This window comes from Mus musculus, chromosome 18 (assembly GCF_000001635.26).
Source record: "Mus musculus strain C57BL/6J chromosome 18, GRCm38.p6 C57BL/6J".
NCBI lineage: Eukaryota > Metazoa > Chordata > Mammalia > Rodentia > Muridae > Mus > Mus musculus.
Window position 1 is genome coordinate 57795473 of NC_000084.6, and position 72089 is coordinate 57867561.

At 42.0% G+C, this 72089-nt stretch overlaps 1 protein-coding gene across 1 annotated transcript; it reads left to right on the forward strand.

Moving 5' to 3' along the window:
* Positions 1 to 7540: 7540 nt before the first annotated feature.
* On the forward strand, positions 7541 to 33363 carry Gm35751 (predicted gene, 35751). Its single transcript, XM_006526422.3, has 4 exons — positions 7541 to 7552; positions 21995 to 22084; positions 23592 to 23810; positions 32372 to 33363. Exons 1-4 carry the CDS (start codon positions 7541 to 7543, stop codon positions 32750 to 32752), a joined length of 702 nt encoding a protein of 233 aa, XP_006526485.1. The 3' UTR covers positions 32753 to 33363.
* The last annotated feature ends 38726 nt before the right edge of the window (positions 33364 to 72089 follow it).

The following is a 72089-nucleotide window of genomic DNA, read 5'->3' on the forward strand; positions in this document are numbered from 1 at the left end:
GTTGGTTCTTTGAGAAAATCAACAAGATAGATAAACCCTTAGCTAGACTCACTAAAGGGCACAGGGACAAAATCCTAATTAACAAAATCAGAAATGAAAAGGGAGACATAACAACAGATCCTGAAGAAATCCAAAACACCATCAGATCCTTCTACAAAAGGCTATACTCAACAAAACTGGAAAACCTGGACGAAATGGACAAATTTCTGGACAGATACCAGGTACCAAAGTTGAATCAGGATCAAGTTGACCATCTAAACAGTCCCATATCACCTAAAGAAATAGAAGCAGTTATTAATAGTCTCCCAACCAAAAAAAGCCCAGGACCAGATGGGTTTAGTGCAGAGTTCTATCAGACCTTCAAAGAAGATCTAATTCCAATTCTGCACAAACTATTTCACAAAATAGAAGTAGAAGGTACTCTACCCAACTCATTTTATGAAGCCACTATTACTCTGATACCTAAACCACAGAAAGATCCAACAAAGATAGAGAACTTCAGACCAATTTCTCTTATGAATATCGATGCAAAAATCCTCAATAAAATTCTCGCTAACTGAATCCAAGAACACATTAAAGCAATCATCCATCCTGACCAAGTAGGTTTTATTCCAGGGATGCAGGGATGGTTTAATATACGAAAATCCATCAATGTAATCCATTATATAAACAAACTCAAAGACAAAAACCACATGATCATCTCGTTAGATGCAGAAAAAGCATTTGACAAGATCCAACACCCATTCATGATAAAAGTTTTGGAAAGATCAGGAATTCAAGGCCCATACCTAAACATGATAAAAGCAATCTACAGCAAACCAGTAGCCAACATCAAAGTAAATGGAGAGAAGCTGGAAGCAATCCCACTAAAATCAGGGACTAGACAAGGCTGCCCACTTTCTCCCTACCTTTTCAACATAGTACTTGAAGTATTAGCCAGAGCAATTCGACAACAAAAGGAGATCAAGGGGATACAAATTGGAAAAGAGGAAGTCAAAATATCACTTTTTGCAGATGATATGATAGTATATATAAGTGACCCTAAAAATTCTACCAGAGAACTCCTAAACCTGATAAACAGCTTCGGTGAAGTAGCTGGATATAAAATAAACTCAAACAAGTCAATGGCCTTTCTCTATACAAAGAATAAACAGGCTGAGAAAGAAATTAGGGAAACAACACCCTTCTCAATAGTCACAAATAATATAAAATATCTTGGCGTGACTCTAACTAAGGAGGTGAAAGATCTGTATGATAAAAACTTCAAATCTCTGAAGAAAGAAATTAAAGAAGATCTCAGAAGATGGAAAGATCTCCCATGCTCATGGATTGGCAGGATCAACATTGTAAAAATGGCTATCTTGCCAAAAGCAATCTACAGATTCAATGCAATCCCCATCAAAATTCCAACTCAATTCTTCAACGAATTGGAAGGAGCAATTTGCAAATTTGTCTGGAATAACAAAAAACCTAGGATAGCAAAAAGTCTTCTCAAGGATAAAAGAACTTCTGGCGGAATCACCATGCCAGACCTAAAGCTTTACTACAGAGCAATTGTAATAAAAACTGCATGGTACTGGTATAGAGACAGACAAGTAGACCAATGGAATAGAATTGAAGATCCAGAAATGAACCCACACACCTATGGTCACTTGATCTTCGACAAGGGAGCTAAAACCATCCAGTGGAAGAAAGACAGCATTTTCAACAATTGGTGCTGGCACAACTGGTTGTTATCGTGTAGAAGAATGCGAATCGATCCATACTTATCTCCTTGTACTAAGGTCAAATCTAAGTGGATCAAGGAACTTCACATAAAACCAGAGACACTGAAACTTATAGAGGAGAAAGTGGGGAAAAGCCTTGAAGATATGGGCACAGGGGAAAAATTCCTGAACAGAACAGCAATGGCTTGTGCTGTAAGATCGAGAATCGACAAATGGGACCTAATGAAACTCCAAAGTTTCTGCAAGGCAAAAGACACCGTCAATAAGACAAAAAGACCACCAACAGATTGGGAAAGGATCTTTACCTATCCTAAATCAGATAGGGGACTAATATCCAACATATATAAAGAACTCAAGAAGGTGGACTTCAGAAAATCAAATAACCCCATTAAAAAATGGGGCTCAGAACTGAACAAAGAATTCTCACCTGAGGAATACCGAATGGCAGAGAAGCACTTGAAAAAATGTTCAACATCCTTAATCATCAGGGAAATGCAAATCAAAACAACCCTGAGATTCCACCTCACACCAGTCAGAATGGCTAAGATCAAAAATTCAGGTGACAGCAGATGCTGGCGAGGATGTGGAGAAAGAGGAACACTCCTCCATTGTTGGTGGGAGTGCAGGCTTGTACAACCACTCTGGAAATCAGTCTGGCGGTTCCTCAGAAAACTGGACATAGTACTACCGGAGGATCCAGCAATACCTCTCCTGGGCATATATCCAGAAGATGCCCCAACAGGTAAGAAGGACACATGCTCCACTATGTTCATAGCAGCCTTATTTATAATAGCCAGAAGCTGGAAAGAACCTAGATGCCCCTCAACAGAGGAATGGATACAGAAAATGTGGTACATCTACACAATGGAGTACTACTCAGCTATTAAAAAGAATGAATTTATGAAATTCCTAGCCAAATGGATGGACCTGGAGGGCATCATCCTGAGTGAGGTAACACATTCACAAAGAAACTCACACAATATGTATTCACTGATAAGTGGATATTAGCCCCAAACCTAGGATACCCAAGATATAAGATATAATTTGCTAAACACATGAAACTCAAGGAGAATGAAGACTGAAGTGTGGACACTATCCCCCTCCTTAGATTTGGGAACAAAACACCCATGGAAGGAGTTACAGAGACGGAGTTTGGAGCTGAGATGAAAGGATGGACCATGTAGAGACTGCCATAGCCAGGGATCCACCCCATAATCAGCATCCAAACGCTGACACCATTGCATACACTAGCAAGATTTTATTGAAAGGACGCAGATGTAGCTGTCTCTTGTGAGACTATGCCGGGGCCCAGCAAACACAGAAGTGGATGCTCACAGTCAGCTAATGGATGGATCATAGGGCTCCCAATGGAGGAGCTAGAGAAAGTAGCCAAGGAGCTAAAGGGATCTTCAACCCTATAGGTGGAACAACATTATGAGCTAACCAGTACCCCGGAGCTCTTGACTCTAGCTGCATATATATCAAAAGATGGCCTAGTCGGCCATCACTGGAAAGAGAGGCCCATTGGACTTGCAAACTTTATATGCCCCAGTACAGGGGAATACCAGGGCCAAAAAGGGGAAGTGGGTGGGCAGGGGAGTGGGGGTGGGTGGATATGGGGGACTTTTGGTATAGCATTGGAAATGTAAATGAGTTAAATACCTAATAAAAAATGGAAAAAAAAATGTACTTCAGTCTGCTGCCTCTCAAATCTGATTATTTTCCCTTTCTGGGCTGACTGGTTAGCTCCTTCTCGATGGCTCTGGAATCATGTTTTCCTGCCTCTGACATGACAGTATCAGAACGACCTATGGGGTGGAGCAACTGTGGTGCAAACTGAGTTTAGAACCCCAGACCTAAAGTAAGCATCTAGATGTCACATCTGTAACCCCATCACTGGGGACATGGACAAGTGGACCCCTTAGAGCCCATGACCAGCCGGTCTAGACAAATCAATGAGCTCTGGGTTCCGTGAGAGGCCTTGCCTCAAGAGTTACGGTAGAAAGGGACACAGGACATCCAACATTGACCTCTGACCTCTGGGTTCCATGCACACAGCTGCACACACATGTGCACACACATCACACACATAAATACAGCATACCTAGGAATTTGTTTTAAAATACAGATTTGAAGACCTATCCTATTCCCAGTGAATAGAGTATGAGACTAGCAATTTTAAACAGTTTTTCATGACATCTTCATTCCTTTACCTCTTTTTGTTGTTGTTGTTGTTTCCTTCCTTTTTTCCTTCTTTGCTTTCTTCTTCCCGTTCTATATAGGATTGGACTATATAGGCCAGGCTTGTCTTGAACTTACTATTTACCACAGGCTGGTCTTAATATTACAGCAACCCAGGGCTGAGGGTTGGAGCCAAGGTTAGGAGCATTTGCTACTCTGACGAAGGACCACGGTTCAGTTCCCAGGACTCATGCGGCAGCTTGTCTGTAACTCCAGTTCCAGGTCTGTGACCCCAGTTCTGACACCCTTTTTTGGCTTCTATGGACACTAGTCACACATGAGGTGTACAGACATTCATGCAGGCAAAATACTTCTTCACATTTTAAAAAACCAACAACTATCTTTTAGAAAATTACATCAATTCTTTTGCCTTAATTTTCAAGTGTTGGGATGAGAAGCATATACCGCCATGCTCAGCTCCTCCGGGGAATTCTGATTGACAGGAAACACCGAAATTGAGATCTATTAAGAATGGTATAGCCTAGGAATGTTGCTATTTCTCCCACGGTACCTGATACTATTCCCTGCTAAAACCTTGAGATCATTATGCACCTGAAGTGGAAACTTTGGTTTCTTTGGAAAGTCTGTTGTGTCAGATGGGACTTTGCTGGGGCAAACACATGAAGACCGTGGACTGAAGTGAAAGGATATTTTGCTAAAGCAGGCAAGTGAAGAAACGTTTCTCTGAAGCAGACGCAGGTGAAAAGGGCACATGATGAGGGATTCTTCCATAATAACACTCATGTGTTGATCTGCCTTACTTTTCGTAGTTGAGCTCTTTTTATCAGGTCTCCATAGAGAGAAACGCACCAAAAAACTTTTGATGGTATACTGAGACTTCTTGCCACTTCCGCAGACTCCAGCAGATTGACAGAGTGATACAGCTAATATAGACACATGCTGAGGAAGGCACTTGGTCAGGCAAGACCCATGGAGGGCATGTGATATTTGGAGGAAGTATAAATAGGACACAGACTGTGAGAGGAGCTTGCTTATAAAGCTAGCTCTGCAACACTTCTTGGTCTCTCATGTCAGCTGATCTTCTTGTCAGCTGAGAACTTCTCCCATCCTCTTTGGTCATCCTGGTCCCTCCTGTGGATTTGAGCCCATTTGGCTGAGGCCTGGCTTTCTCTGCTAGTTTGTGCCACTACTGCTGATTCATGTTTGCCATCCCAACACTGCCAAACTGGACTGCTAGTATATCTGTGAAACACTTGCGAGTGGATCGAGCTGCTGCTGTTGACCTGTGAGCTGTACTGCTGATTTCTTGACATCACAGATGAGATTTGCTCCAAAGTACAATTTCTAAATAGACCCATTTCCCTCATATCATAATAACCTTTCTTTTCCATCACTTCTGGTGGGTGGTGTGCTAGAAGGGGGGCTAAAGCATTTAAGAGCCATCATTTAGAAGTAGGCATTGAAAAATCTAAGCCTACATGTGCCATCTCTTGTCATTTATCCTCTCAACTTTGCTCTAACAATATTTGTAGATTCACTTTATTTCTGTCAGCACTTTGTAAGAGCTTTCTCTACTCTTTGAATATGAAGCAAGATGCATTATTCACTCTCCCATTGCTGTGATAAAATGACACATGACACACGACAAACTTATGAAAGAAAGTGTTTGATTTGACTTCAGGTTCCAGGGAGTGAGAGGTCATGATGACAGAGGCAAGTAACATCTGAGAGCTTCAACCACAATACACACACAGACACACACACACACAGACAGACAGACAGACAGACAGACAGACACATATATGGGCTTAGGGGAAGCACTGGGAACCACGTGAGTCATTTAAAGCCTCTGATACATCTCCTCCAACAAGAACATACCTTCTAATCCTTCCCAAACAGTTTCAACCAAACATGCAACAAATATTCAAATATATGTACCTGTGAGGGCCCTTCTCACTCAAAGCACTATATAAGGCTTAACTAAGATCCTCTGGAATCTGCTTAACTATATTTGATCAAAAATAATTTTATTTTTTTTTTCATTTTTTTATTAGGTATTTAGCTCATTTACATTTCCAATGCTATACCAAAAGTCCCCCTTACCCACCCACTCCCCCCCTTTGGCCCTGGCGTTCCCCTGTACCGGGGCACACAAAGTCTGCGTGTCCAATGGGCCTCTCTTTCCAGTGATGGCCGACTAGGCCATCTTTTGATACATATGCAGCTAGAGTCAAGAGCTCAGGGGTACTGGTTAGTTCATAATGTTGTTCCACCTATAGGGTTGAAGATCCCTTTAGCTCCTTGGGTACTTTCTCTAGCTCCTCCATTGGGAGCCCTGTGATCCATCCATTAGCTGACTGTGAGCATCCACTTCTGTGTTTGCTAGGCCCCGGCATAGTCTCACAAGAGACAGCTACATCTGGGTCCTTTCAGTAAAATCTTGCTAGTGTATGCAATGGTGTCAGCATTTGGAAGCTGATTATGGGGTGGATCCCTGGATATGGCAGTCTCTACATGGTCCATCCTTTCATCTCAGCTCCATACTTTGTTTCTGTAACTCCTTCCATGGGTGTTTTGTTCCCACTTCTAAGGAGGGGCATAGTGTCCACACTTCAGTCTTCATTTTTCTTGAGTTTCATGTGTTTAGGAAATTGTATCTTATATCGTGGGTATCCTAGGTTTTGGGCTAGTATCCACTTATCAGTGAGTACATATTGTGTGAGTTCCTTTGTGATTGTGTTACCTCACTCAGGATGATGCTCTCCAGGTCCATCCATTTGGCTAGGAATTTCATAAATTCATTCTTTTTAATAGCTGAGTAGTACTCCATTGTGTAGATGTACCACATTTTCTGTATCCATTCCTCTGTTGAGGGGCATCTGGGTTCTTTCCAGTTTCTGGCTATTATAAATAAGGCTGCTATGAACATAGTGGAGCATGTGTCCTTCTTACCAGTTGGGGCTTCTTCTGGATATATGCCCAGGAGAGGTATTGCTGGATCCTCCGGTAGTACTATGTCCAATTTTCTGAGGAACCGCCAGACTGATTTCCAGAGTGGTTGTACAAGCCTGCAATCCCACCAACAATGGAGGAGTGTTCCTCTTTCTCCACATCCTCGCCAGCATCTGCTGTCACCTGAATTTTTGATCTTAGCCATTCTCACTGGTGTGAGGTGGAATCTCAGGGTTGTTTTGATTTGCATTTCCCTGATGATTAAGGATGTTGAACATTTTTTCAGGTGCTTCTCTGCCATTCGGTATTCCTCAGGTGAGAATTCTTTGTTCAGTTCTGAGCCCCATTTTTTAAGGGGGTTATTTGATTTTCTGAGGTCCACCTTCTTGAGTTCTTTATATATGTTGGATATTAGTCCCCTATCTGATTTAGGATAGGTAAAGATCCTTTCCCAGTCTGTTGGTGGTCTTTTTGTCTTATAGACAGTGTCTTTTGCCTTGCAGAAACTTTGGAGTTTCATTAGGTCCCATTTGTCAATTCTCGATCTTACAGCACAAGCCATTGCTGTTCTGTTCAGGAATTTTTCCCCCAAAAATAATTTTAAAATATAGTCTTTCTTTTGAATATATTCTTAAAACGTCCATTTGGAGACTTGCAAGATGGCTCAGCAGGTAAAGATGCTCGCTCCCAAAGCTGTCAACTGGAGTTCAATCCTTAGAACTTGCATGATAGGAAAGAACCAACTCCTGAAAGCTGTCTTCTGACCTTCACACAGGTGCTGTGTGCAAACACCACATACAAATAAATTAACATGTAATTAAAATGTTGAAACTTCCACTTAAAAAACCTTAGCAGCAATATGGGTTGATCATTTCAAGGATTATTGTTTTGTCCTGGTTTTGGCTTTGGTGAATGTATGGTGGCGTATGTATATGTGCTCACATATGTATGCATGTGTGCATGTGTGTAGGACAGATGCCAATCTAAGATGTTCTTCAGGAGTTTGGTTTTTTAGACAGGGTATCCCACTGGCTTGGAGCCCCCCGATGAGATTCAGCTAGCAAGCCCAAAGGATCCAATGTCTCCACTTTCCTACTCCTGCACATCTGGCTTATTCCTGGGGAGCGAGGGGGGGGGCAGGTTTCTGGAAACTGAACTCCTGTCTCACACCTGTGCAGCTGAGCTATCTCCCAGGATCTTTGCTGGTTTTGATACAAAAATCTCCCTACACAGCCCAGGGACACTGTGAACTTTTGTTTCTCCTGCCTCTGTCTTCTGATCTTCAGATTCACAGGCAGATGCCACTAAACATAGCTCTAAAGCTATTTTTTCCTCCACGGTGCTGGGCTTACAGACACATTGCTACCATGCTCAGCTCAAGTCGCTAATGGAGCAGAACTTGAAGAAAAGCAAAGGGACCAAAGGCCCAGCTTTACACTCATCTCTCTATGCTTAAATCTATGCTGTCGCCTGAGCTACTTTCAGCATAACTTTCTGAATGCATAATGATGGACAGAGACTATATCAAGGATTGAGGCATAATAAATGTGTAAGACTGCCGGGCGTGGTGCCGCACACCTTTAATCCCAGCACTCGGGAGGCAGAGGCAGGTGGATTTCTGAGTTCGAGGCTAGCCTGGTCTACAAAGTGAGTTCCAGGACAGCCAGGGCTATACAGAGAAACCCTGTCTAGAAAAACAAAACAAAACAAAACAAAACAAAACAAAATGTGTAAGACTGATAAGTCTGCAAACACATTTTCTGATTGACTTACTTATGACAGATACGTGCAAGGTTGTTTATTTTTACCATTTTGCTTAAGTAAGTCTGAACCTGAAAATAAAACCATGCTTAGTCCATTCGACTGGAAGCCCAGTAGAAGCACCTCTCAGCATCTGTTCTCTAATGTATGGAATTGTACGTGAAAAGGAAGCAAAATAATACCATTTTATGTATATGTAGTTTTTTCATTTATAAAAATAATTAAAATATAATTAGATCATTTCCCCCTTCCTTCTTCTACTTCCAACTCCTCCCATATCCCTCCCCAAATTCCCAAGTACATGGCCTCTTTAGTTATTGTCACATAGATAAACAAATACATATATATATATATGTACATACACACACAAAGGGAGTGGGTGATGGGAGAACCTGGTGGCCAGGTCTGCTTTGATATGTTAAATAGGCACCCCAGTTAGCCTTTGTACTGGGTTTGAGACCTACTAACACTCTAGACTTGTTTTGAACCCTGTATACAAAATGTAGGGAATAAGACTATCATGGACAAGACACTTCGATTAACTGAATACTTGATAGCATCCTATTGAATGCAGGGCAACAGATGAACACAAGCCCTTGAGTACCATGGTAGTTAGTGTGTCTGCATGTTGGGAAAGGAGGTTGCTGCCCCTGGATTTCTTTTGCTCTCGTGGTTGGCCGTGCTGCTCCCTTTATTTGGAGATAACCTTAACCACTATGTTACTAAGCTGATAAGCTGCACAGGCTCAGAGATAACCACAAGCCAGACTTGCACTCTGTTCCAGCCATATCTAGAAAAGATACTGTTAGGGTTTTTTTGTTTTGTTTTGTTTTGTTTTGTTCTCCTTTGGCAGAGATTTGTGCTCTGTTGCCCTTATCAGATGAGGCACTGGCTTGTGAAACAAAGTACAATTAAAGGTAATTTAAAGATTTCTAGTCTTTAAATAGCCTCAAAAATCCAGCATTTATTTACTTCTTCTGCTAAGGAAAAGGAAAATGGCCATGTAAATGGTAATGCTAAAGAAATGGATTACCTGGCAACTAAGACCCAGGGATGAAGAGACTAAAGATAACCTTCCTCCTACTTCGGGGCAACCTGGCAATCTATCGCTCAGCTTTCAGAGATAACTTTCAGAAAGAGAGCTCTTGGGGAATTTCTGAAATGCCTAAACTGTTTGGGAAAACTCTACTTGCTGAGGCTGGTTATGGAACAGGATGACAGCGGAGTGGGTGAGACCCTGCACATGAGTCACAGGGTGAATGATCGGCATGGAATTCTATTCCGTAGCTGGGAAAAGACAAGCAACAATAGAGGTGGACTCAATACAAAGGGGACAGGAAAGGAGGAAGAGGAGGAGAAAACGAAAGGAGAGGAGAAGGGGAAAGAGGAGAAAAGAAGAAAGAGAAAGAGAAGAAGAGAAAGAGAAGGAGGAGCAAGAAGAAAGGAGGAAAGGAAAAGGAAGAGGAAGGGAAGCAGGGGGAAAGGAAGAGGAAGTAATTAAATACAATGTTTTCCTTTTGGAAAAGGACTCTAGAGAGAATACAGCTGTGATTACACGGTTCTAAGAGGAAATCCAGCCAGACTAGGTGGTGTGCGTTGTCATGGAGAGTAGAACAGGGGGATCACAAGTTCTCGCCCAATGCGTGGGTCACATGCTAAAATGCTTTCTTAAAAAAAAAAAAGTCTTGATGTAAAGAGGACAATTGCTTTATGATTCCATTTCAGAGAAGTACCGAAGACAGGACAAATTCACAGTCTAGAAGGTTTAGGTGAGAAGATGTTGGTGGATGAAGAAGACAAGAGGTTTTTCTTGATGGGTCAAGGGATTCTGTGGTGTGTGGTGAAATTGTTTTGGAACTGGAACACACTATGATGCCACTTAACTGTGCTATTTAGAGAAATTACGAAAGCAAGCTCTATGTTCAGTATATGCTACTGTCATTTTAGAACATGAAAATAAACAGGAACCGGAAACAGCCCCCATGATAAAAAGCAAGTATCAACACTCCAGCAAAAAGCTACTATTAATAAGTAGTGATCCTTCTGAATAGGGAGGTGCCCAGAAGTAGAACTGACCATAATAGCATCCCAACCATTTGTAGAGTTTTATATTAAAGTATTCTGCATGCTGCCGTATTTACTTGGGAAGAAGAAAACCAAGGTAAGCAGTCTGAAATTGATGAATAGTTTGCTATAGAGGAAGACCGAGTCTTTATCACAAAATTCTAAAATTACTGAGCTGGGGAGCAAAGGTCATTTAACACCCAATCAAGGTGTAAAGGAAGGAACAAAATTAGAAAATCTAGCCACATGAGGGAATGGCCAGCTTTGAAACTCTATGATTCACAGACCATTAGAGAAATTTAAACAGTTAGCATCTATCACTCACAGGGGTAGATAAGTCTCCTCTAGGGCCATAGGACAGGACCCACTCCTGTTAGTATATGACTATAGAAAATGTCTTTACCGCTTGAACTAAGGCAGTAGTTCTTCAGAGTGCTCTTCAGGCCGGCAGCAACAGCTCTTCCAAGGGACACATTAGAAGTGCACATACCTGGAACACCAGAAATTCTAGAAGGGGACCTCCATCCTGACCAGGTGATCCTGGTGCCAGCTAAACCATGAGACCTCCTGATAGGGAACCATTAGTAGGGAGTAGTTAACAAGGAAAAGTTAAAAAGCTCTACAGGTGGCCAGCCACACCCAACTGGGGAAAACCCCGCAGGCAGATCTCTTGAATAGGAACAACCTTGATAGGAATAACCCTGAAACCCAGAGCAGGCAGGCAACTTTCTCATTTGACTCCAGGGACCTGCCTATCTGTTGCCAGTGTCAGTGAAGGACCTGGGAAGTCACTGTGCTCAGGTGACAGCAAGCATGGACTCTCAGGGTTCAGAGTGTCTGATTCCCATCTCTTCCTCTCAGTGTCTTACTAGGAATGTATCGGTAACTTACGCTGTCCATTTCCAGGTAATGTGCTGAATTCATGGTCCAGCTGGTGGCTTACAGGAGGACATTCCAAGACAGGCCTATCCAGTAGCAGGGCCCAATCGTCCATGGTGAAATGATCTAGCTCTTAGATTCCTTTTCCTCTTTCTCCTTCTATAATCTTTATTCGTCTTTCTGCTGTGACGACTGTGGAAAAATACAAGCTGATAGTAAAACTCTTTGCCTGTATTTCTTTTATATAACATGAGATTTAAAGAGTATTAAGGCTTTTTTCCCATTGTATCAAAACCATTATCACTTTTCTGTAGTGAATTCCAGTGTCCTTAAGCCTATTCTACCTGCTGCCTGCCTGTTGCCAGCTCACATGAACAGCCAGCATTCAAAGGTATAAGGGCCAGCATTCTTTCTTCCTCCAGGATCTACTTTCTAAACCACTGGGTCCCTTTTCATTCCCCAACCTTCTTAGCTACATTTTATGGAGGTCCACACTGCTTTCTAACATGACCCTGTTATTCCTTTCTTTGGATAATGACTTCTTGCTGTATTTGCACTGGTCTCTTGAATTATATTTACCTCTGGCACTGTAGATAACAATCATCGCACAGGATCCAGCAAATGGCATCTGTACCATTCCTCCCAAAGAAAGCCTAGCAAACAAAACTACATTTAAAAGTATAAAACATGAGCCAGGTCTGGTACTCTACATCTGCAATCCCAACATCTGGGAGACAGAGATAGGAGGATTACTATAACTTCATAGCCAGCTTGTGCTATGTAGAGAATTCCAAGTCAGCCTGGGCTACTGGTTAAGTCTGTGTCTCAAAAACAAAAAGCAAGCAAACAAACAAAAAAATACCATGCCCCCAAAGAACAACATGTAAAACATAGATTTTCCTCAGATACTTTCACAGAGGTTTTTTCATATAGTTTTTTAAAAATGATTCTTACAGAGCAAACAATGCACATATTCAAGTTATGCTTGTAGTGGGGGATGCCAAAAATCTGAATGGAACCTACTAGCCAGTCCTGGAAGAATCAGTGATTATGAAATTTATTCCCAGTAGGGAATATAGTGGGATTGTTTGTTTGTTTGTTTGTTTGTTTAGAGGGTTATCAGAGTAAAGAAATTTGAAGATGAAAATCTGCAATTTCTAAAATTTGATAAAAATTATTTTTTATCATGAAAATACTCATTAACTTTTAGAACCAGGGTCTCAAGGAAATAACATAGCTGATAAAGAGGATTTGATGGTACTGATGGAAACCAGCATGCTTTTCTCTCTGGATAAGTCAGAAATAATTTATCTGGCTCACATTTTCAGAGGTCTTAGGCCAAGGTTGGCTCGAGCCATTGCTCTGGGCCTAAGGCAAGCCAGGATACTATGGTAGTAGGAGCATGTGGCAGAAGCTGCCTCAGGGCAGCCAGGAAGCAGAGAGCACAGGGGAAGGGAAGAACACAGCCAGCAAAGATGTTCTCATGGAACTCTCTTCCTCCACACATCTGCAATAACGTTATCACGTCATGAGACATCACATCATTAGCCCGTCTGTCTACAGTCAAATCTCTTCCCAATGACTTAATCTACCTGGTGGGGATTCAGCTTCCAGCATCTGAGTCTTTGGTGTTGGGACTTTGTATCCAAACTTGTCTTAGTCGGGGTTGCTATCGCTGCGATGAAACACCATGAACAAAGCAAGTTGTGGAGGAAAGTGTTTGTTCGATTTAACACTTCCACAGGTCTGCTCATCATCAAGGAAGTCTAGACAGGAACTCAAGCAGAGCAGACACCAAGCAGACACCAGATGCAGAGCTCATGCAGAGGTCATGGAAAGCTGTTGCTGACTGGCCTGCTCTCCATGGCTTGCTAACCATACTTTCTTATAGTCCCCAAGACTAGCCCAGTGGTGGTTCCACCCACAATGGTCTGGACCTTCCCCGATTAATCATTGATTAAGAAAAAATCCTACAGGCATTTGAAGAGTCATTTTCTCAAATGAGGCTCCGTTCTTTCTGATGACTCCAGCTTGTGTCAAGTTGACATAAATGTAGCCAGCACAACTGAGCTCTTAAGAACCTGACACACAAACACATCACTGTGAGGCCACCAGTTTTCCTTTCTTGTTCATCCCTAAGATTACACAGCAGCATAAGCATCACAATATAAAACATTTTTAAAAATCTTAAAAAGTACCACAATCTTTACAAGTTCAAACGCTTTAAAATTTAATCTCTTCAAAAATTCAGTTCTTTGAAAAGGTCAGAGTCTATCAGCTGTGGGCTCACATCTGATCAGAAGTAAATTAAATGCTTTAGGAGGGAAGAACCAGGACACAATCACAATCAGATCAAAACAAAATCAAATTCCAACAGGGCAAATAACTTACTGTCCAATGTCTAGGATTCACTCACAATCTGGGCTCCAAGGGGCTTGGGTCACTTCTCAGCCCTGCCCTTGGCAGTACATACAGCTTGTCTTCTAAACTATAGCAGGCTCCATGACACTGCTGCTACTGGGTCTTGGTGGTCTGCTCATGGTACTAGAATCTCCAAAATTCCTAGGCTCTCTACAGTAACTGAGCTACACTTTCACCAAGTCTCTCCTGGGCCCTCTCCCTGGTGCCACGCCTTAGTGTTCCTGCAGGACCTCTTTAGTCCGGGGCCTCCAGCTGCTATTGAGGATGAACCTTCAACAGGCTCTCCTTGCCTCTCTCAGTGTAAGCCTCAACTGTTCTCCCTGACCCCGTCATGCCTGTAAAACCAGTACCATCTGGGTGACTCTACCAAGTTTAGCTGCTAAGTCAAAGTACAGTGTATATCACCTCTGGACACAGCGTTTGTGTGCTGACTCTAAGGAAATACTTTTCCAGAAGATTTCACCTCAATGGTGCTGCTCTGTTCTTCATCACTGCTAAATTCTCAGCTCCACATCAATTGACCCAGTAAAGCAAAAGTTTTACTTCAGTGGTGCTGGTCTCTTGTTAATCCTGACTCTTCAGCCCCAGATGGTAAGATCCATAAAATCTTAATTCAAAATAACAAACATGCAATGGCCCCAATAGTCTTTAACTCTCAAACTTCCCTCCGCAACTTACACAAGCCAGGCCTCCATTGTCTGCATTTTTCTCAACACTCTTTTCCTCATTCTTTCCCACAAAACGGCTCACCAAGCTTGAACACTTAATGGCTTTTCTTACCTAGAGTTTCAAAGTCCTTCCATAATTCTTTCCAAAACACCGCAGTCACAGCAATACCCCACTATCCTAGTACCAATTTCTGTTGTAGTTGGGTTACCATTGCTGTGATGAAACACCATTACCAAAGTAAGTTGAGGAGGGAAGTGGCCATTTGGCTTACACTTCCACACTGCTGTTCATCACGAAAGGAAGTCAGGACAGGAACTCAAACACTGTAGGAACCTGGAGGCAAGAGCTAATGCAGAAGCCATGGAGGGATGTTGCTTACTGGCTTGTTCCCCCTGGTTTGTTCAGCCTGCTTTCTTATAGAACCCAAGACCACCATGCCAGGGATGACACCATTCACATTCACATTAGGCTGGGCCCTTCCCAGTCAATCACTAATCAAGAAAATGTCCTCCATTCTTGCCTACCACCCCATCTTATGGAGACATTTTGCTCTTTTAAGTCCCTTCTATCTGATGACTCTAGCTTGTGTCAAGTTGACATAAAACTAACCAGCACTAAACTGTAACACTCTCCTTTTTGTTTAACAGTTTCCAAGTCCGTGTTTTGTAGAAAAACTAAATATTTTACTTCTAAAATAAACATTTTTTTCTCTCATTAGGGAAGGTAGGAGCCAACACTCTAGTTCTATGTATTGCTTCAAATACTAAAGTTTGTGAGTAATTCTGGTCCATTCCATAGTAATAGTAAAATAATAATAATACTAGTAATAATAATAATAAGTCCCTCAATAAGGATGGTTTGACTAAGTATGGTAATACATGCGTATATAATCATAGTCACACAACACAAATCTTATTCATGTTCATACAAATTCCAACACAGTTCTGAAACTCCCCTGACAAGTTCTCTTTTGATGGTGACTCAGGTTTCCACACTCCTTGAATACAACAGCTAAGCCAGCTGCCACAATTAAGAAGAGATTTAGAAGTACTCTGGCATATAACTATTTTGGCCCAGAAATACATCTTTCTACTCATGTATCATTGGCCAGAGTTAGCTCCGTGACTCTAACGTAGCTGCAGATACAGGCTGGAAGCTAGGAAGGGCACAGTAAAATGGGGCATGTCTTAAGGGCCTTTCCCACAAGCAGCACAGACTTTTACAACTCAAACATAGCCCAGCTTCACGTATATGTTATCTCAAATCTGCAAACAACCATTTAAGATGGGTTATTAATTTCACTTTATGAAGAAGCCAAGGCTCATAAAAATTTACTAATTTACATGTAATTACCTCTAATCCTCACAGAAGTCTCCCACAGTGTGTCTTATAAACTCTAGTAACAATTTAGCCTCCTAACAGTAAGGACTTTTCTAGAAGTAGACCGCAGAAGTAGGATCCACTCTGTAGGAGCGGCATCCCCATGATTCACAAAGGACCCTGTACCATGCCCAATGCCCATCACTGAGAGTGAAGGGACAGAGTGAAGGGACACGTGGAGACGGAAAACCACAAGGTCTGCTTGTATAATGCACACCAAGGTACCAGAAGGCACCTGTGGAGCCTCAAGTGGGTTTTCATACTTATGTTGGGACTCCTAACTTCAAAAAGGTGCTTGTACTGGCTAGTTTTGTGTCAACTTGACACAGCTGGAGTTATCACAGAGAAAGGAGCTTCAGTTGAGGAAATGCCTCCATGAGATCCAACTGTAAGGCATTTTCTCAATTAGTGATCAAGGGGGAAAGGCCCCTTGTGGGTGGGACCATCTCTGGGCTGGTAGTCTTGGTTTTATAAGAGAGCAGGCTGAGCAAGCCAGGGGAGGCAAGCCAGTAAAGAACATCCCTCCATGGCCTCTGCATAGGCTCCTGCTTTCTGACCTGCTTGAGTTCCAGTCCTGACTTCCTTGGTGATGAACAGCAGTATGGAAGTGTAAACTGAATAAACCCTTTCCTCCCCAACTTGCTTCTTGGTCATGATGTTTGTGCAGGAATAGAAACCCTGACTAAGACAAATTGGTACCAGCAGAGTGGGGTATTCCTGTGACAACCTGACCATGTTTTGGGGAGGACTGTGGAAGGACTTTGGAACTTTGGGCTTGAAGATCCATCCGTTGTTATGAGCTCTGTCGGATGTTGTGTAGGAGCTTGGAAGATAATATTGAGAACACTGCAGAAGATGGAGGTCTAGTTTGTGAAATTTCAGAGGGAAAATTAAAGACTCTTTTCAGGGCCATTGCTGTTTTGATTGTGAAGATTCTGTAGTTCTGGTTAGCTGGGGCTGAAGAATCAGCTGTGATTAAAAAGATACCAGAACTACCAAAGCAAAAACTTTGCATTACTGGGACTATTGATGCTGGTTAGCTGGAGCTAAGAAATTAGCGGTGATTAAGAAGAGACCAGCATCATTGAGGTGACATCTTCTGGGAAGTGTTTTCTGAAAGCACAAAGACGCTGTGTTCCAGAGATAGCCAAGGTTGTACTCCTGCTGCAGTGGGACTTGGTAATGTGTAAGGGTCACCCAGGTGGTACTGGTTTTGAAGGCATGAAGGGGTCACGCAGAGCAGCTGAGGCTTGGCACTGTGAGAGGCCATGGAAGGCATTGGTGAAGGTGCAGCCTCAGTTGCAATTGACGGCCCAGGACTGAAGGGGTCATGCAGTGTTTTGGAGATGCCAGTACCATGAGATGACCACCAAGAGCAGCAGCAGCAGTGGAGTCCAGGCATCTGGAGCCTAGAGGATGACGTGTGTGCTACAAAGGGCATGGCTGGAGAAGTGACCCAAGCCCTTGGAGGAGCCCAGAAGATTGTGAGTTGGATCCCAGACATTGGATGGTTAGAGATTGACTTTTGCTTTTGATTGTGACTGTGCTCTGATATTTTCCCTCTTGAAGGAAGAAACTATTTTAGTGGAGCCCACAGTTAAGAGATTTTTAATTGAAAAAAGACTTTGGATTTTAGAAGATACTGGACATTTTAAAGGGATTGACTTTTAATATGTAAAGACTGTGGGACTTTTAAAGTTGTTTAGATCTTGGGGATGAATAAGAAATTAAGGGTTGAGGCTTTCTAGTGATGTGTTTGTGTGTCAAGTTGACAAGGGGTCAATTGTACTGGCTAGTTTTGTGTCAACTTGACACAGCTGGAGTTATCACAGAGAAAGGAGCTTCAGTTGAGGAAATGCCTCCATGAGATCCAACTGTAAGGCATTTTCTCAATTAGTGATCAAGGGGGAAAGGCCCCTTGTGGGTGGGACCATCTCTGGGCTGGTAGTCTTGGTTTTATAAGAGAGCAGGCTGAGCAAGCCAGGGGAGGCAAGCCAGTAAAGAACATCCCTCCATGGCCTCTGCATCAGCTCCTGCTCCCTGACCTGCTTGAGTTCCAGTCCTGACTTCCTTGGTGATGAACAGCAGTATGGAAGTGTAAGCCGAATAAACCCTTTCCTCCCCAACTTGCTTCTTGGTCATGATGTTTGTGCAGGAATAGAAACCCTGACTAAGACAGTGCTATTTCCAAAGACTAAAAGAAACACAAAGCCGGCACTGCATCCAAGTTAGGCTTTTCGTAAACCTAAAAAGATAGATTTAAGGCTCAGAATCCACAATTAGCTTTCAAGACCCTGAAAACTCAGAGTGATCAGGAGTATTGTATTTCTGAAAAATGTGCAGAAAAATATGAGACACCTCTCACAGTCACTACTTAAGACCACACTATCTCTTTCCTCTCCCAACTGTCTAATTGGGATATTTTAAGCTGATATCCTGAGCTCCAATTAAGGAGATATTGGATATAAATACACACATACACACACACACACACACACACACACACACAAACACATGTGTATATATATATATATATATACACACACACACACACACATATACACACACACACACACACACCTTGGCCTAACTGGTATATATTCACTTGCAGTCTTTTTCCTATTTCCCTATATAAATAAGTTATGGCCAGCCAGCCTGGTCTTCAGGAAAGTTTGTACTGCTCACTGTACTGTACTGACACACTCGGCGACATAGCTGGGCACAGCCACAGGTATACTGTGATATGAGATATCTCAGTGCACCAGGAAAAGAAACATGTGTGAACATGGAAATGGTCAGACAGGAGTATGTGGGAAATTCTCTCCATCATCAGACAGCTGAGAACTGGAGGAGGTAATGCAGATTCCACAGAAAGTGCTCGAAGGAAGTTTTCTCCTGTCAGAAACAAACCTACCGGCATACAATTACAAGCCACCATAACTTTGTCTTTTAATGGCAATTACATGGAATAATACTTTCTAAAATTTCTAGGTTTGCAAGAGTACTTCCTAGTATAAATACACATATGCATATGTAAATAAAATTGTATATGTTCCTTAAATTTGACAGCAATGTTTTATTTCATATGACTACTATTGAGCTATGGAAATAAAAGAGGTTTGGGTAAATTGTTAGCACAAAGAAAACCAAGTCTCAGTCAATCGTGCCAGTGAAAGTATTTTCTGCAATCTCTATAGACTTTTACATTAAAACGCAAAATGTGTTGATAGATGTTCTCAAATAGTAAATACGCAAAGGTATTGGGGAAAGTGCAGTTTAATTTCTGGAGTTTACTTGAATGTGTAATGTTTGTCAGCTTTTTAAAATGTGTGTGTGTGCAGCTTCTTTTTCCCAATATGCATCAATATGTCCTATTCTTTTCCTTAAAGAATCTTCCCTCCCCATTTAGGCAGGCTTAGGTACACCGGAGTCAGCATCCACCCTTGTGTTGGCCTCATTGGCAACACAGTGAGGCAATACTCCCTACTGGCCTAGGAGACCTCCAGTCAGTTTAATATTGGAAGGAGAAAGAGAGAAAGAGAGAAAGAAAAAGAGAAAGAGAGAAAGAGAGAAAGAAAGAAAGAAAGAAAGAAAGAAAGAAAGAAAGAAAGAAAGAAAGAAAGAAAGAAAGAAAGAAAGAAAGAGGGAGGGAGGGAGGGAGGGAGGGAGGGAGGGAGGGAGGGAGGGAGGGAGGGAGGAGAGAAAGAAGAAAGAGTAGATGATTATAATATGGTGAATTCCCATACCGGCTATTTCAAAGCATTGTAAGTTTTTGAAGATTTAAATTACTCATTGCAGGAGATTAGACTTTAATCTGAGGACATTGATTTGAAATTCCACCACCAAAGGCAACCCCAGCTTGCTGCTGGTTATATCTCCATTCAGATTGTGCTTATCAATCATGAGCGTTGTTCAACTTGAAAGGACAAGTGTGACTCAGTAGGGCTGGAGAAAAAAAAAAGTCCTTGGGTGAAAGTGGCCTGAGAAAGCCAACAAAGGTCCTTCTACTTCACTCTGCATAAACTGAAACCATCCAAACTCTCTGGGGAGGGAGAAACTAGAGTTTCTATCTGGTGCCAAACCAAGTCTGCCCTCCTGTTGGTGGATATAAGACACCTTCAGTCACTGATATGCAGCAAGAAACTGGAGCGTGCCCAGGAAACGTTTGGTGTTGGCCATTGAAAAGGCTATATCGAATGATAATGGCTATATCAAAATGCTATTGCATATGCATGAAGGATGACTGCTGATTTATTTTTCCTTTGAAAAATGTTAATTACAGTCCATACTTTTAGAAAGTTCTGCCTGAAGACAGAGATAGCCTGTCTCACTGCAAGTGTTTTTAATAGCCCCGAAGAGGGAAATGACATCAAGATAAGATACTCTTGCCATTTTATTAAATTATGTCAAAATATCCCGCAGAGCTTACGTTGTTCCACAAATTCTACATTATTCAAAAACGGTTCCCTTGTCTTTTAATTGAAGCCCCCCAAAAAGGAATACATTTGTTAAGGGGAAGAGAAAAAAAATCAAGTACGAAAACAGAGGTCAGGAGTGAGTAGAAAGTAGAACCTCTCCAGCATAAAATCAGATGAATTCTCTCCAGAGTTGCCTTCCTAAGAATGTATGACTTGTTCCTCAACACTAAGGACCTGAGACCCTGTTTTCAGTGAACTTGTCTAATTTTGAAGATAGTCCAGTGGCCAGTCTGAGGGTTACTAAAGCCACTCTAATATTCTCCAGTACTTCTCAACGTATTGTGAATTATAGATAACCTTGAAGAATGTCATCTCCAAACCACAGAAACAAAAGGCAGTGGAGAATATATCAACGGTAGAAAGTCGTCGATAAAAATAGTTTTCTTTATACTTGGTGTTTCCTCTGAATTCTACTCCAATTCTGGGGAACCAGAAAATGGATCTCTGGAGCTAGATGGATAAAAATACCAGGATAATGTTTTTAGGGGGACTTTAGAGATTATGTAGCTAGCCTCCAACTTTCTTCAGGTCCTGTATATTGGGATGACTTCTCTGACATAGTCATGTAGCTGCAGCAAGACTGGATCCTAAACCATTTCTCTCCATTTATGTCACATCACTCCCGTAAACTTCTTTTGCTCCCAAAGAAAGATAAAATAAATTGCACAGTGGATAAATCCATTGTAAAAGAGTCCATGGTTATTTCGTAGAATTCCAAGAACTTCTAATAGTTTAAATAAATAAATAAATAAATAAACAAACAAACAACAGTAAGCAAGATCAGACTAATAGTCCCAGAAGGCAAACACTGGGACGGCTATCTGGCTTTTATGATTAGGGGTAGTTGACAGCAATGTGGTAATAGAAAAGTAAAGGATAAGGGAAAGTATACAGCCCTACGTGCTCATCAAGCCTATTGTGAGCTGCATGAAGAGGAAATGGAAATAAAGCCTTTGAAATGCAGCTGTCCACTCCCTGCAATTTCCACCTAAACACAGCTATTTTCCACCAGGATCCAGCTAATGGAAACGGTGGTTAGCTCATGGACCCCAGGGGATTAGAGTCCAGCAGCCCAGGCAGAGCACCCTGAATGCATTTGGCCACTCCGGACCTCAGAGATGCAGATGGTAGACATGGAGGAAGAGCCAGGGATGGGAAACCCTCTTCAGAGCAGAGTAGCAAAGCCAGCCACTCCTGCAGACACCTGATTGCCACTTGTTAACAGTCAAAAAGAAAAACAAACATCAGCTCAAAAACCAATCTTACTGTAAAGTGTCTTTCTTCACCCAGACTCTAACAGGGAATTGCACAGAGAAAATGGGTTTAAGTCGGCAGCCCCTCAGCCCCTCAGCCCCTCAGCGGCTCTTCCACCACGGGAGTGTGGCAGAAGCTCACTTCCAATACTGGAAAGAAGCTTTCTTCTCTTGTCCATGTTTGGTTGATTCTGACGCTGCGCGCTAGCATTTTGAATCAGATCTCCAAGAACGACAATGTGAGCAACAACTGGGAAAGGCTGTTTTGTTCCGGTTCCTTCGGCGTTCGATCCTTCTCGTGGGTATTAAGGGTTTGAATGAAGTCTGTACATGCTCAGAGCTATAACAGAATCAACTTGTTTGTGGCTAATGGCTAGAAGGCGTTTCTTTCTTGATAATATATAGCCCACAGCTTATGGAATTGACTATTCGTTTGATGAGCATTTGTTGACCCCCCCCCCATTTACCTTATATTATGCTAAGTATAGATATGAAATATGACCTAGTTTCTAAGCCTGTTTCTGTAAAGTATTTATATGACAGTGGCACTGATATTTCACTCCCGGTGTCTGTTTACTGGTAGAACTGAATAAGATTATATATACGTGTGTGTGTGTGTGTGTGTGTGTGAGAGAGAGAGAGAGAGAGAGAGAGAGAGAGAGAGAGAGAGAGAGAGAGCAATGACAGCCTCTGCCTTTAAGAGAATCAGTTTGAAAATATAAGTTCCTAAGAGATATTGCTACAACAGAGAGTGCACTGTGTAACGTGAGAAGTCAGAGAAAATAGGGGCAGATTCAGTCTGGACGGGGATGAGAGCATAACACTGTGAAATGCTAAAGAGAAGGTGACAGAAGGATGAATGTGACAGGGCAGGAAAGCAAAGGCTTCACCCACCCAACCCCCAGAGGCAGAAGCCCTTCTCTGTAGCAGCAAGTGTTAGCGTTTTCTCAAGCTGAGGACACTTTTGTTTTGGGGAACTGGAATTTGCTCAGGTGCTGGGATAGTCCAGTCCAAACGCACACACAAACACTCACATGCACATACACACATATACATATACACACGTTCATATACATGCATATATATATGCATACGTATACACTATATACATGTGCATAATATATACCAAATATATCCACACATGCATATATATATATACACATACACAAGTACATATATATATACACATGCATGTATACATACACACATGCATATATGTAATATAGGCATATATAAAAATACATTATATATATACATACATGCTATAAACAAACACACATATATATACATATGTACACATGTATAAGCACATATATACACATATACACGCACTCATACATATAAACACATACACACACACACACACACACACTGCCTGATTCTCATGGCATTTCTTCCCATTCCAATTCACCCCAAGGCAGGAAAAGGAGATGGTAAAGTCGGCAGATGAGTCATAGAGGAAGTAGGGGAAGTAACTGCTAAATAAACCTAGAGTTAAAAAATGAAATAATTAGAGTAACACAATATACCTGTGGGATTTAAGACATAGTGCATAGCCCACTGGTCTTCTACAAGAAAAATCTTTGCAGTGCAGTCACCGGGACAGGTGTAGTAGCGCAGTCCTGCCTGTCTGAACTGGATGCGCCATTTGTTCTAACACATAAAGAAAGTATTCCGTGATGGCAGAACAATAAGAACCAGTGACGATAGGAAACAGGATTGCTTCTCCACACCCTGACCTCAGCAGGCATAGCAAATCAATTATACAATGATTTCCCTGGCTCTTTACTGTCATTCCTCAACAGCAGCTCCACAAAGAACATGCTAAACACACCAGAGAAAGCTCAGACCTGCAGTCTCATCAGAGTGACAGGCCACAGACCAACAGAAAGCCCTCCTTGCTCCTGGATACTCCACGTGTAACAGCCGAGCTGCTACAGAGGAATGTGGGATGCTCACTGAAGCCTCGTGCCTACTCCTTTCTCGAACAGAGAAGCGGGAAAGCACCTTTAAGAAAAAAACAGGTACCTCTGGGTCCGCTTTAAATCAGGGTTTGGGATTTTGACTCAGAGTGACTCATGAGGAGGGAAAGGCAGGGTTCGGTTTACAGTTTCCTCTCAAGACCTGCATCAAAGACAGAGCTATAACTGTAACAGTGGTAAGGGGCAGGGCAGGTCCTCCGAAGTAGAGGAAGTGGAGGCAGCTCACACAGCTTAGCTTCCGGGAATGAAGTTTGTGGAGTCAGTCCTAGAAGCTCAACTTGAGTTTGTTTCTTCACCTGCCTCCCCAACAGTGACTTCACAAAGGTCTTAATAGCCAAGAATCTTTCTGTTAAAACAGGCCAGACTATTGTTACGGTCAAGCCCTGTAAAAAGACCTACCTTAAGCCACATTTCCTGAATGAGTAGCATATGCCGAACTGGTTCCCCCAACCCGAGTATGTCAATTTAAGCTCGGACTCCAGTAGCTTGTGCTAGTATTACAAAGATGAATTCTGAATCCATGTTTCTACACTCAATCCTGACTTTCCTGACCTCCTGTACCTCGCATTGCTTCCGGGGCTTCCACACTTAGGTTTTCTACCCACACTAGGAGATCATGGATCAATAATTTAATTTCTCATCTTTGCTTTCACTAGCAGGATCATCTGGGTTCACGACTGCATCGTAATCTAATTTCCCCTGCTTCCTCCTCTACCAGTCTGAGCAAATCTTTCTTTGCATAATCTCTTTTCCAACTCTTCCACTATCTGCCCAGGCTTTCTGATCTCATTATGACTCTACTGTAGCATTCTCCCCGCAGGATTCCCTGCTTGCAGGATCATCTAACCCCTTTAACTTTCCACTTTACTCAAGCTATGGCAACTTCATTAGTATGTCTATCCATCTATAAGCCATGCTCATTTAGCACGTCCCACTCTTAACATTTTGAAAATTCCAACACCTTGAATACAAGCTCAAACAACTTAGTTTCCTGTCTGGGCGCCCAGGATTAACTCTTATTGTAAACTAATATTGTGCTTGCTTAGCATGTCCAAAGTCTTGGTTCCATCCCCAGCACCACGGAGAGGGAAGGGGAAAGGGGGAGACAACACTAGAATCACTATAATCAGATCCATTCTACATCATATTTCCTTTACCACGTAACGTGCTGGATAATTTTATGTTAACTCCACACAAACTAAAGTCATCAGAAAGGAGGGAGCCTCAAGTGAGAAAATGACTCCATAAGATCAGGCTGTAGGCAAGCCTGTAGGACATTTTTTTAATTGGTGAGAGCCCAGTCTATTGTGGGTGGTGCCATCCCTAGCCTAGTGGTCCTTGGTTCTATAATAAAGTACTAGGCTGAGCAAGCCACAGAGAGCAAGCCAGTAAGCAGCAGCCCTCCATGGCCTCTGCATCAGCTCCTGCCTCCAGGTTCCTGCCATATTTAAGTTACTGCCTTGACTTCTTTCAGTGGTGGACTGAGATGCAGAAAGTGTACACCAACTTAACCCTTTCCTCCCCAGCCTATTTTTGGTCATAGTGTTTCATCACAATAGTAACTCTAGAATAAGTGCCCTAGGTGATTTTTTTTTCCTGTAATTCATATAATGTTGAGTACAGGAAAAAAAATACTAAATTAGAAAAATAACATTGTAGATGTTTTAGCCAACATACTATCAGACCTAACTTAACTTCTAGAGGAGTTACAATGCCCTGTTAGTCGTACAAAATGTTTAAATTGGCTAAAGCCATCAAATTATCTACATTGTGATTAACTGTATCATTGGCTTGCAGAAGTGACCACTTTTGGGTGGATATAATTGTAAAGCCAGGTATGATGATGGGCCATCTGATATACTCCATCATTAGCATGTGTTAATGACATGATAGACTCAGTGTCAGAAGTGCATTATTCATTTTGCCTAGCTCACCAGATGACTATGACTCTACATGCAAGATGATGAATGCTCTTCTCCATCTCTTACCCACTCTGTTATGTGCTTGCACCTGCAGAAATATTTCCCTTCCAGATATAAAGCATTTTGCCCCGTGTCATGGTTTGAATGAGAATGGTCACTGTAGGCTTATATATGTGCATTCTTGGTTCCCTTTAAAAGAATTGTTTAGGAAGGATTAGGAGGTGGGGCCTTTTGGAGGAGGAATGTCACCGGGTGTGGGCTTCAAGGTTTCAAAACCCACACCATTCCCAATTCTCTCTCTCTCTCTCTCTCTCACTCACTCTCTCTCTCTCTCTCCCCTTTTCCCCTCTTCCTCCCTCCCTCCCTCCCTTCTCCCTCTCCCTTTTTCCTGACTTCTTCCTTCTTCCATGCTCCCTCTGTCTTCCCCTCTGCCCTTCTTCTCTCTCCCCCTCTCCCTCCCTTGTTCTTTCTTCCTCCTCTCCCTCTCTCCCTTTTTCCTACCTCCCTCCACCCCCTCTCACTCTCGTCCTCTTTTTCTCTCTGCCTTCTAGTTATTGTCTCAAAATGTAAACTCTCAGCTACTGCCCCAGTGCCATGCCTGCCTGTCTGATGCCATGTTTCCCAGCATGATGACAGTGATAGACTCTGTGACCCTCTGGAACAGTAAGCTCCAAATTAAATGCTTCATTTTATGTCACCTTGGTCATGGTGTTTTGCCATGGCAATAGAGTAGTATCTATGACACCCAAGTACAAGGGACTGGGGTGCATATATAAGTATCAAAACAGACCTGGCCTCCAAGTTCTCCCAGCATCCCTCAGTCCCTACCTGGCACACCCTGCCTCCAACCCTGAACTTTCCAGCCCAGGGGCTGGACTGTCCTTCCCCCAGAGCTTCTTCCCTATATAGTCGACATTTTCACTGTATCTATCTATCTATCTATCTATCTATCTATCTATCTCTCCTCCTTCTCTTCTCTCTGCTCACACCCTTTCTCTCCCCTACACCCCATAGCAACTACCCTGGCCTCAATCCTTGGGGCCAGTGAACTTGATGGAGAGCAGCTTCCCAATAAACCTGCCTTAATATAATCTAATCTGGCTTGAGTTGGCTCATTTCATCGGTGGTGGAGAAATAGCCTATCACAAAGAAGGGAGGCCTTTTGTTTAGTTCGTTGGTTTTGTTTTTGTTGTGTTTCTCTGTGTTGCCTTGGCTGTACTGGACCAGGCTGACCTTGAACTCACAGAGATTCACCAGTCTCTTCCTCCCGAGTGCTGGGATTAAAGATGCACTCCAATACTGCCCAGCTAAAAGGCTTCAGGTGTTGTCTTTTAATTCCCTTGCCACCTTACACTTACAAAATCCTTAGGAACTCCCATAGCCTTTTCTTCTGTGACCAAGCTCTTCTACAGAGGATGAATCTGGACCTTTCTCTACAAGTCCAACATATTCAGATCACAGAAGGCTGCATTGGATAGATACATCTCACCTAGTTTTAATAAGATATGCCTCACACTCGGCCTAAAAAAAAAATCTATCCTTTTATATCCATTGCAACAATACATTGGAGACTTCCAATTCTCAAATCTTTATGTATAACAGCCTACCACTCATCCAAAATCAGAGAGTTAATTGGTATTATCCTTTTTTTAAATTTAATTTACTTTTTTTTTTCCTTGCTGGGAACCAAACCCAGACTCTTGGCATGCAAAGCAGGCTCTCACTAAGCTACGTGCTCTCCACAGATGTTAACTTAGGAAAGCAAATGACAACTTTCCTATGCTTCAAATCTGTCAGTTTGTCTTCCCTAGGAAACAAGTGCCCAAAGCAACTCCCAAGCCCATTCCTTTTCCAATGAATCGTCTGTGCAACTTTAGCACCGGGCAAAGACAAACAACACGCTTTCTTTCTCTTGTTGTCATAGAAACACTAACCAAAAGCATCTCAGATGAGGAGAGGGCCTGTTTCATCTTAACACTTCCAGGGCACAGTCCATCAATTAGGGATGGTCCCCGAATAGCCCAAATAAGGAAAGTCAGGGTAGGAACTCATGCTAGGACTGCTTACTACACAGCATTACTTCAGACTGATGAAATGAGCTCCCAGGCAGGGAAGCACAGCAGAAACCATGAAGGAATAGTTTTCCCTGGCTCTATGGGCTGCCTCTCTCTCCCAGGCTCATGCTGGGCTAAGCTTTCCTATACAGCCCAGGACCACTTAAGTAGGGATGGTGCCACCCACAGTGGGCTGGGCCCTCCTGCATTAATTAATAATCAACCTAATCCCTCACAACCACGGCCACAGGCCAATCAGATGTAGGCAATTCTTCAACTGAGTCTTTCCTTCTGGCTATCTCTAGGCTGTCACAGTTGACAGTGAAGCTAAGTGGATGGGGTCAAATCTTCACAGAGGGAATCACGGTTCCATTTATTCATTTATTATTTACTTATATTTATTCATTGACTTGTTTACTCGGGAGGGTAGTCTTTGTCCCCAAGTCTGAAGCCCTCTGTGATGGATGCTGACTCTTCCCCAGGTTAGCATCCTCCTGCCCTAAACTTTTTTTCCTTTCTCCACATCACATTCTTCTACTCTCCTTTCTCTCAAGCCAGATCTTGATTTCTCTTGAGGAAATCCTCTCTCCTTGGGAACGTGCCTGCCTGCTGCACCCTCATCAAGAAAGCCCTGTCACGCTTCTCCATGGGCATTTGCTTGCTGCGTTTAACACTCCTTGTTTGTTTGTTTTGGTTTTTCGAGACAGGGTTTCTCTGTATAGTCCTGGCTGTCCTGAAACTCACTTTGTAGACCAGGCTGGCCTTGAACTCAGAAATCCGCCTGCCTTTGCCTCCCGAGTGCTGGGATTAAAGGCGTGCACCACCAAGAGATTTTTGTCTGGTCGTATCACATGCCTCTTATTTATTCTCCCGGCTTATGTTTCAATTTCCTCCCACCTTGCTCCAGCCCCATATTTTCTACTTTTCTGATTTCCTTGGTTTCCCAAGAAGGGCTTTTAGTGCTTGCTTCTCCCTGCCCCCTACTCTCTAAGGCCCTCCACACCAGCTTAAGCCACACGGCCTTTAGTGCCCACGTGTCTGGTTCTTTCCTCTGACAAGAAGATAAACAGAGCACATTTTCCACGTTGCCCTCAGCTCCCTTGCTGTTCCTCCAAGGACTGGAATCTGAAATGCGATCCTCATCCATCATGCCTCCTCACAACTGCCTTCCATGGCAAAGTGGAGAGCCACACATTTTCTTGCCAAAGAAACAGGTGCCTGAACTGGAAATCCCCCCACACGCTCTTCATCTGCTAGCATTCAAAGGCTCAGACTCTGCTAAAGCTTAGAAGTCAGGGAGTCTTGGGGGATGCTTTGTAAATGGAAAACACTTTTGTTTCATCTTAAAGGCTTAAAGTTCATCACCAGTCAGGCCTTCTCTGGCACCACTGCTTTGTGATTTTAGTCCAGGGTTGGGGATGTGGGGGAGAGAAGAGGGGTGGGTACTGATGGACAGTCGCTTCCTTCAAAATGCTCTGTTACTTTGAATTACTTGGGGGATTATCTGCTGAATACCGGAATTCTTGACAATGGCACCTACCACTGCCTGCCAGTGTGCCAGTTGTTAACAAAACTTACGGGTGGCAGGTGATAGGATTCACAATGATCTTATTAAATGCTCAGCAGTATATGGAGAGCTAATTCTTCAATCGGAAAACAAGACAGAGGCGGATGATGATACGGGCAGCTACCTATATGCTTTGTATTTAATGCCAGTCTGAAGGCACTGTGAAAGCAAATGAAGGGGATCCCACTTGGGACATAGTCATCACAAAGATTATAAACACCTTTGCCCATGCCAGACGTTCCTTCGCAACAGAGCCACAGGAGACACCTCAGTGGAAAAGGCTGCTTGCCTTTGGCTCTAAGGCGTGCAGGGCAATTAGCCTCAGGCTTTGGACTCCAGGGCATACTACTGGTCACCTTGCAACAGGTGTGCCCTTCTCCCACGCTCGACAGCAACCTGGTACCACGGGGCCCTTAGTGCTCCCTGATCCCCAGAACAATCAACCTCGTCTCCTGCCCCAAACAATAACATAATAAACTGTTTTTCTCCACTTTTGTGACTTCTTATAAACACATCTTGTGCTCTTTTTTTTTTAGGCTATAGAAATAGTAAGTAAAATAAATAATGATATGTTGTAGGACAAAAGATAGCTAATTTCTAATTCTGCCTCTGCTATGACTGGGCATTTGTCTTAGGATAGTTAGATCCCCAGACTTCTTTCTCTTCCCCACTTCAGATTCAACCTGGTTTGACTTGATAAACCATTAGGACAGAATTTTTTCAACCTGAGATTACAATTGCTCGGCTGGTTATAAAATTAAGTTATGGAAAGGAATGGAATATGTACAAGGGCATTTCAAAGGACACGATTAGTGTTCTATAAACTTCTCTTGTGGCTTTGTGTATACCTAAGATTTGGTTGTTAGTATAATTCTTTTATTATGGATAAAAGTGCAAATGGACCTTGAAATGAAGTCCTACAAATTTAAAGGAACAGAGAGTAGAATAACTCTCTGTTCATAGGCAGGGGATATTAATAGATGCTGACTGTTGATAGACTTAGGATTTCTTTTTAGGGCAATGGAAATGTTCTAAAATTAGGTGGTGGAGGTGGTGGTGGTGGTGTAAATCAGTAAATATACAAAAATTCATTAGTTACTCATGTAAAATATGAGCTTTTATGGAATATAAGCTAATAAAGCTATTTGAAAATATGACAAAAGGCTGCTCAAGAGAGCCATTGATCTGCTTTGGGGCATCTGAATATTCTCCAAAATTATAACATAAGATGCTAGGGGGAAGAAGTCTAAATAGCTTTAATCAGAGTCTCAAAGGGATCCAAGACTTGTGGACATCTTTAAATTTACTTGTATCATTGTACAGAATGCTAGGTTTACTGTATCATTGCTGTGCATTCGTGGACTCTGCCCACAGTGCTCCTTATTTGGAGGATGTGGGACTCTAACCTTTGGTTGTTGGTGTCCTCTGTGTTGCCTTTATTTTTCTCCAAACTTTTCAGCTCTCATAATCTCCTTCATATAAAGCTTTTGAGATTCCTTCCATCCTCCTCAAGAATAGAGTCTAAACCTCCTATTTTCTAACTCTTTTCCTTCTCTGAGTCGAAGAGAGGCAGCTTCTAACTTGTGCATCTTCTCACCTCCACCCTGAGCACATTCTATTTCACTTCTTAGCACAGCTCAGTCGACAGAATCCTGTCCTTTGGCACATGGCTTTTTGCAGCAGATGACGTCAAGCTTAAAAGCAGCACATATTTTCCATAAGCTGCTAGTTCCTTCTAGCTCGTGAGGTAGGGTCCCCCTTCGTTATTTATCTGCTTCTTATTTCCAGCGCTAACAGTAGGGGCTGTGTGGTGTACCTGTTCTTGTCTCCAGCTTACACATTTTCTCTCTCTCTGTCGTGACGCACCCTGCATTGCTGCATCTGCAGATTCCAATGATGTGGTCATCGGTCCTCTCGATGCCCTTCCTTCTTTTTCCACTGAATTGTTTACTTCACAGATGCTGCGTTTTCTCCCCCTCGGTCTACACAGCCTCCTGCCCTCCTCCCCATTTCACACGCTCAAAGTGAGTTTTACTAAGAGATACACGTCCCCTTTCGATTTAATTATTTCGACACCTTGTGCTCTAAACAAATCAATTTCTAAATCTTCACATATGATTTTATGATCTCACATATCTTTAGCAGCAATAAAAGCACACTTCTCTGAAACTAATACAACAGATTGTACCTCTCAAGGGTATTTATGTTCATATGTTTTTATTTAATTTAATTTTTTTTTTTCCAGACAGGGTTTCTCTGTGTAGCCCTGGATGTCCTGGAACTCACTCAGTAAACCAGGCCGGCTTTGAACTCAGAGATCAGCCTGCCTCTGCCTCCCAAGTGCTGGGATTAGAAGGCGTGTGCTGCCACTGCCCAGCCTCAAGAGTATTTCTAAAAAGCCAACAACTCCATGATTGACAGAAACAAAACAAAACAAAATGAAAGACAGTGGTGAAATGCAAGCCTCTGGAAGTGGTTCAGCTAATACCTACCTTGTCTCAGGAAGCCTTTAGAAGCATCTTTCCCACTTATAAAATCAGGCGACTAGTGAGTGTTTTATGGGTTCTCGGTGGAGATTGTGTAAGATAGTGGGGTGCTTGATGGTGCCAAACAACTGTCCCCTTTTGGCTTCCTATCACCATCGGCTCCACACAAACCTTATAAATCCCATCCTTGTCTTTACCAGCTTGCTTATGACAACACCTTTTACTTCTTAACATCCATCACCAGTATTGATGTTAAATAAATTAATTTTGTTTACATTGAGTTGATAGAAAAAACTCTAAGTGTACATTCCTTGGTACACAATATTTTTGTGTTACCCTCTTTACGGCAGGCTGAAAGAGTTCCCCTGTGGTAAACTGGGCATGGTAGTGCACACTATAATCCTAACACTCAGACAGGGGAAATTCAAGTTAGATATCCTTGGACCTTGCCTGAGAGGCATGGGGAGGGAGCAAGAGGAGAGGAAAGAGAGAGAGGATATCTCATGAATTTTAGAATGCCGGACTCTAATCTCAGAGTCAGTTCAAACAATGAAACCTTTGTGCTTCCTTACAGGTTAGAGAGCTGCCTCGTATCCATTCAAACCAGTTGTTATGGAGATTGCCTCTGGGTACCACAGACACATTCCAGCTCACGATCTATTTTTATACGACTGTTCTGAGGATCCGCAGACACCTGTCTCATTTAGCGGCGAGAATATTTAAGCACCAAGATCCATTTAAAACAACAGATAAGCCAGCCTTGATGGCATATTTTAAGCCAGGAATTCTATTACTGGAGACTAAGTTTCCTTTGTTCCAACGATGTCTTTGTAGTACTGTATCCCAAGCCAAGAAAATACAACCTGACTCTAAACAAAATCAGATGGAAGAAAATGTAGATTGGACTAATCATAAAAGAAACCTCCTGCTCTTCTATTGCTGCTCCTTAAATTAGGAAAAAGAGGATGTGGGATGCTGGGTGTGTGTTACAGTCCAAGTACTCAAGAGGCTGAGGCAGAAGGATGGGGATGTCAAGGTCAACTAGGGCTATATAGCCACATCATTTCTCAAGAAAAAGGGTGGATCTAGGGAGGGGACGAAAGGATCAGTGAAGATACTGAGGCCAAATATGATTAGAGCACTTTATATGCACATATGGAAATGTCAAAATTCATGTACAGTGTATGCTAATAAGATTTTCCATGGAGCTCGAGAAAGGACCCAAGAAGCTGAAGGGGTTTGCAGCCCTATAGGTGGAGCAACAATATGAACCAATCAGTACCCCCAGAGCTCCCAAGAACTAAACCACCAACCAAAGAGTACACATGGAGGGACTCGTGTCTCCAGCTGCATATGTAGCAGAGGATGGCCTAGTAGGTCATCAATGGGAGGAGAGGCCCTTGGTCCTATGCAGACTCTATGCCCCAGTGTAGGAGAATGCCAGGGCCAGGAGTGGGTGGGTTGGTGAACAGGGGGAGGGGTTTCAGAGGGGAAACCAAGAATGTAAATGTAAATTGAAATGTAAATAAAGAAAATATCGAATAAAAAGAAAAAAAGAAGAAGAAAGTCCATGTTTTTTGTTTGTTTCTTTAGACAGGTTCTCACTCTATGTCCCAGGTGGCCTGGAACTCACTATGAAGCCCAGCTCTTCTGCAACTTGAGTCCATCTGTCTGTCTCCACTGCCAAGTGCTAGAGTCATTGGTATAATCAACCCAATTCAGCCAATAAAAAACATCCCTCATATTAAAAAATAAAAAGGATTCTGCCTCTTTTTATTTTCAAGTTATGCAGCTTGAAAACCAATTTAAATCACCCAACTAAGTCAGTATATGTTTTATACTTTCCTCCTGCTGAAAATTAAGTACCGATTTGCTTTGATTTAAGTGCAGTGGTTTCTCCACTACTTAACTGAACATTCCACATCTTTCATATTCTTGAGTATTTTCACACTCTTCAGTTCACAGTTGTCTTAGTCAGGGTTTCTATTCCTGCACAAAACATCATGACCGAGGAGCAAGCTGGAGAGGAAGGAGTTTATTCAGCTTACACTTCCACATTGCTGTTCATCACCAAAGGAAGTCAGGACTGGAACTCACACAGGGCAAGAACTTGGAGGCAGGAACTGATACAGAGGCCATGGTGGGATGTTACTCACTGGCTTGCTTCCCTTGGCTTGCTCAGCTTGCTTTCTTATAGAACCCAAGACTACCAGCCCAGGGATGGCACCACCCACAATGGTCCCTCCCACCCTTGATCACTAATTGAGAAAGTGCCTTACAGCTGGATCTCATGGAAGCATTTCCTCAAGGGAGGCTCCTTTCTCTGTGATAACTCCAGCTTGTGTCAAGTTGGCACACAAAACCAGCCAGTACAATAGTCTTGATTGATTCTAGTATATCTCTCATAATTTGGCCTGGATCTAGACATAAATCCCTCTCTTATTATGTTGTATATACATGAGCCTTTATGTATGTTATGTAAGTATGTGTACATGTGTGCATATGTGTGTATAGGTAACTGTATACATGCAAGCATGTGCATGTGGAGGTCATAAACTGATGTTCAGTTTCTCCTCATTTTCTGCCTTAGGTGGGTTTTTTTTTGGGGGGGGTTATTTTTTCTTTTTTGACAGGGCCTCTCACTGAGTCTGGAATTTGATGGTTAGCCTAGACTATTTGTCAGCAACCCCCAGCGCTCCTCCTCCATCTACAACCCCACATTGGGAAGACAGGTGTGCACTGCTGCACCTGGATTGTTATATGGATGCTGGGCGTCCAAACCTAAGTCTTCTTGTTTGTGTGGCAAGCACTTTACTGACTGAGCCATCTTCCCAGTCACCATCACCCTCTTAATAACATATTTGACTTTGAGAGGAGTTGGTACACACACACAGGCTTCTCTTATCAAATTTCTCTTTTCAAGGAATAGGTGACCAAAAGGTCTGGGGAGTCATGAAATGGATGCCCAGGCTATAGGAAGACCAGGTGAAGGGACACCAGTTACCTGAAAGAGGCTGAGTATGGAAGAGACTAATCAGCATAGCTTTGTATAAAGCTTCATTATGTAGGCAATCAAACAAAGGGATTGGGGCTTTTTGGTTTTTGAGACAGGGTCTCACTATGGAGCAAAGGCTGGCCCAGAAGCGGGTATCCTCCTGCCTCTGCCTTCTAAATGCTAGGGTTATAGTTATTCACCACCAGCATAGCTTACTATATCTGTTGGAAACATGCTGTTACAGGATTTGTGTATTAAGAGAATCTTAAAAATAAAATAATACAACATCACAGATTTATTACACGAATGTCTCATTATGCATCCTTCATGTGACATAAAAATGAACTGACCTTCCAGAGTGAAGACAGAATTGTTAGTTGGGTGAATAATTCAGTGGAAGCAAGTCAGTGCTTGGCTTAGCAGTAACACATTCACAAAGGCAGGGGAAATTTATCTGTTGCCTGTAAGATTTCCTGGGTTCTACTGAGAAAACCCACCCAACAGACAGAGAGCATTTATCACCTTATTCCTAAATAATAACTTAAGAATTCAGCGACAGCTTATTAAATAGTTTGCATTCACTTCCTAAATACAGACATACTTGTTTTTTTTTTTAAAGAAAAAGCTATCTTCCTTATAATTAAATTTCCTTACGATTAAATGCAATATAGTAGGCACTGGTAAAGTGATCGCATTAATGCAATCAAGCCCAGAGATTAGGTAGCTAATACTACATCTTCAACATTTTGAATTATCTTCTATATGAACAGGTTCTGTATTGTGTAAAAAAGAAAAAAAATTAAAACTTTGTTATTTTTTTTTCTCCCCAAACTGGTGATTCAGTTCTGACAATGTTTTTAAGTGTGAATGCCTCACATAACATGTGATAATTACTAGTAGAAAGCCTATAGGTTATACCTGGGAACTATAGAAACAAAACCAGATAATCAGAGTAAATTCCAGCACGCTTGTTAACACTGGCCAATCAGCACACAGGCTTTCTACCTTCCTGTTACATGTCTCAATATCACGAAGTCAGTTTTAGAGTGTTCATCATTATCCAGTTTAGACTGCAAGCTAAACATGACTCCCAGCACCCTCGGTTATTAGCCATATGCAGCCTTGGCTCATCTACAATTTACCTGTCTCTGATGTCCATATTAGTCCACCATGGTCTCTGATCCTGTGTTCTGATGACTCTCCTTGGAATAATGAAGACAGCTGTTGGGCATTGAGCTGTTGGAAGCACTTGGCGTATGCATATAAATCGGGTCTCCTTAACTTACATCAATTTCTTTCCTTATCTGTATTCATCTAGCAGCTGAGGAAACTGCATCCTAGCATCTAAATAATTCGGCACTTCCTCTGCAGAATTGTAAAAGCAGCATAAATGGACAGAGGTAATGAATGTCCCGAGGCAAACTCATTGAATCGCTACATTTCTTACACATTTGCTAACTGCTTTCATTTTTGAAGGTCAAGTAGAGATCGCCATAAATGGATGATACAACTTGGATGAAATGTGTAAGAATTTGAAACTCGTATAAATGATGCCAATGCTAACCATTTAATAGAAATGTGAGAATCGGCCATAGACAAAGGATGAACCCTCTACCGCTAGAACAAACCAAGAGAAATGTGAGGGAGAGGCTCCCTTGAGATGCTTCAGTGTCTAGTGTGGCAGCTGGTAGGAAAAGGTCACAGTGAGATGCACCCTGAGTGAGACAGATGTAGGGGAGTGTCTCCAAGGAGTCAGGGGTAGTGGGATTGCATAGACTTAACAGTCAGAATGGGAACAGTAGAGCTAAGCATGATTTTTTTTAAATTAGGTAGTTCTTCATTTACATTTCAAATGCTATCTCAAAAGTCCCCCATACCCTCCCCCCCCCACTCCCCTACCCACCCACTCCCACTTCTTGGCCCTGGTGTTCCCCTGTACTGAGGCATATGACATTTGTAAGACCAAGGGGCCTCTCTTCCCGATGATGGTCGACTAGGCCATCTTCTGCTACATATGCATCTAGAGACACAAGCTCTGGGGGTACTGGTTAGTTCATACTGTTATTCCACCTATAGGGTTGCAGACCCCTTTAGCTCCTTGGGTACTTTCTTCTGCTCCTCTATTGAGGGCCCTGTGTTCCATCCAATAGCTGACTGTGAGCATCCACTTCTGTGTTTGCCAGGCACCGGCATAGCCTCACAAGAGACAGCTATATCAGGGTCCTTTCAGCAAAATCTTGCTGGCGTATGAGATGGTGGTCATCGTTTGGAGGCTGATTATGGGACGGATCCCGGGGTGTGGCATTCTCTAGATCATCCTTTCGTCTCAGCTCCAAATTTTGTCTCTGTAACTCCTTCCATGGGTGTTTCGTTCCCAATTCTAAGAAGGGGCAAAGTGTCCACACTTTTTTTGGTCGTCGTTCTTCTTGAGTTTCCTGTGTTTTGCAAATTGTATCTTATATCTTGGGTATTCTAAGTTTCTGGGCTAATATCCACTTATCAGTGAGTACATATCATGTGAGTTCTTTTGTGATTGGGTTACCTCACTCAGGATGATGCCCTCCAGGTCCATCCATTTGGCTAGGCACGATTTTTGAAAGCCTGGAAGTCTAGCATTTGAGAGTCTGTGAGACAGGAGGATTGTGAGGTTGAGGCCAGTCTGAGCCGAACAGCAAAATCCTATCTCAGAAAAATAAAAAATAATGAAGAGGAATGGGCTCTCTGAGAAGATAGATACACTGTGTACTTACAGGAACGGCCTATGCCTGTGTTTTGTTCTACAGTGCGATCTGGGTCTTTTTTGTATTGGTTGAATTTCTGCCATATCTTATAGCCTGAGCAAAGTGAATATTCTCCAAATGCTTAGGCATTGGTAAACAGGGTTTGCAAAACAAATACACAGAAAAAAATTATTTTAGCAATGATTTGCAGACTTGCTCATCATTTACCATGTTCTGTGTATAACTTTGGGTTATAATTACTGGTTCTATATTTAAATTCTCATCAACTATAGAATAATTATTCCCAACCCAAATACCCATTTCAGAGAAATGATTCTGTTACAATTTTTTCAAAAACCTCTTACAAATTTTAACATCAATAAAATTCCCCATATGTCCTACCACCCGAATATTAATAACTACCACAGAACCACAGTGCTCTGCTCCTGAGATGCAGCCCAGCCTTACTACGCCATCCAGGCCTTGATCTTCCTCTGAAGACCAAAAGCACTTGACTAAAAACTAAGTAGGCATCTTCAATATTTGTTGACTTTTTGTTTGTTTGTTTGTTTGTTTTTCCGAGACAGGGTTTCTCTGTATAGCCCTGGCTGTCCTGGAACTCACTTTGTAGTCCAGGCTGGCCTTGAACTCAGAAATCCACCTGCCTCTGCCTCCCAAGTGCTGGGATATTTGTTGACTTTGTAACCTTAGCATATTGTAACTGGTATAAAGTATTTGCTGAGCAAGCATGAGGACCCAAGTTCAGATCTCCAGCACCCACCCATGTAAAAAGGTACCACCGCAGTATACATCCGAAATCAGCACTGGGGAGTCAGAGGCTGGAGGATCCCAGGGGCCCACAGGCCAGTAGTCCAGTGGAATCAGGATGCTCCGGGTACAGTGAGAGACTGTGTCCCAAAAATCAATGTGGACTATGATTGGGAATTACATCTAACATAACTTCTGGCATGTACATGCATGTGAACACACATGGACATGAACACACACATACATCACATAGTACACACAAACAAAATGAAAAATGCTTTCCCAAGCAATAGCAGACAACTTAGGATCAGATTTTGCTATATTGTAGAGGTCCAGGACCATAGCTCATCAGTGCCATAGTTTATTTTCCTAGAGAGGGGGAATGGCCAATAGTGGAGGATTTGGACTTACCGGCCTCCCTTTTCCCAGGGGTGCTCCTCCCCCAGCCCCTGGCTGGAGAATCAGATCAGTGTCTTAGTCAGCCATCATCAGAGAAGCTTTCTCCTGCAGTAGATGGGAACAAATACAGAGACCCACAAAGGGACGGCATGCAAAGAGTGAGAGACCTTGGCATCCTCAGTTTGAAATGGGATGCTCCATCAAATCCCACTGGAGGTCAGAGGACACTGAAGAGGAGATGGAAAGAGTGAACGAGCCAGGGGTTTACCAAGGAAAGAAGGCCTTCTGGATACATCAGCACTAACAAAGCAGGCACACAGCTTGCTTGGAGCTAAGCCCGGGGGGGGGGGGGGGGGGGGGGGGGGGGCAGTGCTGAGTCACCTCTCCAGCCTGCTTTCAATTATTTTTTTAAAAGTTGTAATTGAGAATTATTTCTCTGAAATGGGTATTAGGGTTGAGTTTACTTATTTTATAGTTGATGAGAATTTAAACCCAGAACCAAAATTATAATCCGAAGTTACATACACATGGAAGCTATCTCCAGCTGACAACAACTTGCAAATGAAAAAGTAGTTTACTCCAACCAAGTTTCACTGGTTATCCAAACCACTCCTAAGGACAGACTCCCATACTCAGCAGTGGATAGCTAACAGAAAACAAACTCAGTGGTATTTTTGGAGTTTCCTCCTCAATGCTTTGTCAGATCATTATTTTTTAATAGATCTTTTGTATATATGTTACTTGCATATATATATATATATATATATATATATAATGTTTTTATGGGGTTTGGGTGGGTGTGAGATGTGTCTGGGCTTCTATACATTGCTTCTGCTGCTTTTTCTTTGGTTTGGTTTTTTTTTCTCTTTGTTTTGTCCAATATCAGTCTGTTTGGTTTTATTTTGTCTTATTTTATTATTAGTTTTTAGTCTCTTGTTTTTATTCTAATGAGAGAGGAAAAACAGAAAGGGGTGAGGAAGTAGGGAAGAGCTGGATGGAGTTGGGGGAGGGGAAACTGATCAGAATATATTGCATGAGAAAATATATTTAAATAAAAAAATTAAATTTAAATTTAAAAAAGGTGTTACTTATCACTTCAGGCCTAGATGACGATGGCTATGGTTTTCAGATCTTATTACAGTGACCAATGGGATAAACATGTTTTGTCCTTGATAGCCTTCTAAATTTTATTTTTTTAAAAAAACATAATTACAAATAATCTTGCCTAATACTCAAAAAAATTTAGACTTTGAAATGAAGAATTTTTTGTCTTACATCTGACTTATAAAATGGTTTAGAAATTCGATATGATTAAATGTATATTTAGCTCACCATTTAAGTTTGACAAAGATAAGAATATACACAATGGTTGAACATTTAGTTTACCTAAGCATTACACACACACACTAGATAGATAGATAGATAGATAGATAGATAGATAGATAGATAGATAGATAGCAATTTTTTCAAAGGTTGTTCCATGGGGAAATATGAAAATAATAAGAGATGCTTTTTTGTCATAGAAGAAAATGACTGTATAATCTTAAACAGATACAATATTTATGGGTTCATACTCTATATACCAGAAGCAACTTGAGAAGCTGGAATGCAAAAGTCAGACATTTATTCTCTTTATAGAATAATCCAAATTAATTTTTTGTTTGTTTGTTTTGCTTCTTCGAGACAGGATCTCACTGCGTGACCCTGGCTGTCTTGGAACTTACTCTGTAGACCATACTGGCCTGGAACTCACAGAGATCTGCCTGCCTCTGCTTTCTTAGTGTAGGGACTAAAGGTGTGCGCTCCACATCCGGCATCCAAATTAATTTTTTAATTAGAATTTTTGTCTCTATCAAAGTCAGTATCTTTTCATTCTTATTTAAAAAATTTATTTGGAGCACAAATTTCTTTTGCCGTCTTTGGATCCAGTTTTCATTTTTCCTCTTAGATTGGGATAAAGCAAATAAATGAAGCCTATATGTGAAAACCTCCAGCAGGGACCAGCTTACCAATGTATGTTTTGCACTTTTAAGAATATTTTCATAGCTGGGCACAGTACTCTATATACACGGTGCTATATGCACACACACACACACACACACACACACACACACACACACGGATAGCCAGAGCTACATAGTAAAACTCCATCTCAAATTTTAAAGTTTTATATTTCCACTGAAATTCAACATGCCACTGAAGGCTCAGGACAGCCACTCAATTTACACACTGAAGTGTGGTCAAGTGCCTGTCTCGAATCTTTGTGTTTGAGTGTACCCATTGAGGATGAATTAACCTTATTTATTACCTAACCCATTATCTCTTTACTGGATGAGATGTGGTTGGTTGGGGGTTGAGGGGGAGGAGATAACAAGGGTTTATATGTCTCATACAAAAGTTCAGAGGTAATATTACTTTATGATGATCCAGAACTGAGTTTTTGGGCCATACTGAGCTGCTGAGGATGCTAAGAAACACAGCCTTGATTTGGGGCAGCTGTGTATATAAGTAATCAAATCAGCTGTGCCTTGGATAATCTCAGCTGGTCCCTCACCCAGGCTAATGTACTTTACAGCTACTCAGTTCTACAACTTGCAAAGAAGAAACGAACCAGGGTCAAGGGCTGTAAAGGAGAAAGGCATACCATCTCTAAGCAGAAGGTGGCATGGATTTTTACAAGAGTTCGTGTTCCCTGTATATGTTAGAAGTGACAGAGGCTAACACAAATACATGTTGTCATAAGCAAGTTTCTTATTTATCAAGTACTCAGATCTGATCCTTCGTTTTATTTTGAGTGACTCTGGATTCTCACAATACTATGAAGTGTTACGTTAAAGAGGGTCCTGTCCCAAACTTGGCTTTGTTCAGGATTCTAAAACGCAGCCAGCTTTTATCCTGCCAGAACGTCTCAAGGTGCTTCACAAAAGATGTCCAATTCCTTACCGGCTGCAATGCAATCTGTAGCCCGAGATAAGGATTGGAGGGCAGAAGGAAACAAGTGACTCAGTACCGCTAGTGGCTTCTATTTCTGATAAGGAGGGTGTAAGGGGATTGCCTTCCTTCAGTCTATCTACTTCCTATGTGGACACACACAAAGAATGTAGGTGTGGTTCAGAAAACACAGGACGCTGTTTTCACGCTTGGCTAACGTCACGTGTGTGCTTTGAAACTGTTTGTTCACTGTGTTTGTTTTACAACAATGTAACAGAAAATTTAAATAATAAAAGATAATCCTATGTTTGCTAAAATTCATTCCTGAGTCTGTATCCTCTAAAGTCCTATCTATGCGTATCATATGAAGCATGCACTAAGTGCCTTTAAATGAACACCCCTACCCCTTTTGGAGTGTGAGAAAACAAACCCAGGGCCCTGTGGGACATGCCAGGCAAGTGCTCTACCCCTGAGCCATATCCTCAGCCTCTCTTTCAACACTCACATGGGTTTTCCCCTACCCACAGGCCAGAACACTTAGTCATATACTTTCTAGTGTGTTTAGTTTTCTGGGCTTTGTGTAATAGTTAAAGGATTTTTTTTTTCAGAACTACAGTCTGGTAGGACTTAACAATGGATACTCTGATACCTATCTTTATGGTCCACAGCATTTCTTTAGAACTACTGGGTTGGTGTTTTCAGCCCTTGATATTTTATGTCTTTCAAGAGCATACATAAAACCTGAAGGGTTGTTTTGAAAATATGGTTACTATAATAATAATAATATATCTGAGAGGGACTTTAGTACACATGGATACATTTTCTCTTTGACCCATCCACTCCCTGAAGCGAAATTTCCTTGGCCTGAAAGCATTGCTACTGCCCCCAGGAAATGCTACCCTAACAAGTCAATTCTAGCTGACCTACCAGTTGGCCAAGGAGACGAGAAGCCCAGCAAAGATCATCCAAGCCCATTGTAGACAAACAAAACTGCCCAGCAAAGCCATAGATCTGTGTAAACTGCTATGATTACAAGGGTGGAAGACTATTAGGCAGCACGTAGCAGCTGAGAACACCCGTGCATGTCATTGCATATTGCATCTTCCATTTGCCTTGTGTCTCCTTAGTTCAGTTTCTGATATTTGCAACCTGAAGAATTATTTCTAAGTGAGCAGAGCTTAACAGGGCCTGAGAATAACACGGAGACTGTGCTGTTTGTTTGTTTATTGGTTTTTCGAGACAGGGTTTCTCTGTTTAGCCCTGGCTGTCCTGGAACTCACTCTGTAGACTAGGCTGGCCTCGAACTCAGAAATCTGTCTGCCTCTGCCTCCCAAAGTGCTGGGATTAAAGGCGTGTGCCACCACCCACGCCCGGCTAGACGGTGTTATCTTTACAAGGGATCCCCTATGAAAAAGCCAGATCTATGATGTGGCAGCTCAAGGACACCTAGCAAGGGGGGAGGGGAGGGTATTGACGATATAGTTAAGGAAACTAATGAAGTATTTAATCTGGGTGAAACTAATTCAAGGATTCGGTTACAAACTAAAAGCTTGTTGAGAAAAAAGAAGGAAGAATGGTAGACAATGGAGAGCGAATGAGAGCTTCTCACAGGCCGGCTTCGCAAGCCTTTGCCTACCTCTGTGCTGGTAGAAGCTGTACTCTGACTTTGTGGAGTACTGTATTCTGCGTTGGTTCTACTGATGCAGAGCTGCCCAAGTAAGGATTCAATTTTGACAAAACAGTTCCAGCAGCAAATGTCAAAGAAAACCGGAAGCTGCGGATGAAGCCCGTCTTTGTCGCTTCTCCCTTCCAATACCGACCGTGCCAGTTTGTGTCAGCAGCCCTACTCAGAAACCTGCTGGCAAAGGAGCCTGCAGCAAGCAACTCTCAAGACTTCCAGCAGTCTAAAAATTAGCAGAGCAAACAAACGGCAGGCGCCGTGATCTAAAAATTAGCAGAAAAAAAATGGCAGGAGTAAGCGACTCACACAAGGAAGGTAACCGTGAAAGGCTACGGATCTCACAGCCAAGCGTAAGGAAGCTGAGCAGCCTGTGTTTGTGAAACCTTGAAGGACTAGGCAGTGAGTAAGTTAGTAGTGCTCTGTATCAACCAGAAACCAGGAGGTATTTGTCCTAGAGGTGTGGACAAATACCGCCGTGTAGCAGCGAAATCTGAAAATGATAAACTGACTCTCTTTTCAACCGGGTTAAAGCTAATTCAGAGATCAAACTTTATTCAGAGAACTAAAAGGATGTAAGTTTTTATGAACATGGGATGGCGGAGTTTCAAATTGCTTTAAAGAAAATGGCCTGAGCAATGGTTTCCCCCGCCATTACACAGCCCAGCACATCCTACTAGGTCATTGCTGCCATCAAAGCTTTGGTAATGAAACCTTCAACCAGCTGGTGGTGGGTGGGGTCTTTACTTTTGTGATCTCTGTTGCTACACGGGTAGATTCTTCTAAATGGATAGCCAGCATTGGGGGGGGGGGGGGCGCTTTCCTGTTGTAGCAACTTAAAAATGTATTATGAATGTAAATACGTGGAAACTATGGAAGGAAAAGTCCCCCTGTGCCTCCTTCTCTGTAGCCAAAACCCTTCTGTAAAGGAAACAAAATCCAGTTCTGAGAAGTTTGAACTTGTGCCGGTATTAAAACTTAACCGGCTGGAACCAGGATGGAAAAGGTCCCAGTTTACCAAGCTGACAAGGGAACTGCCTTATCCTTCCATATTGCAACGGCTGGGTTTATTTTTACTGAAGATTAGTCTTATGATCTGCAAATCATGAATAGTCCATTTAAAACTGGAGTTCTCCACCTTCCTAATGCTCCGACGCTTTAATACAGTCCCCTCATGTTGTATGGACCCGCCAAACCATACAATTATTTCATTGCTACTTTATAGCTGTAATTTTTTGCTACTGTTATAAACTGCAGTGTGACTATCAGAGATATAGGATGCCTGAAACGTGACCCCTGTAAAAGGGTCATTTGACCCAGTGGGGGTCGTGACTCACAGGTCGAGAACCAACGAATAAAAAGCCTTGACTTGATTCCCTCTGAGTACAAGGTAGTAAAACAATGCGCTGCACAACTGGAGTGTTCTAGAGCAAAGGACTCTGCCACAGAGAAGGCAGGGTTCAGGGTTCCTTTTGAATGGCAGGTACTATTACCTTTGGAGGGAAGTGTTTTGTTTTGTATGTTGACTTAAGCTCTCCTTGTCCCAGAGATGCCACTTGTTCTCAAGAACACAGGATGTGTTTGCTGGCAGGAGACTGAGAATGGAGACCTGGGGAGCCTGAAGCAGCTATTTTCTTTGGAGCCATGGCACAAGACCTTCCTGGAGACCCATTAAATCCCTGGCAACTTCAACAGAACAGTTAGAATTTATAAAAATATATGTAAGAATCAAAGGACACACCCCAAAGCATACATAGGCTGTTTTCAAGCGTTAGGAATCAGTGCTCACAGATACACTGACTCTGTCCCCCTTGCTTCTGTTGTTCTGTGGTATACATGTGTATCTCACTTACCTTTCTTCATAACTGAAAATTATCCTAGGGCCAGGGGTGTGGCTTGCTAGGGCCAGGGGTGTGGCTTGGCAGCACAGTGCTTGCCTCACACGCGCAAGACTCAGGGTTTGATCTCTGGTGTTCTAAATACATTTATTAATTAACAGATTGATTACTTACCCCAAAGGAGAAAGATGAAGATTGTAAATTTCATTTCTCTCACAATCAACCTCTATCTGCTTTAAATTCGGTTGATTGTTTTCAAAGTGTGTGGAAACTTCCCCTGTTCTCAGGAATCTCATGAGTGACAATTTCCACTCGCTAATGATCTGACTATATCTGGAACAGCGGCGTCTACGTCACGTGCTGGTCGTCTGATTGACAGTGTCTAGTTGTCAGTACTGGCGCTTGGCTTCGCTCTGCTTAGGGATAAAAGGGTAGAGCTGTGACCTAAAAGCTTTCAGGCAAAGACACCTACAGGCCCTGATGTGGCCTGTTGGGTCCTGTTTGTTGTCGACACCAGCCCTCCCAGTTTCTGGAGCTCTGAGAATACTCCAGAAAGAACAAGGAAGACTCCTGTGTGTGCCATTTGCTTTGGAAGAAAATATCTGCAGGATATTAATTTAAAATCTCTCACCTAAGTATATTTGGGAGGTCTCCAAATACATAGATTTACAAAAACAATTTTAATTTTAGATAGATATTATTAGGTCATTTGTGTCAAAAGAATAAAGTTACAATCGTCTGGATTTCAAGCAGGGCAATGAAAGTCTGAGAGAAGTTAGAGATATCAAGTTGGCCATGATTTTTCTTTATAATTAATGTCCTAGTCTTGAATGCTGGAAGTGTTTTTTTTATAATTGTAGAATTTATTATCTGAGAAATAGGACTTTACATTTAATTAAGTCTAGATGAGAACAGCTAGTGAATTTTAAATCTTTGTCCCATCACAGAATTTTTTTTAATTTTATTAAGATTTTGAAAATGGTTGTTTGTCCCTTGCAAAATGGCCAGCCCGGAAAACATATATGCAAGTAATATTATATAGACTATCAGGTTATCTACACATGTATATACACACATATATGGAGAAATGTATATACAAATGTACATACACACACACATATATACACATGTGTGTATATAAAGAGGCCATGAACCTTGCAGGAGAACCAGGAGGGATATATAAGAGGGTTTCTAGCAGTGGTTCTTAACTTTCCAAATGCTGTGACCCTTTAATACAGTTCCTTATGTTTTGTTTACCCCAACCATAAAATTATTTCATAACTGTATAACTGTAATTTTGCTACTGTATAATATCACAGTGTAAGTATCTGATACACGAACCCTATGGAGGAGTCATTTGACCCCCAAAGGGATCAGGACTCACAAGTTGAAAGCTACTTCTTAGAGGAAGGAAGGAAAACAAAGGGAGAAAAATGTAATTAAAATGCAGTTTCTCTTGTAGACAGAGGTTCTGATGCCTTGACTGGGGATTTATGTCTGAGTGAAGAGTTTTTTGTTTTGCTCTTTTTTGTTTTTAATTGGACAGAAAAGGTGAGATGTAGAGGGTGATTCTTGTGAATGCGAAAGGTCAGGTTCCCCAATTGGTTCTTGATTGATCAATAAAGATGCTAGTGGCCATGGCTGGGCGGAAGGGCTGGGACTTCCTGGTTCCTGCGGACAGGCTAGGAGATGTGGGAGGAGGAAAGAGGATTCGGCAAGCTTTGGGAGGAGAATCAACAACAGCCGCGTGAGATCTCAGGTGGAGAGGCCATTGGAGGCCAGACGGGAGATTAGAAACGCAACTAAGCTGAGGGCAGATTTAGAGGTGTTGAGCTAGGAGTGAAGGTAACTGAGCAACTAAGCTGAGGGCAGATTTAGCAGTGTTGAGCTGGGGGTGAAGATAAGGGCAACGCTAGCTGAGGGAGGCATAGAAGACCCTGACAATTTAGCTAAAAGGATATTAAAAACAAGCTAATGTGTATGACTGTCTTTCATCCGCAGATCCAAGGGAACCCGGACAGGGGGTGGTAGCACGGTCTGCCTGGAGCTTAATGTGGGGTGGTAGAAACTACAACCCTATATTCTCGGGATGTGGTGGTGAACATCTTCAATCTCAACAGTCAGGAGGGAGAAACAGATCAGCCTCTGTGAGGCCAGCCTGGTCTATACAGTGAGTTCCATGACAGCCAAGGTTATATAGAGACTCTACCTCAAGCAAGCAAGTAAACAAACAAACAAAAAGTTATATTGCACATAACGGAATGCCACACAAACTCCTCTTTAAAAGGATTTTGACAACAGGTGCTTTTCCAGCCAAGTTCCCAAGTGAACTTTTGGAACACGCCATCTCCTGTGCAGCTACACACCCAAACACATGGAAAGAAGTTACAGGCCAACGTCAAGTAAAATTAATTCAGTCTTAGAAATATCGTTATTAGGGAAAGAACCAACCCTGTTTTTAAGATGTATTTCCTTTTATTTTATGTGTATGGTTTTTGCCATCGGGTATGTAAATACATCACGTGCTTGATACTCATGGAGACCAGGAAGGGGTGTCGGACATGGAACTAAAGTTAAAGTTAGTTGTAAACCTCCATGGGGGTGCTGGGAACTGAGCCTGGGTCCTCTGCCCTTACTGCTCATCACCTCTCCAGCCTGGAGAGTTTCCTTATACTGGTCTAACAATATTAATTTGTTGCAAACGGATGTGACGTAAAATGAACTCAATGGTATTTTTGTAAACTTTTTGTCTCAATTTGCTTGGTTTAGGCATTTTTGTCTTTTGGTCTTTTGCTTGTCTATTTTGTTTTGTGTGTTTTGTGGGAGATTTTTTTTTTTTTTTAGTGTGTTTCATGATTTTTTTTTAAAAGGGAGAAAAAGGGCTCTGAGTTCGGGGGAGGGTGGGGCCGGGGAGGGAGGCTCTGGGAGGAACTGGGAGAGTGGGAAAGAATGGTCAGATCAAATACATCTTTCAATTAAATTTTTTTTTTTGTTTTTTGTTTTTGTTTGTTTGTTTTGTTTTTTGAGACAGGGTTTCTCTGTATAGCCCTGGCTGTCCTGGAACTCACTTTGTAGACCAGGCTGGCCTCGAACTCAGAAATCCTCCTGCCTCTGCCTCCTGAGTGCTGGGATTAAAGAGCAAAAAAGAGAGAAATATCTTTAAAGAACTAAAATGAGGGCTGGTGAGATGGCTCAGTGGGTAAGAACACTGACTGCTCTTCTGAAAGTCCTGAGTTCAAATCCCAGCAACCACAACCACCTGTAATGAGATCTGACACCCTCTTCTGGTGTGTCTGAAGACAGCAACAGTATACTTATTTATAATAATAAATAAATCTTTGGGCCAGACTGAGCAGGGACTGAGCGAGCAGGGCGGACAGGAGCGAGCAGAGGTCCAAAAATTAATTCCCAACAACCACATGAAGGCTCACAACCATCTGTACAGCTACAGTGTACTCATATACATAAAATAAATAAATAAATCTTTAAAAAAAAAACCTAAAATGAATATGAGGGATGAGTGTCAGTAACGTGACGGTGTTTGCAGGCTGCCCTTCCACACTCTCTCCTCTGAACTCCTTGCCCTACCATTTACATGGCTGACCGGGTCATAGTGCATCAGTCTGTGTATCAAAGTGGACAGCAATGGTTCTGAGGATCTGGGGAGACGAGAAAGGACTGGAACAGACTCAGTTTTTCTTAGATTTGGCTCAAATTGGCATGTAAACTAGCATGCTGATTCCACAATCCTTTCATTTCTTTGGGAAGGAACAGGGGAAGAGTGTTGAATGGGAAGGGAACCATGGATGAGAAGTGCACAGATGCATGCACACACGAATCAGGACAGCATTTGCCACTCTGTTTGCAGGCTCCTCAGGATGCTCCCGCTCCTCCCCCTCCTGCTCCTCCCCCTCCTCTTCTTCCTCCCCCTCCTCTTCTTCCTCCCTTCCTCCTCCCCCTCTTCTTCTTTATCCTCTTCCTCATTTTCCTCCTTCTCTTCTTCTATTTCTTCTTGCACTTCTCGTTAAGATCAGAAAGGATTCTGTTGCTGGAAAATAAATAAGAGTTTTAGCCAATATAGAAACAATGAAATCATTCACCTGAAAAGAGAAGCAGGAATTGGGAAAGGTTCAAGTGTGCAGTTATTCACACGTAATGGAAAATCAGAAATGTTCTCCACATTCAGTATGACCAATAGAAATCATGCTGTGGGGAAATACTCAACAAAATTATATGTGTACATATTAGATGTAAATGATTTGTTTTTGTTGTTGTTGTTGTTGTTGTTTTGTTTTTTGTTTTTTGTTTTTTGTTTTTTGTTTTTGTTTTGTTTTGTTTTGTTTTGTTTTGTTTTTTGAGACAGGGTTTCTCTGTATAGCCCTGGCTGTCCTGGAACTCAAATGAAAAAAGTGAGGGACATTTATGTCCAATTATGACCCCATTTGTGTTTTGCATTGTACACTGGCACACAGACATACTGGCAATGTCTAAACACAAAAGAAATATCAACAGTAAGTTTCTCTGAATGGCAAAACTGGAAAATTTTTATTTCCTCACTTTAAAAAGTATTTCTGTTATCAGTAAGAAGCCTGCACTTCTTTCACATTCAAAAACAAGGAAGTTCACACAAAATGAAGAGGCTGGGTGTGATATTTATTCATATAGAAGCTGAGTAAGCAGATAAGCAAAACTGAAATATGTAAAAGGGAAACAGGAGAGACTTCAGTAGCAGCCTGTGATAGTCAGGAGAATGTGCACCTAGAAAAATATCCCCTGAAAATGAGTCACAGTTTGACTGTCACAGCTATATTGTGTGGCTAAACCAGAAGCTTACATGTAACTAAATAAACAATGTGTGGTTTGTAAGCCTCTTATGCTGTGTGTGCAAACGGTCACTATCTCACAGCTCACTCATGACAGTGACTTTTTAATCCAAAATGTAAATCCTAAGAATGATAAACCTACCCCGGAGGGAAGGTGTGGGCTGAAATCGGAGCTCATGCTGAGGATCTGCCATTTATGCTTAAAGCAGAAATTGAAAGATACAAGAGAAAGGTAGAAAACAACAAGACTGCACAAGGAAAACTTTTTTTTTTTTGCGAATACAAATTATCTAAACTATGACTCATTCAAATATTGTTTTTAAATGCAAATGAAACTAACTCTCTCTCTCTCTCTCTCTCTCTCTCTCTCTCTCTCTCTCTCTCTCTCTTTCCCCCCCTCTCTGGCTACCTGCTTGGCATCTTACCCATGCTAACCTACTTTATACTAAGCAATGTCAATCACAAGACAGGATTGGCAGCATTTCAGAAATGCTTTTCAACAGTACAAAACCTTTTTTTGGAAACCGGGATTAGCTTGCTACAAATATGGGTACGTAAAAGTAGGCACTTGGTTATGCAATATTTATTCAAGTGAAATTCTTCCAATATTTTCTGGAAGAGAGGTGCTTTTCAATGATGCTATTCTGTGGGCCAGCGTCTTAGAGAAAGTGCATAAGAGTGTTTTTTTTTTTAATTGGTGTTCTAAGCATTAAAAATGCATAAAGGTGAGAAGCTGAGATAAATGTCAGATTGTACATGTAGTGAGTCATTCATTTTAATAAAGTTTATTTGAAAATAAGATGAACTATAATTTTTCTCCTTCAGTATACACCTAACAAACATATTACTTAGCAGGAGTAACTGTCTCCCATGAGTTATAGACACTACTGGATGCTTCTCTTCCTTGTCTACTGTTTCCATCTCCAACCTCTTTAGTCTAACCTCTGGCTTCATGTGAAACTGAATGGCACCCTCTCCTCCACTCACCTCCCATCCCACATTTCCCTCCAGGTTTCTGCCCACCCAGCACCTCCCGTTTCTTTTCATTTTGACTCCTGGAGTCTGACCATCCTCTGAAATTTGCTCTATAGCACACTGGTCATCTATAAAATATTTTGTAGAACTCATATATGCTCTCAAGATTTCAATTTTCACTTGAGTACCTTATCTTTGCTACAACTGTCAAACTTATCATTAAGCTATGGTCTCATCTAAGATAAAAGCCATCATCTTGCTCCTCAAAGCTGTTGTCTTCCTTCATTGTTCAGTTGCTAAGCTTTATCATTTTTTTTTAGAGTTGGTCTTTTAAATTTGCATTGTCTATGTCACACTGTTTTATTGCTCTGAAGTGACACCATGACCAAGGCAACTGTTATAAAAGAAAGCAGCATTTCTTAGGGGCTTGCTTACAGTTTCAGAGGCTTGGTCCATTATTATCATAGCAGAGAGCATAGCAGCACACAGGCAGACATGATGCTGAAGAAGTAACAGAAAGCTTTACACCTGGATCCACAGGCAGCAGGAAGAGAGAGACAGGGCTGGCATGAGCTTTTGAAACTTCAAAGCCCTCCAACAAGGCCACACCTCCTAATCCTTCTAGCCTTTTCAAGCAGGATATCCAGGGCTACACAAACAAGCCCTGTCTCAAAACAAAAGCAGTCAGTTTCCTCTAGATGCTAAAAGTATATTTCCCAACTCTGGTGTCTCAAAAAATGATTAGTTTCAGAGAAAGTGTTCCATATGCCCATGTCTCTTTTTCAGTCCTATCCCTTACATATCTATATCCAAATACTTTCTGCCCACTGTTACTAAAGATTGAACTTGTAGTTGTTTTTCTCATAATAGTTGTATTTTCTCATGTTAGATAAGGGTCCTATAATCTGGTATTCCTTAGGAGTATAGAGCATCATCCGGAACAACTGCCCAGGTTAGCAATGCTATTAATTCTGCATTAATCCTCCAACTCAGCTTCACTAAGATTACATAGATGATTTTCCTTTTTTCCCCTGGATGCTCTGGAACTTGCCCTGTAGACTAGGCTGGTCTTGAACTCGAAGAGATCTGCCTGCCTCTTCATCCGAGTGCTGGGGGCTTAAAATAGAGTACCATCATTTCCTGGTGATTTTAAACTCTTTACTCCTAGACCAAAGTCAAATTTCTTCAGTAATTTAAGTTGATCCTCCTTGCATTTACTTATATTTACAACCTACTTGAGATATATATATATATATATATATATATATATATATATATATATATAATATAAATTCTTCCTTCTGTTCCATCCACATGAGTTGGAAGACTTCAAGAATTCCTACTATGCACAAATCATATGAAAACACTCCATTTGAAAACTTTGCCTATGTCCTACACGCAAATAGTGCTTATTTTTAGAATATTCTCAAAATGAGACAGAGAAAACAAATTCACCTTCTTTATCCTTTGATTAAAATATAACAGCCAAAAGAATTTGTCAGGTTCCTTACTCTTTCATTAGAGATTTTTGTATGTTAAGATAAAGTTATTGGAAAATGTCTCCTAAAGGAAAAAGTGGAAGTTATTTTGACCACAAGTAAACATCAGTAATGTTTTTGGTTTTTTTGTTTTGTTTTGTTTTGTTTTTTTGTTTTTTCGAGTCAGGGTTTCTCTGTATAGCCCTGGCTGTCCTGGAGCTCACTTTGTAGACCAGGCTGGCCTCAAACTCAGAAATCCGCCGGCCTCTGCCTCCAGAGTGCTGGGATTAAAGGTGTGTGCCACCACGCCTGGCTAGTAATGTTTTTAAAAGAAAAGAATTAGGAGCCCTTAGGAGCCCGGCATGGTGGTGCACGCCTTTAATCCCAGCACTTGGGAGGCAGAGGCCGGCGGATTTCTGAGTTTGAGGCCAGCCTGGTGTACAGAGTGAGTTCCAGGACAGCCAGGACTATACAGAGAAACCCTGTTTTTGGGGGGGGGGGGGAAGAATTAGGACAAAAATTAGAGAATGTGTTTCCATTCAACAAATATCTACAAAGCATGCTGTGTGAAAATGCACTACCAGACTGTGTTCATCACTTTTTCGAAAATAGATTGTTTTCCTATTTACAAAAAAAAAAAATTGTTTTGTTTTATTTTGGTTTTGAGACATGGTCTTTCTATGTTTTCCTGGATATTCTAGAACTCACTATCTAAACCAGGCAGCTCTCTCTCTCTCTCTCTCTCTCTCTCTCTCTCTCTCTCTCTCTGCCTAGTTACACAAAATGTAGACCATTCTGCAGAGGAAACAGAAACGTTTGAACAGTGAAAAGTCAACCTTTGATGGAGATAGTGCCTAGGTGCTTTGGAGAGAGGCTCTGAGGGAAAAAAATGTTCTCATGGGGATAGGTTAGCATTGAAAACTTTCGTCTTAGTCACTTACCTCCCCCTCTTCACCCATCACATTATCTACCCCCAAAGTCAGCATATTATACAAATGTTTCTGTGGGGCAGGTCAACAGGTTCATTGAAACCAAACCAAGATAGGTAATTTAAGGAGCTCACACTCTCATTTTGTCTGCTCTGAGATGAATCATTTAGAATATGTAGTCATGATCTTTCTGTTCTTCTGCTCGTAGGCATACTGATGCATAAGACTGATGTTGTTTACAAGGTGCTAAGACTTCTGGTGTCTCACTGGAGATGGAATTTAGTGATCCAGGTGAGAGCCGTCCGCATTCCTGCTCGCAAAGGGAAGTCAAGCATGAGGTATAAAACTTGGGGTAGCCGGGGCGTGGTGGCACACGCCTTTAATCCCAGCACTCGGGAGGCAGAGGCCGGCGGATTTCCGAGTTCGGGGCCAGCCTGGTCTACAAAGTGAGTTCCAGGACAGCCAGAACTACACAGAGAAACCCTGTCTTGGAAAAAAAAAAAAAAAACCCTTGAGGTAGCCATGGTAGAAAGGCATCTGATTCACGTTTTCAGAAGACAGGCTTACAGCTGTGGAGTTAAGATCTCAGTTGTCTTCATCTTGGATTCTAAAATCAGACATAAGATGGAACTGGTCATTTCAAAGTTTTTGTTTGTCTGTGTGGTTTTTTTGTTTTGTTTTGTTTTGTTTGTTTGTTTTTGATCATTTGGGCCCGAGGAACAAGAGCAAATAGGAAAATACTGGTTAGTTGGCATTTGTTACTTTTCTGTGTGCCTAAAGGATTCAAACTAAGACTTTCCAAGCTGGGCATGGTGGTCAGAACACCACTGGGAAGCCAAGGAAGGCAAATCTCTAGGAGATCAAGGTCAGCCTGGTATATAGGAGTTCCAGGTCAGTCAAGGCTACATACATACTAAGAGCTTATCTAAAAAAGAAAACAAACAAACAAACAAAGGAACAACAGCACAAAAGAAACTAGTTGTGCCAGTTGAAAATGTTCTCTCAGGGAAACTTGACCTCTGTCTTCTCTGTTCCCTGTTTCTCGGCAGGCCAGATAAACAGGTTAGGTTCAGCTTGGTGGAACTTTCCAAGGAGTGATTCCTTTGGACTTTTACCCTCCTGAGCTCAAGTCTACTTGGAAAAGCTTAGCACAAAACAGTGGCCTTCTATAATGCCTACCAATGTCAACCAAAGCCATAAGATTGGTCCCTCACGTCCATTATTCATTTTCCATGTGACAGAACTGATACAATTCACACTAAGCAATTATTAAAACCAGGAAGCAAAAACAAGACAAAAAGGATAGAGTATGTTGTCTGCAGTGTGTGTGGGTGGGTGGGTGGGGGGGTATTTTCAGGAAAATGTTTTTTGCTAGTAATTTATATACTGAATATAAATAAGTAGCCCATCGTAATATGGGATTCCACCCATTTTATTTGTAGTTTAAAAGGTAAGTTCTAACAATTTATGGGGAACATATTATTTTGTCAACTTTATCCTTGCACCCATAGGGATAGAGATTAAAACGATATTTTCTATTCCTTTCAGAGAGTAGAGATTGGCTGCAGGTTTATAAGAGTAAGTTCTTTTTGTGGCTAAAGAAATAAAACCAGATACCAGGTTGCAAACGCTTTTTATAACAGTTTTAATGTTTAATTAAGTCTCTGTTTGTTTGTCTTACTACTTCTGAGCTGACTGATAATTAATAAGTCTGAAGGGCCAGGGCTGTTTGAACAGGAATTGCCCTCATGTATTGGAGGCTTGAGGGCTCTAACCTTTCAATGAATTAATCCTTTGATAGATTCATGATAAGACAGCGCTGTTGACAGTAACCAACAGGGAGTAGGGCCGTCTTGACGGAAGTAGGTCACTAGGTTGTACGTCCTCAGAGCCTTCCTGCTTCAAGAGAAGACGCTCCGCTGCCACATGTCCCTACCATCACGATGGTCTGCCCAAACGCAGGGGCCCGAGCAACCACAGACCGATCCCTCCTCAACCACAAGGAAAGCAAATCTTTCCTCTCCTTAAGTTGATATTTTTCAGGTATTTATCATAGCAACACAGAGTCTAATGAATAACGAGGGGTTAGAAGGAGACACCATTTACGGACATAAAGAAGACAGAGAAGCAGGTGGGGTCTAAAGAAGCAAGGGTTCTGTGTGGCTATCTGTTACCCGTTATTCAGAATTCAACATTGGCCTGGGTCCCAGTGTTGGCCTGCCTGCCTGCCTTGGTCCCAGATTTCTTTCCAGCCACCGAGGAGAATGGAGACCTGAATATTTCATTCTCTCAAGTCCATAATATCCTTCTAGACCGAGACTTTAGGGAGGCAGATTAGAGCCCATCAGTGATTTGGCTATCAACACCTCTTCCTGACTCCTCCTCTTGTAAATATTTATCTGGGAGAGACTGAAAGGACCAGTTGTTCAAGTTGAGAGAGCAGCGTTTACACAGTCATCATTTAAGAAGAAATAAGGTGCCAGGGGAGAAATGATCATGAGACCAAATGTAATCTCCAGATTCAAGAGCAGCCAAGCAGGGAAAGATATGTTAAGTCCTTTCCGTCGATTTTCAAATACTTGAAACTAAGTTTCCCAAGTTTTAAGTAACACAGTCCCAATCTTGACACAGGTTACCCTTTCAACATATGCCTTGAATCTGTGAAATATGGAGTGAGTTGTCACATTTATTTGAATCCTACGATTGAGCCCTGTGATCATTCAACCTAAATGACTCCTTAACACTTCAGTTATCTTGGCAGTTAAAAATGAATGCTTCCTGTTCTGAGTGAATTATAGCTGTAATCCTAGGCTGTTGTCTTTTCATCATAAAGGATGTTTTTAGTTTGGATAGGAACTCTCTTTCCATGAGATCCTAGGGTTCAACTTCTCTCCTAGGAGACAGAGAAAAGAAAATCTGAAGATTGCTCGGGCTGAGGCAGGGCGTGTGGGGCTCGATGAGTAAAGTGTTTCTTTCTTATTCCGCAGGCATAAGGATCTAAGGTTAGATAGCCAGAACCCAAGTAAAAGCTAGGTGTGGTAGTGAGTTGATGGCCCTAGAACTGAGGCCATGCAGACAGAAGGATCCTGGAAATGCACTCACCAGCCAACCTAGCCAAAATGATAAAGTCTAGGTATAGTGAGAGACCTTGCCTCATAAAATACAGGGGAGAAATAATGAAGATATCTGATGTCAATCTAAGGCCTTGGCGTGTGCATTCAGGCAAGTGCACCCGAGCACACACATAGATGCCCAACATACAAACACATGCCTTGGACTGCAATAGCTGTTAACAAACCAGAAGCAAATTCCACCTCTATAAATACAGAAATTAAAAGTGATTTTTGTTCCCGGGTACATAGACAGAATCCTAGTTCTCTATTATGAAATGACTTTATCAAATGAAGATGTGGACTGGAGTTAAAATAATCTAATCAATCACCTAATTGGAAATTGAGATCACTTATGAGAACTCTTTCCCAAGGTTGTCAAACGAGTTCTTTCTCTTGCATTTTGCCAGCTGTTTGGCAAGCTAGCTGGATGCAGGCCTTTATTTTTGTTCAAGTCTGCTGAAGGATCAGAGAGAGGCTTGAAGGTTTTGAATTCACTTCTTTGGTGGTCTCACTAATTAGGAATTTATGATTCTTCAGGGAATGGCATTACATGTTTTCCCCTTTGGGCCAATCAAAATGGAATTCTCATCATTTAAACTGGAATGAGGTTTTCATATCAAGTGACTAAAATACTTTTAAAATGATTTTAACAGGTTGAGGACATAACATGATAAAGTATTTGTCTAGCGTGTATAAGGCTATAGGTTCAATACCCTACTCTACAACAGAAAAAAAAAAAAAAAACTCCCAGCATTTTTTGTTGTTGTTAAGAAACATATAATGTGTGACTTTAGAAATTTGTAAAGAATTTTAATATATTTATACCTTTTGCATAATTGTCTAGTTATTAGTACTTAAAGTGGGAAGGGAACCACGTTGTTTGCTTTTCTTCACAATCGTACATCACAAGTTTTTGTTACAAGTAATTTTCCCAAACATAGTGTCTTAGGGTTTTACTGCCGTGAAGAGCTACCATGACCAAGGCAACACTTATAAAGGCAAATATTTAATTGGGGCTGGCTTACAATTTTAGAGTTTCAGCCTGTTATCAGTATGGCAGGAAGCATGGCAGCATGCAGGTAGACAAAGTGCTGGAGAAGGAACTGAGAGTTCTACATCTTGATCCTCAGGCAGCCAGGAGGGGACTGGATTTTTCACAATGGGTAGAACTTGAGTATAGGAGACCTCAAAGACCACCCCCACAGTGACACACTTCCTTCAACATGGCCACAATTCCTAGTAGGGCCCCTCCTTATGGGCCAAGCATTCAAACACATGAGTCTGTGGGGGCCAAACCTATTCAAACCAGCACACATAATAAATCAATCTGGCTATGTTGGTTCATACATCCAATCCAGTCCTTGAAGGATGAAACAAGAAGATTGCTATAAGTTCAAAGCCTGTATTGAGCACATGATGAGTTAAGACCAGGCCTGAGTTATAGAATGAAACCCTGTGTATCTGAAAAAAAAATTAATCAACCAAACAACAACAAACCCCACAAAGTAAACCAGACATATATCTGTTAGATTTAGACAAAAAGATGGCATAGGCAGTTTAAATGCTTCAAGGAATTCCATACCTGCTATAAGCAATAGAACCTCATTTCTAAGCTATATAAGACAGTTTGTGCCTCTGTCACAAAGTGCCCCAAACTAGGTAGCTTATAAAAATAAATACAAAATTATTTCTCAAGACTCTGGATATTGCAAGTCCGAGATTAGGGTGTCAGCATGGTGAGGGTTATCTTGTGAGTTGCAGACACTTCTTAAATCTTCAAATAGTGAAATGAGTGTTAGCTAGCTTTCTGGTCTGTACTTGTGAGATAGACCACTAATCCCTTCATGAAGAAAATACCTCCCCAAGGCTCTATTTTGAAATACTAATGTTAAAAATGAAGTTTTAACATGTGACTTGTGCAAGGACATAAAGGTGCAGTCAATGACACAAATCTTCTGACCCATCTTTACCATATTAAGATTTTTGCACATTCTGTTCTTCGACAGAGACATGAAAAAGACCCAACACTCTCAAATAGCAAAAACCCTGATGTGTGTTGAAGAGATGCTTTTTTTTTCCCATTGACCTCTGGTGCCCCACTGGGTGGCAAGCATTTAGAAATGACTTTTACTGAGGAGAATGCCAATGCAAGGATGGAACTCTGTCTCTCCTCTAAGGGTCAAGAAGTCAAATGAAGTAAAATAAAGGCTGTAGGTGAAAAACACCCAGCCAACCCTTGAATGACATCTCAGAGTCTCACTCATGAGAAGCCAGACAGAAACTAGGAAAGGTGAGAGGAAATCTTAGCAGACATTCATTTTCTTCAGTTGCTCCAATTACTTCGAACAACTACAATGGATTCTACACCTGTAATATGTTAGTTTGAAAAGTTAGACTGAGACTGTAAACGACCACGAGCCAACAGCGATGATTTAGCATCTAAAGAGGAGATGTTGGTCCAGAAAGAGGCAAACCGGCTGAGATCTACCATGTTGGTTGATGGAGAACAAAAATTCACCATAATTTCTCATCAATGAAGAAGGTTCAGTGTTTGACTATCAGAGATAAAAGCCCATATTTATGGGGTGTTGTGCTCAGAGCACAGCTAGGTGGCCTTAGTTACCCTCAGAGCAGTCCACGAATTTTCTCATGAAACTCCAGATGGGCGCACAGATTGTACTACAGACACTTGAGATGCAACAGCTGCAGGAAAACTTCTTTTCAGACCCTCCCGTATCTGACTAGAGGCAGAACCTCCTAGAAGTAAGGCCGTCATAAATCTTGTTGGAGGGAATTGTACCGGCCAGACCCAGAAAAGACCACTGACACCTGTGAAAACAAACACTGCCCCAAATCATGTCTCTCCTCCGTTCCCTTGGCTACTTACTTGTTTTTTTTCCAAAGTAGCCTTTTTTTTTCCCCTCTCTTCCTCTTCTCTGAAGTTAGGCATCTAAGTCTCCATCTCTTGCTCTCTAGAGACTCATATTTTTCTCTGTGTTCCTACACAGGAAAATCAACACCTAAATTATTATCTTGTCTTTTTCCCATCTAAATTATAACCACAGGGCTAGGGGAGATGGCTGTCAGCAAAGTGTGAATAAAGTCTGTACAAGCAGGAGAACCTGAACTCAGAGCCCTTGCTTCCCAGGGAAAATGGCACCCGGCTGGAACTCCAGTGCTGAACAAGGGGATCCTTCACTCCTTGGAGTTCGTTAACAAGCTATGCTAGCCAAATTGATAAGCTTAATGTTTAATGAGAGACCCTGCCTCAAAATATAGGGTAGAGAGTAATAGAAAAGAATATCTGATATTGACCTCTGGCCTCTACATTGTGTGGTCAGATGCACACACACACAAACATGCATGCACATTCGCACCTGAACAATGTCACTCAATAAAAACATAAATATTAATTAATTAATTAATTAATTAACAATTCCAAAATAGTGATCCTGAGGGTGGAGGACAATGTTTTCCCCCATCACAAACTCTATGGGGTAGGTAAGTAATCTCATCTGCATCATGGATATAAGTTAGACTCAAATTCAGGAAACTCTCCCAGTTCACGGAAACAGAGTAAGGATTCAAATGCAGGACTATGCTACCCTAGAATCTATACTATACTACTTAAGTAAATTGTTTATACTGGGTCCAGAGGCTGCGGTAGCCCACACAAACTGTCAGCTAAGTCAGATATGGTAATATATGTTCTTGTGGTGCTGTGGATGAACCAGGAGCCAGGATAGTGGGAAATCACTCTTCTACAGAGCCCCATACCACCTCCAGCCTCAAACTTCACAGCATTTTGCTCTTTTAAGATTTTTTGAAACAGGGTCTCTCTATGTAGTCCTGGCTGTCCTGGAACCTGTAAAGATCCACCTGCCTCTGCCTCCTGAATGCTAGAATTAAAGGTATACACTATGTGCTGGGCCCAAAGTTCAGATTTTATAGGTAATTCTTACAGAGCTGGGGGTTTGACTAAGCAAAGGAGTATATACATGTTTAGCATGTAAGAGTTCCCCTGGAAACACACAAACACACACACACAACCATAATACAAACAAAACCAAGTAACTCTTACACCTACCATCAGTTATCTCAATTCTGAGTGTTTTCTTACATACTAGGGAGGGACACTATTTATTTGGGTGACTGCAAAATTCACCCAAACTATTTAATTAGAAAAGCAAAGATAAATGAAGCATTTAACTTTATCTCACTTCCTTCACAAACCGGTTTCTAAGGTTGACATGTGTTCTCGCTGGGAAAAATTCTTTACATACAACTGAACACCTGACTCAGGATGAAAGAATCCAGCATGAGTAAGATGCGCAGTTTGTCACAAGTCAGTAACGAGGAAGTTTAGCTGAAGATACACTAGACATGGGCTAAGCTGAGGCCAGCGCCTCCTGGGTATCCCCCAGGGATCCTTCAACCTGCACTGAGGACAGCAGCCTGGAACTGCCTGTTCTTAGCAGCTCTAAGGGAGGAACTAGCCAGGATCATAAGGAATCAACTGCAGCAGAGAGAAGGATTAAAGCAGGAAGGTCAAAGATCAAGTTACCATAGGTGTGTGGGCTCATTTCTGTGTCATCAATTCTATTCCATTGGTCTACCTGTCTGTCACTATACCAGTACCATGCAGGAGTTTTTTGTTTTGTTTTGTTTTCTGGTTTTTTTTTTTGGTTTTTGGTTTTTGGTTTTTCAAGACAGGGTTTCTCTGTATAGCCCTGGCTGTCCTGAACTCACTTTGTAGACCAGACTGGCCTCGAACTCAGAAATCCTCCTGCCTCTGCCTCCTGAGTGCTGGGATTAAAGGTATGCGCCACCACGCCCGGTGCCATGCAGTTTTTATCACAATTGCTCTTCTGTAGTACAGCTTTAGGTCAGGCATGGTGATTCCACCAGAGCTGACATCAGAAGAAGACTAGACATGAGGATACAGATGTGCATATGTGCATGTTTATGTGAACACAGGGACTACTTTGTTTATAAAAGTCCACAACATAGGGCTGGGGATACAGAACAGTGGTGGCGCACTTGCCTAATATGAGTGAGACCCTGGGTTTCCTCCCCAACACTGAAAAAGAAAGTGAAAAAAAAAATTCACAAAATGATATACATACTTCCAAACAGTAAATATAGATGTCTATTTGAAAGTGTATAGTTTTCGCGGTTTTTGTTCTGTTGTTTTGTTTTAAAGCTGGCGAGATATTGTGCTGTTCAGCTTTTTGTCAACATAACGCTAACTAGAGGTCATCTGGGAAGAGGGAACTTCACTGGAGAAAATGCCTCCATCATATTGGCCCATAGGCAAGCCTGTGGGGGCGGGTTTTTTGGGTTTTTTTTTGTTTGTTTGTTTGTTTTTGATTAATGATTGATGTTGGAGAGCCCAGCCCACTGTGGGCAGTGCCACTCCCAGGCAAGTGGACCTTGGTTGTATAAGAAAGCAAGCTGAGGAAGCCATGCGGAGCAAGTCAGCAGCAGCACTCCTCCATGGCCTCTGCTCTAGATCCTGCCTCCAGGTAGCTGCTTGGATGCCTGCCCTGCCTTCTCTTCAAGAGGGACTGTAAAAGCCGGGCGTGGTGGCACATGCCTTTAATCCCAGCACTCGGGAGGCAGAGGCAGGAGGATTTCTGAGTTTGAGGCCAGCCTGGTCTACAAAGTGAGTTCCAGGACAGCCAGGGCTATCCAGAGAAACCCTGTCTCGAAAAAACCAATAATAATAATAATAATAATAATAATAATAATAATAGAAAGGAACGTTTCAGTATGCTCTAGTTGGAAACTACTTGAGAATCGAGGGGCACTAGGCTAATAAGAAGCGGGACTTCCCTTGTGATTGGATGGTGTGGGGGTGGTTCTATATTTGGCTTTCTCATTTTGGTCCTGAGTTTGAAGACAGCAATCACTGACTGAGCCCTGACAGGTCTAGGTCGCTGATGGACTCCTTTGGGGCCTCTCAGCTTACCAGGCTGGCCGCTACAGAGGCTGTGTCACATTGTATTTGCTTGTGAGATCTGTGCCTTGTCCATTTGTATACCTCAATATACACCAAGGTGATCTTAATGGCCACCAAGGACCAGGAAGGCATATGATCAGCAAAGGCTAAATTCCTGATTCTTCATTCCTAATGTTTACCTGCCTAACTGCGTGAGATTCTGACCGGCATTGCAGGAAAATGGCAGTTGCCTTTTCTATGGTCAACACAGTCACCTTCTTCTTTTCCAGTTAGAGAAACTAAGACACCAAGAAGGTGATCTTTCTAGGCACCACTGGTTCAACAGCAGGCAGACCTGAGTTCCAAGAATACTTGATCCTAGTCACTGCTGCTCTGTGCTCTGCTGTGGCCTACAAAAACATACTCCTGCCAACAATGAAAAAGAGGATGCCATTTGGACTGCACAAAAGGTTGAGCAGAAGTCACACCTGGCTACTAAGTATCTTCCTGCTGGTAAGTTAGAGTGCAGACATGGCCCCAGCCCTGGGCAAAGTGATTTACTTAAAGTTACAGGGAAGTTCTGCATGAAAGACTGTGAGTCAGAGCTTTTGAATTCCCCTACAGGGGAGCTTTGGCTTTGGAAAAGAGAGCCTTTCTTCTTTCACTCTGTGTGTGTGTGTGTGTGTGTGTGTGTGTGTGTGTGTGTGAGAGAGAGAGAGCGCGCGTGCGCACGCTAGGGATGCAATCTATCATTGGGTTCTATCCTGACTACAAGACACACACGCATGAAGCTACAACTGATGACAAAGGAAGAGAGTGGGGGACTTCAGTGCATCTTATAAATTCCTTTCAGGGCATCACCCATGTTGATGCTGCTTTCATTTTCAGATCTGGGAGATACTAGAAAAGCCATTCCCTGGGTATTTGAAGAGGTTATAAACAGGCTGACTCTCTTCATGCATTCATGCAAGTAGCCTAATTTATTTACCTTGCAGATTGAGAGGCTCTAAAAGCACTGTATTTGTCTATGGCTTATGGAGTACAGAACAATAGGGCTATTCTCTCTTAAAAAACAAATCTTTAATTGGAGATTAAATGGCAGTGTGGTTGTATTTGTTTGTTCTTGAGACAGGGTCTACTTTGCTTAGCCCAAGCAGACCTGGAACTCAGAATCCTCTCGAACACGAACGAGGCGGAGGATCACAGGTGTGTATATCCACACAATCCTAAATTTGACATTTTTATTTGAAACTTCTAAGTTGTTGTTGATCACACGCGTACATTTTAAAATGTGCTCGTCCCATGACAGAGGTGGAATCTTTACACAAATTTAATTTTCGCATATTTTGATGCTATATAGATACGGTCAAGGCTTAGAATAAGCCCCTAAATATGGTAGTTTGGGGCACAATGAGTAATCTGTAATAGAAGCAGGATTGTTCTGTAGTCCCCTTATCTGCATTAAGCACAGACTGAGAAAGGAAACAAGGTCCTTCCCTTCCCTTCCCTCCTGAACTCCCATGTCCCATCTCCTCTGGAAACCTCACTGTCTAGCTCCAAATAATCCCTATATCAAGATAATGCCTGTATCCCAGGTTCAGATTCTAGTCTTTTTTTTTTTTCAAACTCCTAATTTCTCTCAGTCTTTATGTACAGTCCCTCAGACACTCTCTCCTTTCTCCAGTCACCTTACCTTCCATTTAAAAAAAGATGCTAAGTATTTGCTTCTATTGGCTAGTTGGTAATCACACTCTGGTGATTTTCCTCCTCTTGTAAACCAATAAACATGCACAGCCCCAGGTGTGGTGTCCCTGGGGTTTGAGTTAGATTCCCTGCTAGGCACACTGACAGAGAGGGCTGGAAACTAGGTAATAAAGATAGATGGTGACCTTCCAACATGGTGTCTTCCTCATACTCCTGACCTGCGTCAAAGCCTGGTGGGTTTTTTTTTTTTTTCTCCTGCCTGTCCTACCCCTGCTGATGGGTTGGCTCATCAGTTTCAAGGCCACATTAGGACCTGGGTTCACAGGAGTTGTGGACCAGCCAGCCAGCCCATCTCTCTTCAAACTGGCAAACCCTGAATTAGGGGGAAAAAGAATCTTCACAGATATAAAAGAACAAGCAAGCAAGCAACAACAGCCATAGCAAAAACAACCCTCAAAGAGAAGCCAGTCTTAGACTCCCCAAGTTACCTTCTGCATTGAGGAGGGTCTTTGCATAGGATCCCTGTTCAGATGGTTGTGAGCCACCATATGGTTGCTGGGATTTGAACTCAGGACCTCTGGAAGAGCAGTCAGTGCTCTTAACCACTGAGCCATCTCTCCAGCCTCTTTATCTGTGTGCTTGCACACTCTAAGATGGCATAAAGCTGGTAACAGTGATGGAGGGTGTCAATCTTTACACGTCTCCTTTCCCTCTAAGCTGTAACCCTTGGGTCACAGTGTTCAGTGTTGGACAAGTAGTTCATTGTGGTTCTTGATTGACAGGTCCTAGACTCCATTCATCCTTTTTAACTATACAGCAAGCAGGAAGCCCTGACCAGGCTGGTCCAGGGGAAAAGCAGCATGGTTTCCCAGATTTTCCCAGTTAACTTTAATACAGTTCCTCATATTGTAGTGACTTCCAACCATAAAATCGGTTTTATTGCTACTTCATAACTGTAATTTTGCTACTCTTATGAATCAAATGTAAATATATGTGTTTTCTGATGGTCTTACGTGACTCTTGTGAAAGGGTTGTTTGAACCCCCCTCCCCCAAAGGAGTCTGGATGCACAAGTTGAGAAACACAGGTCTAACACATCCATACTATTGACCCAACATTTATTGTCTGGGAAATTCTGCTCACACAAACTGTGAATCTGAATCTCACAGATAAAAATATGACCTCTTCCTGAGATAAAATATTACATTGAGATAAATTTTCCAATAAAACTCAGTGTCAGTTATGACTGCAAGGGTTATCTTATAGAATGGAAATCGCCAAGGCTGTCTGAGGCCTGAGTCAGAGCTATTTGCCCTGCAGTTAATCGATTTTTTTTAGGAGACACGCCCAGGATAACGTTTTTTTTACAAAAGAAAACTTGGGAAGACAGGATAGCTTCTGATCATGATCCAGTTTGTAGGTAAGCAGAGGTACAGCTGCACAGGATTCGTTTTATTGAGTCATAGGAAAATCATATTTGAAAAAAAAAGAAAGAAAGAAACTAAAAAGGAGCGGCTGGCCGGGCGTGGTGGTGCACGCCTTTAATCCCAGCACTTGGGAGGCAGAGGAAGGCGGATTTCTGAGATCGAGGCCAGCAGAGTGAGTTCCAGGACAGCCAGGGCTACACAGAGAAATCCTGTCAAAAAAAAAAAAAAAAAAAAAGCGCGGCTGTGGAGGTGGGAAGAAGACACTCAAGGTGTGTCTGAGAGGCGAGGCTATAGGTGGTGGGGCGGGTGGGATCAATGTAACCTCTATGAAGTTGTCAGAGAATGAATACAAGTTTTTGCTTTTTTTTTTTTTTAAGAGAAAAGAAGCTGTTGTTGTGTTTTATAAAAGGAAAGAAAGGAAGGAAAAAGGGATATGTTTGGTGGAGGCGCGGTAAGGTGGTGCCTCTGCAGGCCCATGCTGAGGCATCCTTTCCTCCCTCTAAGGTATGAGGGAGTAGAGACAGAGAAAGACGGGGTGGGGGGTGGGGCAGAAGGAAGGGGAGGAGGAGGAGGACTACAACGATGATGAAGAAGAAGAGGAGGAGGAGGAGGAGAAGGTAGAAGAGGAGGAGGAAGAAAAGGAGGAGGAGGAAGAAGAAGAAGAGGAAGAAGAGGAGAAGGAGTGGGGGATGGAGGAGAGGAGTAGAACTGAGACCAGCCATGAGCACGTGGAGAGAGACAGGGAGGGGTAAGGAGCAAGAAGAGCAAGAGAGTGAGGAGGGGGCAAGCAGCCCCTTTTATAGTTAGTAAGGCATACCTGGTTGTTGTCAGGTAACTGTGGGGGGGGGGGGGTAGCCTAGACGAAATGCCAACAGTTGTAATGTGACTCAGAACCCTGGGAAACGGCTGGAACAGCAGAGCCGACCTTTGGCCAAGAATATACAGTGGAGGTCTGTATAGCCCATGGGCCAAATCCTTGCCCCCAAACTGCTTCTATATGGCCTGCAAACTCAGAGTAGCTTATACATTTTAAAGGGATAGCCACAACAAAAATCAAAGATGTTCACCCAAGAAGCCACGTGTTTTCTATCTTTCTACAGAAACATGTCATGTCTGATGCTCATGTCTAGTCACAGCCAATGAAGGTTCTGAAATTTTGTCTTGCAAGCTAACAAGTTAGGCCACTGCATTGCCATGGGTCTGGCAGGAGACAGGAGAATCCAGGGTCAGAAAATATGAACTGGTTTATATCAACAGGGGCCATCTGCTGCAGTTACACGTGGTTCCCAAGGGGTAGGAGGGAGGAAACCAGGTGACAGACACCTGCCTGCACAGTAGGAAAGAAATCCTGAGCTCAGAACTCTGAAGCCTTCATAAAGGACCTTAAACACACCTGCTTTTAACCAGCAGGGAGCTGTTATCTCAGTCTTCTGGGGCTCTTTGCTATACATTTAAGAAAAGATAGTTGGGCTTACCAATCAATGTCTGTTTGTGAGATGAGAACACAGAACCCCATGAGGACATGGAGATATGTAGCTGTCTCAGTTTTCTTTCCCGTTGCTGTGATTAAAATACCATGGCACAAAAGCAACTCAAGGGAGAAAGGGTTTACTCCAGTTCACAACTTAAGACTTACGCTGGGGAAGTCAAGATAGAGGGAGTTTGAGGCAGCCAGTCACATCGCAACCCCCCTCATTATCAGGAGAGAAAGATGATGAATGTGTGCCCAGACCACATTCTCTGTTTTCTGAAGAATGTGATGAAAGTCAGATACTGTAAGAAGATTTTGGTTTTTTTTTTTTTTTTTTTTTTTGAGACAGAAAATAAGACTTCTTAATGTCTTAGAAGTAGTTATCACTGGGTGACAGTGATGTACATCTCTGATTCTAGCACCCTGAAGGTAGAGGCAGGCAGAGATCTCTGTCAGTTAGAGAGGGATGCCTGGTCAACATAGAGAAACCTGTCTCAAAAAGAAAGAAAGAAAGAAAGAAAGAAAGAAAGAAAGAAAGAAAGAAAGAAAGAAAGAAAGAAAGAAAGAGGGAGGGAGGGAGGGAGGGAGAGAGAGAGAGAGAGAGAGAGAGAGAGAGAAGAGAGAGAGAGAGAAGAAGGTAATTCTCGAATTTCTAGAAGCAGACCAGGCTAAGCAGTTTCCTTGAAACATTATAAATAGAAGAGTATAAACCTTAAGATAATTTTTAAAAATTCTCTAGTTTTTCAAGTCTATAACCAGCATTTGGTTGCATATTTAACAAGTTGCTTTGTTGAAAACAGTAAGCGTATTGAAAGTAGATCATCTGTAGACATAATACAGGGGAAGGTCAGCAGAGTTCCCTTATTCTAGTATGAAGGAGCTCATCTGAATGCTCTGCTGCTGCTAAAGGAACCCTGGAGAGGACCGGTCACCTCGATGCTGACAGCCGACCAAGACCAAGTCTGATCTGTACTTGTCGGACCACAGGCTGATAACACAAAGCGGCAGAATTGATTTGATGTTTCTCTAGTTAATCTTACTTGGTCATTTGTAAACAGCTTTACAACAGGTAGGAAACCAGAACATATTAAGAAACTACAAAAGACTTGTAAGGCTAGTCGCTCTCTGTGACCTCTCAGTGTTACTGTTTAGATTTGCCCACTGTGTCTTGGTGGGTTTACTTGACATCATTTTGCTGAGAACTAAGCAGGGGCTAGGTTCACACACGGGCCATTTCACAGAGACTGTTCTTATATACTAAAATACCAACTCATACAAACACTTAAGAGTTTTGCTTAGATTATCTTTCAAGTATCCCATAAAAATAACAATATAGGATAGTTTTGTTTGTTTTAAGGCAGAGTCTCAATTGACTGGCCCCAAACTTGCTCCAACTTTCCTGCCTCTGTCTTTCAAGTGCTGGAATCACAGATTTGTGCCATCACAACCAACCTTTATTGCTGGTTAAGGCAAAGAAGCTTAGAAAAGGTCCAAATAAATCTGCTTATTGTCATTATTGTAAACCAGTGGTGACCCTGTGTTACAGTGGCTTCAGGAAGATGAGGGCACTTGGTTAGAAGGGGAGTTGGAGAGAGGTTTTCTTATGCTTCTCTGGGTAATGTTCTTTGGTAATAAAACTTTTCTACCAATTGGTTTTTCGGGAGACTAAAGAAAGGAGGCAGATGTAACTTAAATATTAAATATAATTTTGTTTTGACGATTCAAACTCACAACACCCGAGCATCTGAAGGGTTTCTTTCTAGGAATGCTCTCATAGACTTTGAAAAGGTAGGGAAGAAATTTATAATTCAGTTTATGTCATTATTACCGAACGCATGACAACTCCTGAGCTTGGCTTCCTAGCAATTTGAATGTTGTGTGTAACCTGAAAAGACTCAAAAATAATATTAACATACATGAAAGTTACAAAACAAAATGCAAAAATATTAACGTTGAAATTGGAAAAGAATTTGCCATAAAAAACTAATTTAAAAAATAGTTTCTTTAATCTACCAGTTTTACAAATCACTAAGAAGAGAAAACATAGGAGAACATGGCATTCTGAGAAGAAACGAGAAGCACTCAATACAGATGCAGTCATAGTGGTTCTGAGGATCATCATGAGAGTAAAACTGAGAAAAGGGTTCTCCTCTGGAAGTGAAGGAGAAATATGGTCTTGAAGGGGCACACTTCGGGCCTTTGGGGCATCTGAAAATATGTTTCAAGACTAATAGTGACTTAAATGGGTGTTTATTTTATAATTTTAATCAAAATGTACATACATGGTCTAAACACTCCTGGACTGGTACACACCTGTGACCTGCACACCAGGGAGGCAAAGGCAAGACAATCCAGAGTTCAAGATTATCCTGGGCTGCACAGTGAAACCCCATTGCAAAATATAAACAAAACCCAATAAAAATAAAAGAAAATAGGGCAGAGAATATGGTTCCATGGCTGAGCATGTATCTAGCATGTCCAAGACCTTGGTTCAGTCCCCAACAACACTAAAAAGCTCCCCCCCCCCAAAGCCAAAACAAAGCCCGACAAAATACAAAAGTAAAATAAAATAAAAAAAAAAACAATACAAAGCAAAACAAACTCCAAACTACCCACTCAATGAACATCTTACACCATTCAACATTAAATCAAAGACTTCTAGACTAATATTCTACAATACCAAAAAAATATCTTGCACTAGTGTACAGAGTCAGGCGTAAGTTTGTAAGAAGAATCCCAAGGTTTACACATTAATAATCCAAAAATAAAGCATAGAGAGGCTAAATATGGAACCCTGTCTAAATCACCATAGAGAAGGCACACTCCAGTCCCAAGAATAAGTGTTATATTTAGATTAGAAGATAGAATTTCTAATTCCTCTTTCAGGACTAAATTTTTTTAATATTCATTCCTAAATTAGCTACAGAGCAATCTTTTTTTCAAGGATATTACATTTCATAATAAATTTATCTCATAAACTTCCAGGTTCTCTTATTAATCTTACTAATATATTCTATCATGATAATTATGTTGAGCATGGATCGGAAAATGTGCTTATAACTGAAAATATGCAGCTAACATTTTACAACGCATTGCCCTTATAGAATGTGGGTGTGTGTCTGCCAACTATAAACCTTTCTTCCTCCTCTTTTTCTACCACCAGTACCATATGTCTGGCCTGTACTGAAAGAACCTGAGAGTTGAAGTGTATGACCAGATGAATCTAGTGGTATAAGCCTGCAATCCCAGCTTCTTAGGAGGCCCAAATCGGGAAAAATCATAAATTCAAAGCAATCTGGGCTGTCTGAGAAGTTCAAGACTGGCCTAGACAATATGGACACCCTATCTGAAACGAAAAACCAACAAAAATAGACTTAGCTAAGTGGCAGAATCCTTCCTAGCTAGCATGCCTGAGGTCATAGGCTCAACCTCGAAAACACAAGAGGAAAAAGGAAAGGCACAGACGTGGATCAGCAGCTTAAGCCATCCACATACGAAGACACACATGTAAAGCTGTGCTCCTTCTGCAAAGATAGAAAGCTCTGTATACAGCACCCTTGGTAGCAAAGGAGAGGAACAAGACCTTTAGAGTTCTTATCCCTGACACACATGCGTGCATGCGTGCTCCCTTGCACACACTCGCACGCACTCGCACGCACTCACACACACACACACACACACACACACAAAGATTGTCCAAGGCTTGAGGAAAAACTTCATAAAATGTTAGCTCTATGTTCTTGCTTTGCAGCTGTAAGCATATTTTTCAGCTCCATGTTTATCATAATTATCATTTCTAATAGTAGACATTTAAATATTAAGCAAATATCTCCTAACCCTTTTAAGATAGGTTTATACTTACTGGCAGGACCCATCATTATGGAGGAATTCCAGAAAGCTGTGGGCTTTGCTGGCCCTGTGATTGACAGGTAAGAACGTTCTGCTCCCAGGAACACCTCAACAACAACAAAACAAAAATCCCACCTTCTATGTAAAGCGCAGACAGAGAGAGAGAGAGAGGAGAGAGGAGAGAGGGAAGGAGGGAGGGAAGGAGGGAGGGAAGGAGGGAGGGAGGGAAGGAGGGAGGGAAGGAGGGAGGGAGGGAGGGAAGGAGGGAGGGAAGGAGAGAGGGAGGGAGGGAGGGAGGGAGGGAGGGAGGGAGGGAGGAGAGAAGGAGGGAGGGAGGGAAGGAGGGAGGGAAGGAGGGAGGGAGGAAGGGAGGGAGAGGAGAGAGAGAGAGAGAGAGAAGAGAGAGAGAAGAGAGAGGGAAGGAGGGAGGAAAGGAGGGAGGGAAGGAGGGAGGAAAGGAGGGAGGGAAGGAGGGAGGGAAGGAGGGAGGGAAGGAGGGAGGGAGAGAGGGGGGGAGGGAGGGAGGGAGGGAGAGAGAGAGTGAGAGAGACAGAGAGAGGGAGAGAGAGAGACAGAGAGAGAGAGAGAGGAGAGAGAGAGATTGTTCTCTGTTCTCCATTCCTCCCTTTTCCTGGATTGGAAAACAGCAACAAATGAAGCCTTTCCTTTCTAACTCTGAGATTCTAGTCTCCCAGTGAAAAGGAGAGGCCTGTGGGGGGACAAGGTAACATACACCTTTTCTAGGCATTGAACTCTAAGCTGAAACTACTGTTAGAGCAAAGCATAAAAGTCTGAATACTCAAAATATGTCCCGTGGATTGTTATACCATTGGCATGTACTAAAATAAAACTCACTATGAGAAGAGGGGAAAATGAGAACCAATGCATACACACCAGTTTTTACTTCTTTGATCTTGTAACTCATTTTATTTCTAGGGCTTTTGACAGCAAAGGATTCTCTAAGCATTCTACTAAAGATAAGAGTCACGGGAAAACACCAAAACCCTACTGAGCTGGCTAACAACAGAAGGTTAGAAACTACAATGCCAGTCATGAACTAGAGAAAACCAATTTACTTTAAAGTTCATAGCCACAGGGAAGAGAGGGGGAGTGGGGAGAGAGAGAGAGAGAGAGAGAGAGAGAGAGAGAGATGCTGATTCTTGGTTCAGTGCCAGCTCTGCTTAATTCAAAACAGGGTAAATTGCTAGATGGGTATTGCTATGGGAAAGCTAAAGGAAAAGAGCCAGATCCAAA

Coding starts and splice junctions, on each gene's coding strand:
- Gm35751 (XM_006526422.3), top strand. Junction 22,085..23,591: donor TTCGGCGTTCGATCCTTCTC/GTGGGTATTAAG, acceptor ATTCCTCAACAG/CAGCTCCACAAAGAACATGC. Junction 23,811..32,371: donor CACCTTTAAGAAAAAAACAG/GTACCTCTGGGT, acceptor GCTTCCTTACAG/GTTAGAGAGCTGCCTCGTAT.